General features: G+C 37.8%; 6 protein-coding genes across 10 annotated transcripts; 3 read left to right on the top strand and 3 right to left on the bottom strand.

Annotated features, from left to right (window-relative positions):
* Nucleotides 1-463: 463 nt before the first annotated feature.
* On the top strand, nucleotides 464-20,150 carry flr (fleer). Of its 4 annotated transcripts, none has more exons than XM_053239432.1 (20): nucleotides 464-651; nucleotides 822-887; nucleotides 3,661-3,870; nucleotides 5,520-5,576; nucleotides 6,698-6,833; nucleotides 8,128-8,232; nucleotides 8,675-8,803; nucleotides 9,476-9,525; nucleotides 11,282-11,434; nucleotides 11,642-11,707; nucleotides 11,869-11,922; nucleotides 12,888-12,941; nucleotides 13,539-13,615; nucleotides 13,733-13,943; nucleotides 15,425-15,472; nucleotides 15,641-15,712; nucleotides 16,927-17,030; nucleotides 17,927-18,005; nucleotides 18,698-18,827; nucleotides 19,730-20,150. In XM_053239432.1, the coding sequence occupies exons 1-20, from the start codon at nucleotides 598-600 to the stop codon at nucleotides 19,864-19,866; spliced, it is 1,992 nt and encodes a 663-aa protein (XP_053095407.1). In that variant the 5' UTR covers nucleotides 464-597; the 3' UTR covers nucleotides 19,867-20,150. The 4 variants fall into 4 exon arrangements, with proteins under 4 accessions (XP_053095407.1, XP_053095406.1, XP_053095408.1 ...); XM_053239431.1 differs by having other exon boundaries at nucleotides 12,888-12,953; XM_053239433.1 differs by lacking the exon at nucleotides 15,425-15,472.
* A 30-nt stretch (nucleotides 20,151-20,180) lies between these two features.
* On the bottom strand, nucleotides 20,181-24,986 carry c13h16orf89 (chromosome 13 C16orf89 homolog). Its single transcript, XM_026947110.3, has 8 exons — nucleotides 24,656-24,986; nucleotides 23,704-23,856; nucleotides 22,343-22,493; nucleotides 22,150-22,267; nucleotides 21,896-22,058; nucleotides 20,810-20,914; nucleotides 20,620-20,697; nucleotides 20,181-20,319 (listed from the first exon to the last, which is right to left on the bottom strand). Exons 1-8 carry the CDS (start codon nucleotides 24,816-24,818, stop codon nucleotides 20,216-20,218), a joined length of 1,035 nt encoding a protein of 344 aa, XP_026802911.1. The 5' UTR covers nucleotides 24,819-24,986; the 3' UTR covers nucleotides 20,181-20,215.
* Nucleotides 24,987-26,278: 1,292 nt separating this feature from the next.
* On the top strand, nucleotides 26,279-31,920 carry alg1 (ALG1 chitobiosyldiphosphodolichol beta-mannosyltransferase). Its single transcript, XM_026947011.3, has 13 exons — nucleotides 26,279-26,568; nucleotides 27,833-27,910; nucleotides 28,012-28,115; nucleotides 28,191-28,339; nucleotides 28,461-28,550; nucleotides 29,014-29,124; nucleotides 29,478-29,596; nucleotides 29,683-29,721; nucleotides 29,806-29,865; nucleotides 29,941-30,051; nucleotides 30,844-30,958; nucleotides 31,118-31,193; nucleotides 31,281-31,920. Exons 1-13 carry the CDS (start codon nucleotides 26,295-26,297, stop codon nucleotides 31,416-31,418), a joined length of 1,464 nt encoding a protein of 487 aa, XP_026802812.2. The 5' UTR covers nucleotides 26,279-26,294; the 3' UTR covers nucleotides 31,419-31,920.
* Nucleotides 31,615-35,323, bottom strand: eef2kmt (eukaryotic elongation factor 2 lysine methyltransferase). Of its 2 annotated transcripts, none has more exons than XM_053239369.1 (8): nucleotides 35,041-35,323; nucleotides 34,879-34,938; nucleotides 34,693-34,773; nucleotides 34,492-34,593; nucleotides 33,567-33,700; nucleotides 32,209-32,459; nucleotides 31,894-32,048; nucleotides 31,615-31,757 (listed from the first exon to the last, which is right to left on the bottom strand). In XM_053239369.1, exons 1-8 carry the CDS (start codon nucleotides 35,125-35,127, stop codon nucleotides 31,743-31,745), a joined length of 885 nt encoding a protein of 294 aa, XP_053095344.1. In that variant the 5' UTR covers nucleotides 35,128-35,323; the 3' UTR covers nucleotides 31,615-31,742. The 2 variants fall into 2 exon arrangements, with proteins under 2 accessions (XP_053095344.1, XP_026802813.3); XM_026947012.3 differs by having other exon boundaries at nucleotides 31,905-32,048; nucleotides 35,041-35,313.
* Nucleotides 35,324-36,595: 1,272 nt separating this feature from the next.
* noa1 (nitric oxide associated 1) lies at nucleotides 36,596-42,101 on the bottom strand. Its single transcript, XM_034309675.2, has 7 exons — nucleotides 40,749-42,101; nucleotides 39,128-39,292; nucleotides 38,771-38,979; nucleotides 38,558-38,689; nucleotides 38,123-38,239; nucleotides 37,759-37,876; nucleotides 36,596-37,561 (listed from the first exon to the last, which is right to left on the bottom strand). The coding sequence occupies exons 1-7, from the start codon at nucleotides 41,989-41,991 to the stop codon at nucleotides 37,344-37,346; spliced, it is 2,202 nt and encodes a 733-aa protein (XP_034165566.2). The 5' UTR covers nucleotides 41,992-42,101; the 3' UTR covers nucleotides 36,596-37,343.
* Nucleotides 42,102-42,785: 684 nt separating this feature from the next.
* On the top strand, nucleotides 42,786-54,851 carry polr2b (RNA polymerase II subunit B). The gene is made up of 25 exons (XM_053239240.1): nucleotides 42,786-42,945; nucleotides 43,710-43,782; nucleotides 43,921-44,071; nucleotides 44,200-44,312; nucleotides 45,003-45,222; nucleotides 45,314-45,472; nucleotides 45,555-45,719; nucleotides 46,613-46,809; nucleotides 47,553-47,672; nucleotides 47,767-47,953; nucleotides 48,925-49,068; nucleotides 49,175-49,314; nucleotides 49,474-49,585; nucleotides 49,667-49,821; nucleotides 49,980-50,178; nucleotides 50,394-50,562; nucleotides 50,973-51,069; nucleotides 51,209-51,303; nucleotides 51,639-51,889; nucleotides 51,976-52,065; nucleotides 53,156-53,263; nucleotides 53,420-53,533; nucleotides 53,825-53,985; nucleotides 54,255-54,450; nucleotides 54,567-54,851. The coding sequence occupies exons 1-25, from the start codon at nucleotides 42,927-42,929 to the stop codon at nucleotides 54,654-54,656; spliced, it is 3,525 nt and encodes a 1,174-aa protein (XP_053095215.1). The 5' UTR covers nucleotides 42,786-42,926; the 3' UTR covers nucleotides 54,657-54,851.
* Nucleotides 54,852-57,422: the final 2,571 nt, after the last annotated feature.

Genomic DNA, 57,422 nt, shown 5'->3' with positions numbered 1-57,422 from the left:
TTTATATTTTATTTTTGCGTTCATTATGCAAAAGACTGATAATAACAACAGTGGTTAATTATTATGCATGGCATGCACGTGAATAATGTTTATTTAAAAAAAAAACAAATAATAATACTACTATAATGTTTAATAATTAATTAACAAACAAACATTATAGTAGTATTATTATTTGTTTTTTTTTTAAATAAACATTATTCACGTGCATGGCATGCATAATAATTAACCACTGTTGTTATTATCAGTCTTTTGCATAATGAACGCAAAAATAAAATATAAAAAAATAAGTTTAAAAACGAACAGACAATGTATAAAATCTGTAAATAATACTTTCATATATTTTTACCATTTATTTTATATACATTGGAACAAAAGCTCAGAAAAAGTTAATATTTTTATTTTTCTTGCGTTCACACGAAGGGCTTTTAAAGCGCCAGCGGAAATGATTTCCGGTTCCGGTACTGTTGCCAAGTAACGGAATCTTGTGTGTCCCTGATGCAGGTTATGATGCTGCTCAGCGTCTAAGTAGCTCGTGAGCTATAATTGCGTGTTATAATTGTATTTATTTTAATTAATAAATGAATAAAGTGTTTAGAAATGACGCTGACTCCGATTAAAGATGGCGAATTCACCGCTACGGTGTATAAACTGGTGAGTTGATGCTAAGTTTAAGGCTTGCTGTTAGCTTAGCTACCTCGCGCGCTACGATAATGTCACAACACTGCCTTCCATTACATTATTAACTGTAATGTGTTTTACTGTGTCTTCTGTTTTCCTCTAATGTTTATGATATGATTATTTATGATTAATGTTCTGTTAAGATTAAAGATGGACGTTATGGAGACGCTATACACATCCTGAGCAATGAACTTCAGAAACACATGAAAGTAAGTCACGTGTCTTTCTTTTATTATTTATGTTTTAGTTATATTTAATTTATTTATATTTTATTTATTTAGTTTATTTCTATAATTTATTATAAAATTTAAATCATTATGCACTGATTTCTCATGATCCATCTAGATGCACGTAGGCACAAAAGTTTGCACCCCCCTGGTTTCTAGAATAGAAAATTATATATACATATATATATAATATTTAATATATAATGTGTGTGTGTGTAAATTGGACCTCTTTTTTATTTATCTACAAATAAAATGATTCCAGGTGTATCCTGTAATAAAGACAGCAATCCAGAAGGTGTCAAACAACAATACACAGAAAAATAGCTTCTTTTTTTTGGCAAAACATTGTCAGTGTTGTAACATGCAGCATTTGACAGATTTATTTTTTTTTTTTTAACTTGAGAAACATCCGTAAGACTAAATACTAACTATCTTGTTGACATGTGATACATTCCATATAAACTACATTTCTGTGTCTTGAAAACTGTGAAAACTTGCCAGAAGTGCAAATGTACAGGTGAGATGTACAGATTAGCATGTTTATTTCATGTTTTTATTTTTATTGCTACTCGTTTGAGTATTTCAGAAACTGCTGATCTCCGGATATTTTCATACAAAAAAGTCTCTAGAGTTTACACAGAATGGTGCGAAAAACAAAAAACATCCAGTGAGCATCAGTTCTGTTGTTAATGACAGAGGTCAGAGGGTGTGGTTATTCGAATAACTACTCTTTACAAACGTGGTGAGCAGAAAAGCATCTCAGAACATGTCAAACATTGAGGCAGACGAGCTGCAACAGCAGAAGCCAACATCAGGTTTCTACTTTGAATAGGATGGCAAAGTGCATAAATGTAAATATTTAAAATAAGTAAACTGTGCAGTCTCTACAAGCTGTGACTATTCTATGACTGTTCTCTACAAGCTGTGACTGTTCTGTGACTGTTCTCTACATGCTGTGACTGTTCTATGACTGTTCTGTGACTGTTCTCTACATGCTGTGACTGTTCTATGACTGTTCTGTGACTGTTCTCTACATGCTGTGACTGTTCTCTACATGCTGTGACTGTTCTCTACATGCTGTGACTGTTCTGTGACTGTTCTCTACATGCTGTGACTGTTCTGTGACTGTTCTCTACATGCTGTGACTGTTCTGTGACTGTTGTCTACATGCTGTGACTGTTCTGTGACTGTTCTCTACATGCTGTGACTGTTCTATGACTGTTCTGTGACTGTTCTCTACATGCCGTGACTGTTCTGTGACTGTTCTGTGACTGTTCTCTACATGCCGTGACTGTTCCATGACTGTTCTGTGACTGTTCTCTACATGCTGTGAAAGTTCTGTGACTGTTCTCTACAAGCTGTGAGGGTTCTGTGACTGTTCTCTACATGCTGCGAGGGTTCTCTACATGCTGTGAAAGTTCTATGACTGTTCTCTACATGCTGTGAAAGTTCTATGACTGTTCTCTACATGCTGTGAAAGTTCTATGAATGTTCTCTACATGCTGTGAAAGTTCTGTGACTGTCTACATGCTGTGACTGTTCTCTACATGCTGTGAGGGTTCTATGACTGTTCTGTGACTGTTCTCTACATGCTGTGACTGTACTATGACTGTTCTGTGACTGTTCTCTACATGCTGTGACTGTCCTATGACTGTTCTGTGACTGTTGTCTACATGCTGTGACTGTTCTGTGACTGTTCTCTACATGCTGTGACTGATCTGTGACTGTTCTCTACATGCTGTGACTGTTCCATGACTGTTCTGTGACTGTTGTCTACATGCTGTGACTGTTCTGTGACTGTTCTCTACATGCTGTGACTGTCCTATGACTGTTCTGTGACTGTTGTCTACATGCTGTGACTGTTCTGTGACTGTTCTGTGACTGTTCTCTACATGCTGTGACTCTTCTGTGACTGTTCTCTACATGCTGTGACTGTTCTCTACATGCTGTGACTGTTCTGTGACTGTTCTCTACATGCCGTGACTGTTCCATGACTGTTCTGTGACTGTTGTCTACATGCTGTGACTGTTCTATGACTGTTCTGTGACTGTTCTCTACATGCTGTGAAAGTTCTGTGACTGTTCTCTACATGCTGTGACTGTTCTCTACATGCTGTGAGGGTTCTATGACTGTTCTGTGACTGTTCTCTACATGCTGTGACTGTTCTATGACTGTTCTGTGACAGTTCTCTACATGCTGTGACTGTTCTATGACTGTTCTGTGACAGTTCTCTACATGCTGTGACTGTTCTATGACTGTTCTGTGACAGTTGTCTACATGCCGTGACTGTTCCATGACTGTTCTGTGACTGTTCTCTACATGCTGTGACTGTCCTATGACTGTTCTGTGACTGTTGTCTACATGCTGTGACTGTTCTGTGACTGTTCTCTACATGCTGTGACTGTTCTATGACTGTTCTGTGACTGTTCTCTACATGCTGTGACTGTTCTGTGACTGTTCTCTACATGCTGTGACTGATCTGTGACTGTTCTCTACATGCTGTGACTGTTCTATGACTGTTCTGTGACTGTTCTCTACATGCTGCGAGGGTTCTATGACTGTTCTCTACATGCTGTGACTGTTCTCTACACGCTCTGACTGTTCTATGACTGTTCACTACATGCTGTGAAAGTTCTGTGACTGTTCTCTACATGCTGTTACTGTTCTATGACTGTTCTCTACATGCTGTGAAAGTTCTGTGACTGTTCTCTACATGCTGTGACTGTTCTGCTGCCGTGTTTGTTTTTTTCTGCAGTCCAGAGCCGCTCTGTCTCTCCTGGGTTACTGCTATTATCATGTGCAGGATTTCACCAACGCAGCAGATTGTTACGAGCAGCTCATTCAGCTGCACCCAGAGGTGGAAGACTATAAACTGTACTACGCCCAGTCCCTGTACGGAGCGTGTGCTTTCCAGGACGCAATGAAAGCCACGTTTCTTTTGGACAGCCCTACGAGTCACACCAAGGTGATGATCCACCCTAATGTAGCAGAAAAGTATCTCTCAAAATGTTCTTACAGTAAATCTGGGGTTTGAAAATAGAACACAATGCATAATAATAACATAATAACATAATAATAGCATTTTTCAACTCCAAAATAGCAAACGATGGTTAAAGTGATTAGACGCATAACTGTGATTCAGTAGAAGATTATAATCTGAAATTACGCTTTATTTGACTTTGCTTTTTGCTTACAACCAGCGCAGAGCGTTTCACTGCTTCAGTCGGTGGTTAGTGGTTACGTTTCTGTGTGTGACCTTGTGGAGACAAACCTCAGGACTGCGAGAGACCCCAAACCCGAAATTACTCAACTATAATTAGCTCTCTCTCTCTCTCTCTCTCTCTCTCTCTCTATCCAGCATTCACAAGACGTTATTCACATTGTTCTAATTATTTACATTAGAAAATTCATCAGTGTATCATTGTTTATTATATATTACGAATAGTTAACATTAACAGTTTGTAACACAATACAGTACAGAAACACAGTTTCAGTTTCACTCGTCTATTATTCGTTTTTATATCGCTTTATGTCCATTAATAACTGCTTTATTGTTCAGCGCATCATCTCTGTTTGTACCCACGGTGTCATTTTTGCCTTGATCCTATTGTGAGAAATGTAATATTATAAATTAATTATAATTTCTAGAGTTTAGAGCTCATAAATATGGCATATAATTATTATAAATAAGTTGTAACATTTTATAAATATTATATATATAATATAACACAAGGACATGTCTGAGTGTGTCTATAATTAAACACACACATATATGTTGGTGCATTATGAGAAGTTATAACAGTGCTATAGTGTGTTATAAGAACTGCTACAATTAGAGCAATTTTTTACAATTTTCATTTTCCAACACCGATACCTTGAGAATCAGCTGATACCAATCTGATAATGTTTTCTTTAAAAAATACTAAGTTTCTTTCTTTTTTTTTTTTTTTTTTTTTTTACTGAAACACTTTACAAAAATCACCAACATTGTAAATATAATAAAGATAATAAAATCAATTCTACCAAAAGAAAAACATTCAGATCTCTTTAAATGTAAACATTTCCAATTCCAGAAATACATCTGTTCTCTAAAAACAGTTCCAATCTTTGGCATTTGTTACAGGATCCGATATCCCATATGTTTTTTTTTTTTGTTTGTTTTTTTTTAAATAAAGATATCCAATCTGCTGGTATCATCCCGGTCCCGATAGTGCGCATCGGATCAGTGCTGTCTCTACTTATAATGCATCTTTACAGTCTTTTAACAATTTGTAAGCAATGCTACAGTCTGTAAGGCCTTTTTCCTAAATCATTATATATATGATGTTTATAATGCTTTACAAACATTATAACATGTTATGAATGTATTCATAAGTTAGGATGTAAATGCGAGTGCACTTATAGTCTGATCAACACAAAACAGAAAGCATATGGTACGTAGTTTTTTTAAAAAAAAAATTTCTCAGAGATTTTTCAGTTGAATTGAATCGGGGATCAGGCGTCTGTTTTAAATTGTTTATTTATTTATTTTTAAGAAATAAATTACAGCCAGAACATTAAATCATTGACACAGTACTAATTTCGTTTCCTCAATCTGTTCTCGGTCGCCCACAGATGCTAAAACTTCAAGCTGCTGTAAAATACGGAGAGGAAGACTTTCCAGCAGCGATGGTGAGTTCATGTTTTTAAAGCGAACAACATTAAAAACAACACAACAACAGTGTTTTCTGTCAACATTTGTTTTATTCCTTCTTTACAAAATGGACGACTCTGATTTTAATGAACAGTCCAGCATCTCTGTCTATGTGTGTTTCCCCAGACAAGAATTTTGACTCTATGATGCAAACAGCTGTTATCCAACTTTTGTACCACAGCGAGGTTCAATTCTCGAATCTGATTGGTCAGAAGGTGTTGATTCATTTTCTATAACAGCAGCTCTGACAGTAGTGCAGCTATAAATCAAAGGTTTTGATTATGTCATAAACGTTATAATAATGCGCTCGTTCTAATACGTTATCATTTTAATAGTAAAAGTGTGTATTTGTTTGTTTGACGTTTTCTGTAAGGAGGCGTTTATTTAACATTTAGCGCTTTTGTACATCTTCAGGACAGAGGAGTTTACGCGTTTTAGTTTCTCGGAAATGTGACAAGCTGCATTTTTTTTATTTAACGTAAGCGAGAAAAGTAACTAACTTGTTTCGTGGATGTTCTGAATTACTAAACGTAAACTATAAATGGAAAGACAGTATGACTTGACGTACTTTAATAAATAAAATTTTATAATTTTGGCCATTTGCTGTGGCATAAGGGGAATAAAACACTTTATAACATTGTTAGAGGAACATAATCAACTTCAGGGTGATAACTGTGCTTCATTACATCACCTCATCATTGATTATTTTCCTGTAACACCATTTCTTGAAGTGTTGCATTCCTTATTTCAACATTATATCAATACAGTATTAAGTAGTTCCTGAAGGTTTTGTCGTATCCGTACACCATCAGAGCCGCACTGCTAATATTATAATAACCAGTCCACTGCACCAACTACACTTAGACTTGCATTAAAAGTGTGTTTCGGGGAAACGTCAAAATTCTTGTCCATCATCTGTGGTGATATAAAGTAACATTAATGTTATAACTATTTTCTCTTTCGCTGTTAAGATATGCTGTAACACCGGTGCGTCGTCTCAGCTCTTACTGCTTATTGCTTACTGAGCACTACATGCAGCTTGACGTAGCTGGTTTCTGGTTTTGGCAAAATTAAAGTTTTAAAAAAAAAATCGTTCCAGGCTTTGGTGGAGCAGTTGCCCGTGGACGACCCGGACACCGAAGTGGATCAAGGCTGCTTGCTGTATAAGCTCGGAGAATACGAGAAGGCCTGCGCCAAGTTTACAGGCGCCATGCAAGTGCTGGGATACCAGCCAGGTGAAAAAGCCAGGGTTGTTCTTTTTTCTTTTTCTTACACACACACACACACACACTTCAATCCGCACACTCAGTCAGTTTTATTTGCATGGCTAAAACGAATTATACAGTGAAAATATTTTATCTGTATTTCCAGGAATATCGAACACATATCTAAGGAATAAAACACTCTGTATCATGATGTTATAGGAATATAATCAACAACAAGGTGGTGTGATGAAGCAGAGTTCCTGCTACCACACTGAAGTTGATTATTTTCCCCTAACAGCACATCCTGAAATGTTTTATTTCTCTCTCACTACAGCATTAAAGATTAAAGAAGGACATACCATCTATCTCTTTATAATTGTGTTTAATGTTGTTGAACGTCGATGAAGCGAGTTAGTTCCTCTTCTCACTTACGTTATAGCAGCTATAAACAGTCATTCACTCACCAGCCTTTCTTACAAGATTTCCAATAATAACACATCGCAAGGTGTTTTATTCCTCTTACACCACAGTGATTTGCCAATAATTAATGTTTTATTTATTAAAGAATGCCATATTGTACTTTTTATCTCTATATAATTACACTGTAGGCCATTATAAACTTGTAGATGATTATAAAGTGCTGAACCTGGAGACTCCTTCCATAAATATTAAAAAAAAAAATTGTCTCCTTACAGAAAACTTCACCATATCAACGATTGCACAAGTTTTTCATTTCTCTGTGCGTTGTGTCTGCCGTAAGTCCCTGCGTTACGTGTTACTACAGAAACGATGGCATATTAGAAGGAGCACGTTAATATAAACCTGTGATTTGCACCCAGACCTACTTTCTGACCAATCAGAATCCAGAACTCGACAGCGCCGTGGTATAATATATTTAAAAAGAATTAAAATGCACCTATATTTTACAATCTAAGAAAAAAAAAATCAAGAATTGAATTTTATCTCTATCATACTATATCTTAATCGTGGTAGTGAAATGTACCACACTCAATGTCTTGTTATGAATTAAATTTCTGTCTTCCTCATTTCTTCCAAATGTACTCTATATTTACAGTTTTAGTGCCAAGACAGTAAAGAGTGGTATTTAATAGTATGTTTGGCCACATATTTTCTCTATGAGGGAATCGATGTTTATATATATTTCCATACCAACAGGAAAAGCGATATGGTATGAAACGGTATGTTTATATTGGCAGGACGGGTCGGCGGCCCTCGGGGTAGTCATTTAGTATTTTTATGGATGTGGTTGTGGTACGGGAGATCTACATTTTTCACCGTGTCTGATTTGTTTTTCTCATTTCAGATTTGGCTTACAACATCGCTCTCTGTCACTACAGCCTCAAGCAGTACGCCGCAGCCCTCAAATACATCCGGGAGATCATAGAGCGAGGGATAAGGGAGCACCCAGGTTTATACCCGTTCACCATCTCGCTTTAAAAATAAGCGCTTAGTTCTTCCACATGGGTGTAACCTTCATTTTCTGTTCCAGCATGAAGCTCTGGGCTTGGCTCTGCGTCTCTAATGAAGTCATTTTCCAAAAATGAGCTTATATAACCGAGATGATGTTCAGGCCAATTTAAGCTGAGAAGAAAAACACAATTTCAATTCCCAGATCTCTTTATTTTCTTTATATCTCTTTATATCTCCTTCTCTTATGTGGTGATTTCCATAAATATTGCTGGTATTACCAATAATTAAGATGCAGATAAATGATCAGAAATTTTCAAAAATATTTTCCAACCTTTGAAATGAAATTAAAAGACAGCCTGGTCCAAGAAGCCCACTGAACAAAAAAAAAAAACGGTTTATATTCTGTTTATTAAAACTCAGTTCCGTGTTTTTATGCACAGAACTCGGAGTCGGCATGACAACCGAAGGGATTGAAGTAAAAAGCGTGGGAAACACGCTCGTGCTGCACGAGACGGCCTTGATCGAAGCCTTTAACCTGAAAGCAGCCATCGAATACCAGCTGAAGAAGTGTGAGTACAAATTAAAGACAAAAATAACACAGCGCTGTTCTTCAGTTCTCGACTGTGATTGGTCAGAAGGTAATGTATGCTAGCAGATTCAGAGCTATCATCAAATACTGAATCATTATGACTCAAAATGACTTATGACTCAAAATGGTATCATATTGTACATATTGTATTGTAGCAGATTCCTTGGTATCGCAAAAAATTTAATCACTGACTTAAGAATCAAAATCGTATCGCAGAACTTTCAGTGCTATTGTCAAATATCAACTCACAAATATCGCCTCAAGTGCTGAAATCGTATCGTATAGTAGCCAATTCAGTGGTAATGTCAATTATCGCATCGTTGCTTTGAGTCAAAAACGTATCATTTTTGAGATTAAGTGGTGTGTGTGTGCGTGTGTGTGTGTGTGTAATATATATATATATATATATATATATATATATATATATATATGTATGTATATAAAATTGTAGCCTTATGAGCTGCAATCAGATCATATTGTATGGTAGCAGATTCAGTGGTTTTGTCAAATATGGAATTGTTGCCTTATGAATCTTCATTGCATCATGTCGTGTGGAAGCCTGAGGTTTACACCCTGTTACAAAACATGCAGCTTGTGAATAAAATAAAGGAATTTGAAACACTTGTTTTTGTCCTGTTTCTGACCTCTACAGATGATGATGCTCAGGAAGCGCTGACTGATATGCCGCCCAGATCAGAAGAGGTACATGTCGTTTATTATTTTTTCCACACACACACTGTGTTTCTGATCTCCATCTCCACCAGTAACTCGAATAACTTTGCATGTTGAGCTTGTCTTTGCAAGCAGAAGCTGTCAGATGAGCCACATGCCTGTGAGCAGAGAAATTTTTCCATTTTTTCCAGCAGGCGTGCTTGCTCATGTAAGCGACCTTTTTCCTGAGTTCATCAGTGAACCTTTTTTTTGGTTTCTGAACAGACAAGTTCGGAAAATGACTTGAGTTGAAGGTTTTACATCCTCATTGGTGTGGAATGGAGGTTCCTCTGTGACACTGATGGGAGTTTAAGGCCCGTTGGCTGTGGATCACACACACACACACACACTTGCCTGTGTAAACTGATGAAAAGCTGTAGAGACATGCTTTCCCGATACCAGGGGAGAAATAATAAACCCAAACACTGGCCCCTGACTTACGCAAGCGCTCGTTCCGGCCCTGCGGGAGACGTAGTTAGGAGCACTGAGACGTGTCCAGCCGGGTTAGACCCAAGAAAACCACTGGATTGCAACATAAACACCAAATGTTTACATGTTTACGCGTTGGTCTGTGGGTTACAACATTCCACGAACAATTATCCGTATTAGGTGAATTCCTATTCATGATTATTTAAAGCTAATTATTAAAAAAACAAGTAAACAAGCAAATCATTTTGTTTATTACAGGAGGTTCATTTGTGCAGAAGAACTCAGTGGATTGGACATTAAAGTAGTGTCTTTAGTTGTTTGCTTCCCTCTGGTGTCAGCCAGAGATAAGTTCCTGTGCATCTGTTTATTACAGGCTCAAACCGCGATTTCTGTCGGGAATTACTAATATAGAGTCATACAGTACGTCACATTTACCATCTATACTCGTTCGTGAAACCACTGAATAGGGCTGTGAAGAGATAGCAACGTTGAACATTATACTATACAGAAATAATATTTTTTACAGAAAAATTGATTTATTAAAATATTTTAAAAATATAGCTGAATATGTTTTAGGCAGTATATTAAAATACAGCCTACACTTGTTTTAAGAAATTGGTTATTTATTTCTTAAAACAAATGTAATATATATTTTAAAATATTTCTTTAAACAATATTTCTTAAATCAAACAAAGGCTATATTTTTAAAATCAAGGTTTAAAGTTTCAAGAAATATTTTTTTAAAATATATCCAATGATTGTTTTAAAAAAATTGTTTTAAGAAATATTTAACAACTATGGCCTGCATTTGTTTAAGAAATATTAATTTAATTTAGACTTATATATTTGTATTTAAGAAATATATCTTGCATTTGTTTGAATAAATATTTCTTTAAGAAATATTTAAGAAGTATAGCTTGCACTTGTTTTGAGAAATTTTGTTTGTTGTACCTTGAACTGCTACTGCAGTGGTATATGGCATTTAAAGGTGCCATTTGAATAGCTGTATTTCTTCATTTTTCTGGCCCTGAAATTAGCTCCTCCCACAGCTGTAGCAGAGCTGATCAGCTTTGCTGCTTTTTTTTTTTCTTACAAGCATATGTAGTTTCAGAATAAGTGGTTCGGTGAAGAAAAAAAAAAACTTTTCAGTGCAACATTACAGACTGCTGCTTTAATGTCATCATGTGAACATTTTTGTTGTCTATGCAAATAGAACAAATGGTGAAAAGTGTGATATTGGATTGAGATGATAATACTATCATCGACTAATTAGCCAGATCCTTCACATTAGCATTAATGCTTCATTTTCCGATCGCAGGAGCTCGACCCCGTCACGCTTCACAACCAGGCCCTCATGAACATGGACACCAAGCCGACAGAAGGCTTCGAGAAGCTCGCCTTCCTCCTGCAGCAGAGCCCTTTTCCTCCCGCCACCTTCGGCAACCTGCTCCTGCTCTACTGTAAATATGAGGTGCGACTCTTCCAAAAGTTTCAGCTTTAATAATTCATATGATTTATTTATTGCTTTCTCTGTGAGCTGGATTTTGCGTGGTTATGTAATACCCTGAGGAAGGATTTCTTACAGAGGAATAATGTCCTCCTGCTGTGAATTTTAGTCCGTGCTATGGTTAAATATTTTTTAAATTTTAATTTAATTAAATTTTTTTTTTACTTGCAGTATTTCGACATGGCAGCTGACGTCATGGCTGAGAACGCTCACCTCACCTACAAGTTTCTTTCACCAGTAAGAAAAACATTTAAGCGTTTAGCATTTAACTGGTAAATTTTCAAGGAGGAATATGAATACATATTCAGTGCTAATAAAGCAGAATTCAGTACTTTACTTTTATAATGACTGATTGTGAGTGTGCTGCTTTGTTTTTTTTGTTTTTTTTCCGTGTTCAGTACCTGTATGAGTTTCTGGACGCCATGCTGACGAGCCAAACTGCTCCAGAGGAGGTAACACTCATCTTCACCCTTATAGTTAGACTCATTTTTAATATGCAAAAAAAAAAAAAAATACACTGAACAAACAGATATCAAGTAAAAGTATCTCGACTATAGACAAATCGTGACCTGTTATATTGACTGTTATAATACTAAGGTCAGGAAATGTATCTAATATTTCTAATATTGAGATTAAAACAAATGTAACCCTATTATTATTATTACTTTCCACTTGAAATGATGGTAGTTGGTTTTTTTGGGGTTTTTTTTTGGCATTGTGAAGCATACAAATAAAAAAGACTATTTTACGTCACGTGATCTCCATGGGAAGGGACTTCGTTAATCTATTTCCAGAAATATTGTTTAAATCAATTGTTCTGAACGTTTTTGTACCCAAGGACCCGTTTAACTGCGAAATAAATTCCACAGACCCCCTGAATATGGATTTATTTCAAAATAACTTCAAAATACTAAATAACTTTGTGGAGATTTATTTTAGTTCGGAGTTGACTTTGGTGCTTGGACCCCTAAATATAATAGCTTTGATAATAGTGGGTTGTGATTTCCACTAATGTAACAAAATTAAAAATAAAAAAAAAGTCTCAGACTCTCTCAGTATGGATTTATTCCATGAATGTTATTTAAATTTGTCAAATAATATTTTGTAGAGCTTTCTGTTCCTGAAATTTCCACATTAGGTCTGAGTTCACTTTGGTGCTTGGGCCCCTAAATATAATAGCTTTATATTATAGTGGCTTGTGATTTTCACCAAAACTCACAGATCCCCCTGGCTATTCTTCACGGATCCACGAGTGTCCTCAGACCCCACTCTGAGAACTACAAGTCTGGGTTCTGGGTTCAGTAGAACATCCCTTGCTTGTTCTGTTCACTCCTTAGCAAGGGATGTTCACTCGTCTGTGGTAACTTAGCTTAGCTTGTTTATCAAAACTAGAGCTTTTGCATGTCTTCTCCTCCAGGCGTTTCGGAAGTTAGACGACATGGCAGGAAAACTGACGGAGCAGTTACGCAAGGTCACCAAACAGGTTACTTTTTTTTCCACTTACCTTGACCGTGAGTGTGTGTGTGTGTGTGTGTGTGTGTGTGCAGGCATTTAAACTTGAAACAAAGGCGTTAAGTGAGAAGTAAAACAGTTGGAGGCATGCTGTAATAGGAAAATAATCAATGACGTAAAGCAGAGTTACTGTTACCACCACAAAGTTGATTATCTTCCGATAACAGTATTATTCCTCTTATACCACAGCAATTTGTAGACGATTATATTTATTAAAGAACAACAGATCATACTTTTTATCTGTTTATAGCTACATTTAACAAGAGAGCTCCTGTTATCACTTACTTTTTAGCAGCTATAAACAGACATTCCCTCATCAGCCTCTCTTTTTTTCTCTATCTTGAAGTTAATAAGACAAAAAAAGGCAACTCCTGACACTGGAGACTCCTTCCATAAATGTTACATAAACTTCTCCTTACAGCAAACCATTAATATAAACACCTTCTGACCAATCAGAATCAAGAATTCAACAGCGCCGTGGTATGAATGGATTTTATTGTATAGTAACAAAAAATAATGAAAAAAAAAAATACTAAAAGCCATTTTGTCCTTGAAGGTGCAGGAATCACGACGCACGCGGGACGACGAAGGTCTAAAAAAAGCAGTCGAACATTACGATCAGCTAATCGAGGAGTACGTGTTTAAACCTTTCCATCGTTACTTGTGTGCTAATACTAAAAACTGGCTGCGCTGGATTGGATGTAAGCTTTCCTGAGCTCCGCTATGAGTTACGCGGTTATTGTTTTGCAGATACATCCCTGTGCTGATGGCGCAGGCTAAGATTTACTGGAACCGCGAGAACTACAACATGGTGGAGAAGATTTTCCGCAAGTCGGTGGAGTTCTGCAACGAGCACGACACGTGGAAGCTGAACGTAGCGCACGTGCTCTTCATGCAGGAGAACAAGTACAAAGAAGCGATCGGATTCTACGAGCCCATCGTAAAGAAACACTACGATAACGTGAGTGCCGTGTGATCAGAAAAGAATTTAGATACATTTCAATATGTTTCAGTGGCACATATTAAACATTTAAAAGCTAATTTGAAAGGTAATGGACTGTACGTACACTAGCAGGCAAAAGTTTGTACCCCCTAGATTGAACAGATTTTTCAGTGTCTTAAAGACGGCTAAATTTAGTGTTAACATCTCAATTATTATTCTCCACTAATAAATAAAAATATTAATAGCAAAACTGAAGACCTTCGAAGAGTCGGGGTGTACAAAGATTTTACTGGTAGTGTAGAAGCAATAATACTGTTAATAAAGATGATTTTATACATAAAATATTTAGGGCCCTCTGAAATTTTTTTTCCCTCCTAAATATTACTTTTGTGTTAAAATTAAAATAGATTTTTATAAATTCTTACTATGTGAAATCATTCAGAAAAGGCTCTTTTTATATCGAAAATATTTGTGACTCTATGAAATGTTTTTTTTTTCTTTTTCAAATTCCGCTTTATGTTTTCTGTTTTCTCTTTTATATTTTAATTTTTAGGTTTTCATTTTTATGTGCTTTTATTGTAATAAATTAAAAAGAATCTATGAAGGGACTTAGGAATTTTTTCCATAAAATGACACATTAAATCTTTTTTTTTTCTGTTTTTAGTTTTCTTTTTTTTATTAAAAAAGTTAAATTTTTTTTTTCTTTAAATTGTAAGAAATCATTCAGCAAAGGTCTGTTTTCATACATAAAATATTTGGGGCCCCACGAAATCTGTTTTTTTTTTTTTTTTTTTTTTTTTTCTTTGCAGATTCTGTTACACTTTTTGCTTTCACTTTTTTATTTTTTTATTTAAATTTTAAGATTTGTATTTTTATTTTATTTTTAAATTTATTTTTTATTTTCATTTTTATACATAAATATTTAGGGCCCTATGATTTTTTTTAATTGCATTTTTTTCTGTTTTCTCTCTTTTTTTAAATTTTAATATAGAGATTTTTTAAAAATTTCTTTTACTGTAAGAAATCGTTGAGCATTGGCTCTGACACTAACTGAGCGAGTTAATTTATAATAATTTCACCAGAATGTGTTTCTGATATATCTGAAATTAATTTTTCCTTGATGTGTGTGTGTATATATACACGAGGGTGAGTCAGATGAAAACTTTAAATTATAAATTTTTTATTTTACATAGATTTTGTTGCACATAGGTGTCACAAGAGTGTATCATTTTTCTAATTAATCTTCATTTTGTTCAGTGTGAGTGTTCCAGCGATTTTTATTTTTTTTTTCCTCTAAACAAAAATTCCTCTAGATTCAATTCTAATTTATGTCGCACTTTGAAGGTTTTCATTTGACTCACCCTCGTATATTTATATACAGCAGTTATATTGAACTAAGAATTTCCATGAGGGTAAATAATGAACAGGAAGTAAAGAATGGCCGTAAAGCAGGCGTAGGATTTGTATTGAAGTTGTGTTTGTTTGTTTTCGCTCACTAGCTGGAACAGTGTAACATTCAGGAGTGTCCCTGCAAAAGAAAGCCTTCGGTAAAACGCGTGCTAGCATGTGAACCGTCTGACTGCATGGGACGTTGAGTGTGTGTTGGAAGCTTGCTGTGTCCATATGGATGTCGTCTGACCGTGTTTTATCGATCCTTATCCTCCGACTGAATAAGACGCCATGTTTTCTTTTCTTTTTGTTTTTAAATCTCACAGATCCTCAACGTGAGCGCGATCGTTCTGGCTAACCTGTGTGTGTCGTACATCATGACGAGCCAAAATGAAGAGGTAAGAACTGTCTTAGATTAGCAGTGTATTAGAGGCTGTTGTGTTGTGACCCAAATAATAATAATAATAATAATAATATAAACATTATTTATGTACCTTTCATACATTTAAAAAAGCAGATCAAACGGAAGGTAGTCAAAAATAAAATAGTAAAATAAGCACAATAAATAATAGCAGTGATAGAAAAAAGAACATAGTAGAAATATAGAATATAAAGAATATCATAACAAAAAGTGTAAAAAAAATTAAAAGTAATGTAAAAGTAGCATTCCAGTAAAAGTAAGAAAAATGCTAAATACTAACGTGGAAAATAAAATTATATATATATATACGGAGCAACAAATAGTAGCAGTGACAGAAAAAAAGAAAATAATAACAGTTAAAAAAAATTATTGAATGTAAAAGAATGTGCCAGTAAAAGTAAAGCAAATAATAAAAGCTGGTTAAATGGTATTTTTTAGGTCTTTACCATTCCACCATTTTAAAAAAAAAATGGTAATAATTATTATTAGTGACAGAAAAAGAAAAAAAAATAGTAACAGTATAAAATGCAGCAAATAATAGCATTTTAAAACACGATATATATAATAAATGTATTAAAAATAGAATAAAGGTACAATATATCAAATATAAAATTAATGTAAAAGGAATGTGCCAGTAAAAGGGGAGCAAATAATAAAAGTGGGTTAAATACCAAACTGAAAAAAATGTATGTTTTTACTGTTTGTTTTTTTTTTTTTATACAGTGATAGATTTTTATTGATTGGTTATTGGTGTGCTCCACACCTTTGGCGCATAACAACAAATTTTGCTTCACCACTCGTTTTAGGTTTCGTATGTAGAATATGAAGATTAATGATTATAAGAAACAATTTGGAACATTTGGAGATATATGAAGGTGTTATAGCACTGAGAGTTTAAAAACTAGTTGTAATCTTTAACAGTGAACTGTAACAGGGTCGTCGAGTTTCAAAATCAGAATGTTATTCTCTTCAGGGAAAGCTCTGCCACATTAATTGTGGAGGAGTTTTGAATTTTGAAACCAGAAAGACAATTCTGTATGCTGTTGTCCAGCTTCCACAGCTTCACATATTTAAATTAAAAGGTTTATTTTATTACTTATGTTGTCATTTATGTTATATATTCATTTTTGCCGATTTTCGAAGGGTGCCAATAATTCTTGACGGTTACGTGTGTATGGTGTGTGTCTAAAGGCAGAGGAGCTGATGAGGAAAATCGAGAAAGAGGAAGAGCAGATCTCGTACAATGACCCAGACAAGAAGGTGTTTCATCTGTGCATCGTCAACCTCGTGATCGGGTAACGCATCGCGTTTCATATCGCGGCTTAAAGGTGCATTGTGTTGTGTGTTTAAAAGTAATTCTGCTAACGAGTAACAATCAGAGAATTTCACATATTTCACAGTATCGCCTTGATGTACAGTACGACTGGCTAGGTTTTTTTTTTTTTTTTTTTTATTTCAGGCTCCTGTTAACATGCAGAACCTTTCCTTAAAGGTGCAATCAGTGATTTTTTTAAAATGTATTACTAGGATAAATAACCTGAAAAATTTGTAGAACATGATAAAAAATAATTATTTACGCAATGATCTCATAACAAGCTGAGAAAACTTTAGTAAAACCCTTTTTCTAGGGACACGCCCCAGCGTCCCTTCACTCCACCCACCATCTCGATTTATGTCTCCTATCATGCAACATAAGCACAATACGGTACAACAAACATTACGCACATTTATCATCGATATCTAAATAACGAAGTAAGACAACAGCCTTAATTAAAAAAATCCACCTTATTGCTTGAACATGATGTCACAACTGACCTCGGTCATGCTAAATCTAACTGGCTACTGTATATTCTAGGGGCGGGGCTTTGTGTACATGGTCGAGAATTGGAGGTGGGGTTAAAGAGTAAAAAAAAAAATCGTTCCAATGTTGTTGTACTTCACCTACGTAACCACTAGAGGTCCAGTCTTGACTAAAGCACCTTTAAATGACGACTCACGTGTGTGGATTAAAGGGAGGTGGGGTGAAGGGGCGGGGAGAAGGTGGAGGCTTCTTAAAAACAACAAACAAGTGCAGTTTTTTGGTTCAGTCTTGTACCAGACCTATAACTCGTATACTAAAGAAGAATGCGTATATATATATATATATATATATTGTTACGTTTCCGTTAAAACCATGCCATTGTTCCTGCAGGACCCTGTATTGCGCTAAAGGCAACTACGACTTCGGGATTTCTCGCGTGATCAAGAGTCTGGAGCCGTACAACAAGAAGGTGCCGCGTATTTAACGTCTTTCTTTCCTCGATATTTTCTCCACATCCACCAGTGTTCAGCGCTCCCATAATCACTCGCTGCTAAAGGGGATATTTATTTTTATTGTGCCAAAACGGAAGAGCGCTCTGCCACGAGCAGCTGAACAAACACAATCCTTTCGTTCTCAGAGCCGTGCTGAGATAAACGCAGACTCACGACTACACAGTTTAGCTCACTCCTGTCCTTGTGTGAGTGAGAGACACATATTAGGATACATTAAAGATCTCTGGTGTGTAATGTATTAATAATGCAAGAACTCGAGTTAGCTCTACTAGCTAGGACTGCTGTAACGTGATTATGGTTAGAGTGTGGGTCACGTGAGCTGCTTTTTACAAACAAAAAAAAAAAAAAACAGTAAAAGCTGCCTTATAAGTCATTTCTACTAAAGAGACAACATGTTGTTCTTAGTTTATTTAATCAATGTGTTCATTTAAGTGGCATTTCTTGACTTTTGGTTTAACAGGTTAATCTTTAATCAAGAGAACGTATAGTTTCTTATTCTGTTGCCTGAGTTGATTCTCTTCTTCGTTATGGATTTCATTCATTAGCAAACACAAACACTTTAAAAGCATCAGCAGTAAGAAGATTGTGAATGTGAACGTCGGATATCGTGGTGTAGCGGCTAATCCGTTACGTGTTGCGTGAATTTCAGCTCGGTACAGACACGTGGTTCTACATTAAGAGATGCTTCCTGTCCCTGCTGGAGAACATGGCCAAGCACATGATCATGCTGAGGGACGCCGTGGTGCAGGACTGCATCCAGTTCCTGGAACACTGCGAGCGTAAGTGTTAAAAGACCAGTTCAAATTAAAAAATAACGAAAGAAATAAAAGTTTGTTTTGGGAACTGTTTGTTTTCTTGGTTTAAAATAAGTAGTAGCTGTAGCTAATTCATTAAAGAGTAAAGATGCAATAAAAAACAATCTCATAACTTTGAGCTGTTGTTTATTTAGTGGCTAGTTATAATGCAAATGATGCGTACATAATACATGAATAGCCTGCTAGCTAATCAGCTACATAAACCAACCCATTCCACTAAGCCGGCTAAGCATGACTGTAATCCTGTAGATATTCAATTCGTAAGGAGTAAATCACTCTGTGTCGTGCTGTTATAGGAAAATAATCAACGATGGTATGATGTGATGGAGCGGAGTTCATCTTACCACCATGAAGTTGATTATTTTCCAGTAACAGCATGTTCGGAAGTGTTTTATTCCTCATACACCACAGCAATATTCAAACGATTCAAACGTCGAATTATTTATTAAATAACGGCACATCGTACGTTTTTCATTTGTTACTGAGAAACCGGAAACTCCTTTGTCTCTGTGGCAGAGAAATTAAAATTACAGTTTTAACCTCTGACTGTGACAAAGCGCTGACACTGGAGACTCCTTCCATAAACGTAAAATAAACATCTCCTTACGAGAGAAACATCACCATATCAACAAGCACACACTTTGTAAAATTTGTTCATGCGTAGCGTTGGTTGTATAAGTTCCCGTGAATGAGGTGTTACTATAGAAACGATGACGTATGACAACGAGCGTCTTAATACAACCAGAGGAAAACAAATCGACGCCTTCTGACCAATCAGAACGAAGAATTCAGCAATGCAGATTTGTTTTGAAAGTTGATGTTCTTCTTAATAGAAGGTTAATTACGCTTCTATTCTCTGCCCAAAGTGTACGGGAAAGACGTCCCGGCCATCATCGAGCAGCCTCTGGAGGAGGAACGCACACACATCGGAAAAAACACGGTCACGTACGAGGCTCGCATGCTGAAGGCTCTGTTCTACGAAGTCATCGGATGGAACGACTAGCGACTATTACTGAGCTGATCCTGGCTCAGCTTTAGCACTAAACACAGCAGACATCTAGAGGCGATGTTTCTCGTACCCGGTAATACGATGTAAAGTGTGTGTCTGAAGAAATCCGGAATATTCCACTAATTTCACATTTATTTATCATTGCTTTTTCTATAAAATGTTTCTTCTTACAATTATCAATGTTATCGTCATCTTTCATCTACCACCACAAGATAAAATATTTACTGATATAATATTTACTGTTACATAAAAAATGAATAAATATTTTTTCTACAGAAAAAAACACATGCTTATTATTACTGAATATGAATTTGTTGTTTTATAATTTTTTTTTTTTTTTTTTTTACACCAGTGGTCGTTTTGTAATGTCTTGCTCAGACAGGTAAAAGTTGAGGTAACCGCCCAGCGCGCTCATGGCCACGCCTGTCGTGTGACTCGAGCATCCGTCTGCAAGAAGACAGCATTATTATTTAATTTACTGAAATTAAATAATTTAAAAAAATATTTAAATTAAATTCACATCTTCACAAGGAATTGTAACAGCAGTAACAGGAAAATACAAAAAAAAAATTTTGTGGTGAATTTTTCAGATGTGACTTTAATTTTTTTATTTCTTGACAATTATTCCTTTTACCAAATGATATTTTTTAAATCGGCTGAATTACTGTTAATCATATTTTAAATGATTTTCGATAAATACACTAAAACTGTTGATGTACAGGAAATATCGTAATGCTTTGTCATCACCTTTCAGAGTTTTCTCCCTCCTTTTCACTCGCTTGTGCGGTGCATCCAAGTATTCCTCAAACATATGCGAGTAGTCCTCTGAGAGGAAAAGAAATGCGATAGGGATTTGTCAGACTGTTTCACTGTACGGTTCAGATTATATTCTAAACTACAGTTAGGTGTGTAAGTTAATATCAGCTCACACACTCACCACGTTTCCCGAAACAGCCCAGTTCTTTGTCCTGCCAGGCCAGAATGTGCTGCAGCCAGGCGGCTTTATAAAAGTCCGAGAATCCAGCCAGCCCACATAAAAGAACTGAAAAACAAAGTCAATGCTCACTTTTACTTTCTTTAAAAAAAAAATCAGCATGTCATGTTACAGAAAAACCACAAAAAAGCGTAAACTCCTCTGTCCTGAAGAAGACGCAAAATTCTAAAGTTAAAAAAGCTTTAAAAGTGCTGACACTGGAGACTCCTTCCATAAATGTTAAATAATAAACTTAATTCTTCTTTGTTAAATAACACCGTGTTTTTAATTAGTTCATTATTAGCCTTAGATTATGCTCATTGTATAAAGTCGGAGTTGTATATTAGACATGATTTGGATGAGAATATTTGTGTATTTATGTTTTTTATGTGGATTTATTCTGATATTTTATGAAACCATTTATATACAAACAGTAAAACTGAACCTACGGATGTCTTTTCATCTGACATTTTAGATAGTTTAGAAGTGCTAAACTGGTAGCTATAATCTTCTTGTAGTTGTTAGCTTAAAAAAATACTTAAAAGACTAAGTTTAAACATCAAACATCTCGGTGTAAGGGGATAATTTCATTTTTAAGGACGTGATAACTCCACTACAGCTCAGCTCATACCTCCGACTAGGACGAAACGCCCCTCAACTCAGAAACTCGGGACGTCTCCTCAACCCTGAGTTCAGCAAGCGACGTCAAATCAACATGGCCGCTCCCAGCACGAACAGTAAACACAGCAGCACTTCTTACCTTTAAATGATACAACTACTTGCTTTAGCTCGATCAACATATTCGCTTGTTAAATCTGTAACACTGACTCTACAGATCACATAGTTAGATTTTTGCTAACTAAAGACAAGCCAGTTTTGTTTTGTAGCTCGAACACACAGAAGTTGAAAACGACACCATTCCAAGCTCTGACTTCACACTTCCGAGGTAAGCTGAACGCACCTTTAAACTTCAGATGCCAGTCTTGTTTGGAACTGATATGTGATAAGGATGTACAATGAATAATAAATAAATTATGAATCGCTACTAACTGTTCTCCATGAAGATATCTTGTGTTTGCTCATTGAAGCCGTTGATGCCCATCTCCTGGTTGCTCTTCATCATGTTGGAGCAGAAGATCCTCTGATAGTGTTCCACAGTGATGTTGACCCGCGAGAGCCTCACTTCCCCCTTCAGCATCCCGGTACATCCTTTCTGTAATAATAATAATCATAATAATAATAATAATAACAATAATAAATGGATGGACTGAAATGTAACATGGCTGCATGCACAGCTTCATTACCATCGTCCCGATCATGAAGTAGAGCAGCTGGTGAGACAGAGAGTAATGTGGACACCCGAATCGAGTCATCGTGTCCCTGCAGGCCTTCGTGACGATGCACGGCGTCCCATCGTCTTTCCTTTTGAATTGAAACAATCGTGAATTCATGAGCATTGATTTTTTTTAAACAAATGTGACGGTTTTTTTTCCTTACCAGGTTCCCAGAAGCAGCGTCATGCACTTATCCCCGAGCTGCTCGTCGTAACACTCGACAGATCTCGGCGACGTGTACGCCAGGGACGGGTCCGTGGAGATCCATTCACGAGGCAAGGACCAGAAAGACGCCGACAAGACGGGTTCAAACTCTGCAGGGGATTTACAGTCGAGTGCAAAATTATTGGCGACCTGTACTGGGTGTAGATGATGCACATTACACATGATGATTCAAATTTGATGCTTGAACAGTTGGAGAAATTACTTCTCTCGTTTGTTTTTTCCTCTCTCAAAAACATGGAAAAATTACAAAATGATCACCACCTATGAATGCATTTTAATTCAGAATAATCAGGCATCCTAATTAGTTTGTCATTTTTAATGTTCTCAGTCTCCAGCAACTCCATTCTTGGTAATCATGTGTTGTGGTCAGATGAAACTAAACTCAGTCTTGCTCAGTCATCAGCATACGTGGTATAAAAAATGAATACTAGGAAAAGGATCATAGATGCTTTGGGGCTGTTTTTGTGGCTGGTGGGTCGAGGGCTGTTGTGAAGATTGCTGACATTATGAATTCCACGATCCTATCGTTTCAGTCACATGATTTTTCTGACTCGGTCGCCATGTTCGGGACGTTTTGCATGGAGGAGGATGTCCAGTCTTTACTGGAGAAACATTACAGCAAGAAGCTCGGTGCTCTTATTCTCTCTCTCTCTCTCTCAGATGATTCACTGAATATTAAACTTGGGAGTACAAATCAGTTTAAAAAACAAATGTTTAGTAGGAAAGAAAAAAAGAAAACTGTTTATGACTAAAAAAAAAACAAGTGTGTTTAAATAAAACTACAGAGCTTCCCAAAATATTACTCTTTGCATGGTATTCATTTTATATATACATTTGTTTATCTGTTTTTTTATGTCATTTTGTTGTACTTAAAGGTACATTAGGTAGGATTAGTCAAGTTTATTTCAAAGTTAGGTCTCTGCCAGTTAAGTAGGTGGGTTTGACATTTGAATGATTTTGCTCATGTTCAGGAAGCTCCGCCTCCAGGATCTAGAGCGTCTATAAAATGATTGACAGGAGGCCAATCCAAACACAATCAAACATTCTGGACCAGAAATCAGCGTTCCAAACAGGATTTCTGACCTGCTTAATACACTTGTCCTGAAGCCATGGCTTAAACATTTATAACATCATGTTCTACATATCTTCCAGGTTATTTGTACAAGTAAGAAATTAAAAAAATAAATAAATAAATCAACTATTGCACCTTTAATATGATTTTTCTTCTTCAGTCATGTTGTATGTTGCGTTGTATTTTGCAGAAGGGTTGTCTTTTTTTTCTTTTTCTTTTTTTTTTACCTTTGTAATATTTAGGATCCATCTCCTGGAGAGATGCGACAGCAAGAGCCATACTCTTGTCCAATTTCTTGACCAGAGACACAGCGATGGAGCGCTGAGAGAGGTTCAGAGAATCTGAATGGGTCTGGGATTTCGTGGCTTCCTGTAACTGGGCTAAAGAGAAAAAAAAAATCAGAAATCTCGTGTTGAGAAACATAAGGATTCATCGTGGAGGTAGGATCACAGAATGCAGCTTATTGCTCTGGATGTCAGTAAAGATGGCTGATAAGGTGTTATAATATTGTTATGATGATATTTATGATATCTGTTATAAAAGGAAAAAAGAGAGACTGGTCAGGGATCGACTGTACGTAAGTGGTAGCTTGTTTCTCAGATCTACAACATAATATGACTAAATGTAACTATAAATGGATAAAAAGTATGATGGTTCGTTCTTTAAGAAATAAAGAAATATATAAAAATTATAAAAATATGTTTTAATAAATATAAGCGCTGAATGAAATGGCTGTAGAGGAATGAAACACTTCAGGACATGCTGTTAAAGGAAAATAATCAACTTATGGGTGGTAACAATACAAATTCCACGGCATCACACTGTTTTTCTGTAAAAGCACATGAAGTGTTTTATTTCTTGGAAATTGGAATGGCTTTGGGGGAAAACCTGGGAACTCTAGTCAGAAGAAAATGATCAGAAAGTGCGAATGAGATTTTCTGTAACCTGGTAAAAGTGCACCAGAAACTCAGTTTATGCAAAAAAAAAAAAAAAAAAAAGCTTTATGCAAAACTAAAATGCAGGTATGTTGCCTACTTTTAGAATTTGTTATAGTGTTGTAAATTGTATTCTGCACTGTGCATGCTTTTATGCTTTTGCAGCCTACTCTGACTTTGCCATTAAGTTCTATAAATTACTTCCCAAATTAATTAATTAATTAAAGTGTGTTGAAGAGCTCACCTTGCAGGATGACATAACCAACGACACCATCCAGATTCATGTTCCTGCTCTGCTGCTCAAAAAAATGCACTCCTTTAGACAAACTCTCCAAAATGTCATCTATAACCTCCTGGTGCGCAAAGCGCAGGCTCGCGACGATCAGGAGTGTCACGAGCGCGCGCATCTTTCCAAAAATCAACAACAATAATAATAATAATAATAATAATAATAATAATAATAATAATGCAGAAGCTCCGGATCCTGTGTGATGGTTTTCTTTATTCCTGATCAGACAGAGCAGAGTGCAGAATATCCCACAGCCTAGAACTCCAGTGTGGAGTGTGCGCGAGGAAGCGAGTAGTGGGCGTGGCTAAGAGGCTATGAGTCACGTGGATTAGGCAAACAAACGCAAATGTTTGGGTGGAGAAAAGGGGTGTGTCCGACATCGAAAAATACTTTTTACATATTACAGTTTTTTCCCCCCCAAAGTTACACTCTACTGTTTCTCCTGGATTAAAGGTGCAGTGGCTCAGGCTGGACCTCTAGTGGTGAAGTAGGTGAAGTACAACTACATATTATATTATACACACACACACACACACACACACACACACACACACACACACACACACACACATATATATATATATATATATATATATATATATATATATATATATATATATATATATATATATATATATATGTGTGTGTGTGTGTGTGTGTGTGTGTGTGTGTGTGTGTGTGTGTGTGTGTGTGTGTGTGTGAAATGTAAACATGTGGGAAAGCAGAATGTGTACAAATAATTTCACATTTAAAAGTCACACAAAACAAGAATTTTCCCCCTGTAAGACTAAAGGATTATTATTTTAAATTCTTGATTATTGGATAAATAATTTTTTTCTCCCAAATCATTACTAAAGAGGTTTTTTTTTAATTCCTGATTATCCATTGAATATTTTTAAATCCCAGTTTATGGACTAACCTTTTTTTTTTTTTTTATCTCTGATTACTGACTGAATATTTTTTAAACTGACATTACGGGCTATTTTTTTTTTTTTTTACCTCTGTTACCTCTGTTTATGGGCTAAATATTTAAATCCTAATTATAGCATAATTTTTTCTCCCTGATTGTGACCTAAAGATGTCTTTAATAATCCCTGATCATGAGCTAAAGAATGTTTTTTAAACTCTCATTATGGGATAATTTTTTTTTTTATATATATTTTGGGTGTTTTGGCTGGTGGCACAAACCCAAAACATTGACAGGATTCAAAACCAAAAATTATGGGTTAAAGAATATTTTTTTATCCATGATTATTGGAAAGATTTTTGAAATAATTCCTAGCCTAAAGAATTTTCAGTATCTGTGATTATGAGCTAAAGAATGTTGATTACCTGGTTTAGGTGTGCTGGGAGGCGGGGCTAAACCAAACCATAGACTGGATATAAAGTGCTTTACCTAAAAATAATTCCCTCTAAACAAACTTTATTGCATTTAGACTTAAGGAATATTAATTAATTGTTATTTATGTGAATGTGTACTGCTTTTTGTAAAGGTTTTATTAAAAATTAATAAATGTCACACTGAAAAAAGGGACCGCGGCGTCTTTAAATCCTCTGCCACGTCACTCCTGACGTCACAGACAGGAACACAACAATGGCGGATGCCAATGCGGCGGTGCTGCTCGTGACAGTGTCGCTGGTGCTGCTGGGGCTCGTGGCCGGTCTGAGCTGGTCCTGGGCGCTGCTGCCGGTCGGCGTGGTCGTGTTCATCTTCATCCTGGCGCGCGGCCTGAAGTCACGCGATGAATTCGCGCACCTGAACGTGTGCGTGCTCGTGCTCGGGGACCTGGGACGCAGCCCGCGCATGCAGTATCACGCGCTGTCTCTCAGCAAGCACGGCTACAATGTCACCTTTATCGGCTTTCTCGGTAAAGACAAGAAAGAAAACAAAAGAAAGAAAGCTGCTTTTACTGCTTTTACTTCTTTACTATGTAGGATGTCATGCAGAGTGAACAGTCCAGCGCACGCGCTCCTCAAATAGTCCCGATTTTATGATTGTGTACACATTAAAGGTGCGGTCTGTCATTTTTTAAAGTGTTTCTACACCTTTAATAATAATAGATCTTTAAAGACATGGTCATTCTCAATACTGTCACCTCACCAGATTGCGTTATAACATGTCTCAGACTGTGCACTGTGCACTATATTCGAACCCTGTGTACTTGCCGATGTGGATTTTTCTCAGAAATTACGACTTGCCTCATGAACCTGTGATGGAGATCGACCTCGCTGCAGAACTAAAGGTCCAGGGGGCGGAGCTGGACCTGGACCTGGACCTGGACCTGATCTAACTCCTCCAAAAAGCCTAACCCCAGACCCACAACACACTTATCTAGCCTCTGTCTGTGTAGGAGGAGCTAGATCTGGTCCGACTCCACCCCCTAAGAGTCGTAGGGGAACCTGCAACGATTTTAAAATCATGAAATTGTTACTTTTGGTTCTTTTGATATTTGTTGTGTTTTAAAGGAACCAAAAATCAGAAAACGTAGCCTGAGGGACATTTCTGCAGCGCTACAGCTCTGTGCTTTGGCTCAGTTTAGCAGCTCGAATCGACAAAAAAAGTGCTGCAGCCCAAAACACACGGCATGTTTGGTTCACTTCCTGGAATTACGGAGTTCACTTAGAAGCGTAAAAAAAAGCACAAAAAAATAATCTCGTTTCATTTCCTTAGTGTAAATCTCTTGTGCGAAAAAAAAAGGTTGCAAAGTACACCATTCGAGACGCAGCTCCTGCTTACACATAGCCAGGCCGGAAATAAGCTCCGCCCCCAGCTACAACAACTGCTCGACTCTGATTGTTTTCCTTAAAAAAAAATACTAGGCTTACGTAGTACACCTGCGTAGTACACCTGCGCCTTTAAATCCACTAGTTTTATCAGTGTTATCACTAACCGAGGACACAAACTATAGTTTGATATTTGAGAATATATTTAGCGAGCAACCTACAAGCGTATCTGATTAGAGGGCTCAAAAATAATACTGATTAAAGATGTAAATTCCACTGACTAACTAAACAGTGATAGGATGACAGAAATGCAGCTAATATAAAGAAAATATGCTGGATTTAATGCTATTATTGCTATTATTCTTTTCTAAAATAACTACATACCTGACTGATTCTTTGTCTTTTCAGGTACTAAACCTCATCAAGACATTCTCGAGGACGACCGGATCGAAATCCTTCCCATTTTAGAGCATAAAGGCCTTCCATGTAATGACTGCTCCTGGGAATTTAATATTGCTTCATCTATTTAACATTAAATAGAATAAACTGTGCATTTATTTATTTATTGATTGATTTATTGCTTTCAGTTGGTCCTAAAATCCTCAGATACGTCACCAAGGTGATCTCGCAGTCCCTGCAGCTCCTTTATGTCTTGATGAAGCTGGATGATCAGGCGTATGTTCTCCTACAGGTATTCACTTCTGATGGTGTGTCTGATGTTGTGTTCAAGGTTTCCGTAGCTTCACGTTTGCGTCTTCTGACCTAGAATCCTCCGGGACTGCCGAGCATCGCCGTGACGTGGCTGGCGAGTCGAATGATAGGAGCTCAGTTTGTGATCGACTGGCACAATTACGGTTACTCCATCATGGCGCTCAGTCACGGCGAGAATCATCCCATCGTCAAGGTGGCAAAATGGTACTGGAGACTCCTTACAGAAAACTTCAACATATCAATGATTATATAGTTTTTTTTTTTCATTAAAAAACACATTAAAGAAAGTAATAACTTTTACTGTTTTATTTATTTTTTTTTTCAGGTATGAGAAATTTTTCGGACGTTTTGCCGATCACAACCTTTGCGTCACCGATGCGATGAGACGTGACCTTCAGAAGAACTGGAACATTCGGTAAGAGTATAACGTCATCTGAAACTTATTTCCAGTGCACTTCACTTGGAACAGCAGAATAAATATAAATAATGTACACTTCTGTTATTTATGCAAATTGGAAATGCCCCACCCCTTCCCTTGGTAAACTAGTGCTACATTTGCATACTGAAACATGATTGGCTGTTACATTTACTGATGCAATAATACCTTAATAATTACCTGCCATGCATTCAACACTTTTCCAGTTATAAGTTCAGCGTAACACAGTTCCGAAAGGATTTAACCATTAAAAAAAAATTGGGAAAATTGAAAAATAATTTAAAAAGCATGAATAATATTTAATAAAATTGTGACTTCAATGTGAATTAAACTGGAAAGACACTTTTAACTATACAAATGTTTCATTCTTTAAGTTTCCTAAAGTCCATAACTGGTTTTGTAAGATTAATCAGGTATCACAATCTTGTATTTTTTTTCCCAGTGCATCGACTTTATACGACAAGCCGCCTTCGATATTCCGAGAAACGCCTCTGAAGCTTCGCCATGAGCTCTTCATTCGCATGGCCAGTGCTTACCCACAATTTAGAGCATGGTGAGTTATTTTTAATTTTTACTTATGGAGCCTTTAAAGTGCCTGGACCCCTATTTTGAGTGAACGTTTTCAGGAAAGACACTAATTAAACGCTGCAGTCCTGCTTATGACAGTTTAAAGGTTTAAAAGATGTAGCTCTTGCTGATCTTCTGAACCCACTGAAATGTTTTTTTTTTCTTTAAAAATAATCATACCGCATTGCTTGCTGTAGCGCCCCCTGGCTGAAGTGCTCAGAACACACTTTGCATTGATGCATTTTCGAGCAAAGCGATTTATTAGTAACTGCTCAGTGTTTTTGTATTTTCACTGGATAAATTTCAAGCCTTGGGGTGATCATGTTGTATTTGTGGTAGCTCTGAAAGCCAGGAGAACTCGGAGCTGACTGCGTTTACAGAACGAAACACTAAAACTGGGGAGGTGACGCTTGCTCCTGGACGACCTGCTCTTCTGATCAGCAGCACCAGCTGGACCGGTCAGCTCTGTATTATAGTTCTCTATACACTATTATATTAATATTATATATATATAAAACACTAACAGTTTTATTCTCCTCAACAGAAGACGAAGATTTCTCAGTTCTTTTTAAGGCACTTGAAGGTTGGGGCTAATGTTTTTCATTTACTTGATCATCTTTCCTGCAAAAATGTCATCCAATCTCAGTGACTTGTCCTCTTTCGACAGATTATGAAGGATTCGTAGAAGCAGGAGAACGTCTTCCATCGCTAGTCTGCGCCATCACAGGTTTCTGCTCTCGATATGTACGAAGATGATGATTTTCAATGGAGAGTTTGTTCATTTTTTTCTGTTGTATGACAGGTAAAGGTCCTCAGAAGGAATATTATCAGAAGATCATTAACTCGAAAGAGTTTCAACACGTTAAGATCTGCACTCCGTGGATGGAAGCGGAGGATTATCCCGTCCTGCTGGGTGAGAGCACAACCGTCAGTGATTATACAGTTATGATCTCTTTGCCAGCGTGGTGGTTGTGATGTTCCCCCTGCTGAGCAGAAATCACCCACTGGGGCGTTGTACGAATAGTAATTCTTACTAGTCAACCAGTATTTTAAAAAAGTATTTAAGTAGAGCGCTCCTTTTTCAACACTGACTCTCCATCCTCCTCTCCATGTCTAGAGGAGCTAACCAGTATTTACTTGTTATTAAATAAGCTAGCTAGCATTGCAACTACGTGCTTTCATTGAAGTAAACAAGCCTAAATATAAATAGTTGCTAAATAAACTATTCACCAAAACAAGGTATTATTTAAGATGACATAGTTACATCAGTAGTTCAGTACTACAGCTACGACTTGGACAGCATCAGAGGGATGATTTCATACCACGCTGGTGTAATAGAGGAATGATTGACGTTTTTTCCTTCTGCTTTTTCGTTGTGAAACGGTCAGTGTTGAACGTTATGCGTTGGTGTTTAGGTAGCTGTCTACAAACATAGTGGGACAATAGTTTGACTAGCAAAGCTGTTAGATCTCTAACTACATAGTCAGTGGGACAGTGTTTGTATCACTTCATTAAAAATATGAATTAGTTTGTAATTATATACACTTTATTTAAATATTTTGAGCAAGTAGAAGAATAGTACTGATATATATTATATAATATTTATTTTAGTGCTGGATCAGTGATTTTTATTGATCAGAAGGTCATGAGTTCAAATCCCAGTCTGCATTGTTGAAAAGGGGTTAATGTCCTGCTCGGTTAATAGGTTCGGCCGATCTCGGCGTCTGCTTGCACAAGTCCTCAAGTGGCCTGGACCTGCCGATGAAGGTTGTCGACATGTTCGGGTGTTGTCTTCCTGTCTGTGCGATACACTTCCAGTGGTGAGTTCTCCCACTACACAAACTCCTACAGTGCCGTCCTGTTGGCAAATTGCTGTGGAGTTTTTATTCCTACGTTCCTATACACCCTTTTCAGTGTAATTTCTTTTCACATCTCGTAATTATGTGTCATTCTCAATCATCTTGACTGTGTGTTTGAAGTTTGGACGAGCTGGTGAAACACGAGGAGAACAGCCTGATCTTCAGAGACTCGGCCGAGCTGTCGAAGCAGCTGAAGGTGAAGGACGCGAGATTCCAAAAAATGAAAAAAATCTTCAGAAAATATACAGCATTTTAACACTGTGTGTTTGTTACATCTGTACAGATGCTGTTCTCGGACTTCCCTAACGACTGGGGGAAGCTGAGCGTCTTCCGAAGGAACCTCAGAGAGAGCGGGGAGCAACGGTGGGACGAAAACTGGGACCAAAACATCCTGCCGCTCTTTAAGGAACACTGTGACTGAGCAGGAGCAGAATTAATAATAATAATCATGATAATAGTAATAATAATAATAATAATAATATTATGAAGAAGAAGAAGAAGAAGTGGAGGTTGCAGGGATTCATACAGGGTAAACATTTACATCCTCTTTTTCTCTCATTCCAGCAGTTCCATTGGACAAAACTTGAACATGAAGCAAAAAGCACACTTTGTGTAAATAGGATGTAAATAAGCACTTTATTACATTTTGAATTCAGTCAACAGCGTTGCACGTTGATGATTTCTATAGAAGAGACTCGGTCGTATGGGAAGACTTGCGTGACGGGATTCGTAACGATGACGTGTTTTAATCCAGCCTTTTCTGTACAAAAAAAAAAAAAAAGCCATCGCTGTTAATGTTAATGTTACTGATACTATCTTGACGAATGCCTGTCAGTGTTGTTCAGTCATTATCGGTGTTACGTTGTGTTGTGTTATGAAATGGATGAAATACTGACATTAAACTCACCCAGTTCCTTCTTGAAGGAGGTGTAGGTTCCTGGGTTGCGTATCGTCGAGGAGATGTAAACCTCTGGAGGCTTCTTCTGAATCTTTAAAAGTTTCACTAGTAGTCTCACCAGACAGCCAACGATCTCAGGATCATACACCACGTCTGTATTTTTTTTACAGAAATATGATAAGATATAATCCAGATCAGATGAAGTATTTATATTATGTTTATTTTTAAATACACCTTCAAATTCTCTTGCCCATTTTTCCTCACAAAGCAACTTCATGGACGAAGGGATTAAAAAGAAGGTCTTAATTTGTACCTGCTGCTATGATGGTCTCGGCCCCAATTCTCCGCAGCTCTTCTTCTCGTGCATGTTCCCAGTCCAGTTCCTCCACACACGCCGACACGCCCGTGCCGTCCTCCTCGTTTAAACCGTTGTGCTGGATATTATTCTGAAGTCTCTGCAGCACACTTTGATGGCAGTCGGTGAAAATGTATTTTTTGGGCTTGCAGGCGTGACACACTGCGACACCGGTGAGTCCTGCTCCACTGCCCAACTCCAGCACCGTCCTGAGGCAGAGTGGCATAATAACGGGATTATGTTACTGTAGATTAGTACAATAATAATCATTCTGCATTTTGCCATTAGTTTTAAGTCTAAGAGAGAGAGAGAGAGAGAGACTCAGCACAGCGGCACAGCGTGTATCCAGCACATCTTATCCAGCTCATTTTATCCAGCACATCTTATCCAGCTCATTTTATCCAGCACATCTTATCCAGCTCATTTTATCCAGCAGGTCAGATAATCACAGTGATTAAAATGAATAAATGTTTCAGCGATGATTGGCAGGCTCTGTGATGATACTCTAACATCAGCTAGGGCAGAACCTAAAGAAAGAGCCAAAGTAAGAAAGATCTGATGTAGGGAAATAAGATTCATCACATGATAGAAACAAAGAAAGAGAAAGAAAGGGACAGAATAGGGATAGAAGGGACAGAGAGGAAAAAAGAACAGAAAGGAAAAAAGATGTAGGGAAGTATGACTGAACAGATGATGGGTAGATAGATATAATAATATAAATAGAATATTGTATATTTACACATACATACACACATTCTAATAATAGATAGCCTATAATATGAATGAATATGTAGATTTCATAGGAAAAAGAGTGGAAAGAAAAGAAAGAATGATGGAAAAAGTATGGATGTAGGGAAATTAGACAGAACAGATGATGGAAGAAAGAAGGAATGAATTGATGTAAGGAAAGAATATGGGACAGCATAGGTTTAAAGTGTGAAAGAGCAAAAGGAAAATATAAGACAGAATGAATGATGAATTGGTGTAGGGGGAAATAAGACCGAACAGATGCTGGGTAGAAAGTAAGATAGAAAAACTGATATTTGTAGATAGTGGGGTGAGAGAAAGAAAGACTGAATGAACTGATGTTGGGAAAAACCTTGAACAGATGGTGGGTTAAAGGAAAGAAAGAATGTGAAGGGAATGAGCAATAGAAAAAAAAAAACCAAGCGAGCATGAATGAGAGCGAATGACCAAGAGAGTGAGGGGGAAAAAAGAAAGCAAGACAGACAGAAAGAGTGAGGAAAAGAACGAAAGGAACTCTTTTTTTCCCTGGTGAACTATTGTGTGTGTCTCTGTAAGAGAGAGAGACGTACCTTCCAGTGAAGATGTGTGTGTTTTCCAGCGCCCACTCCGCCAGGTAGAGCGCAGCCTCCCACGTGACGAGTCCGGTGGTGCCCTCTGAGATCATCGCTACGTTCTCCTCCAGACTCACCGGCTTTCCTGAGGGCTGAACAACAATTCTTACCAGATCATAACCTTACTGTCATAACACCTTGAATTTTAAATATCGCTATACACTCGCTGTTTACTCCGAGGTAATGTGTGTGTAGGTAGCCGTCTCATCTGGAGAAGATTCAGGGGAAAACGTGAAATGCAATACACAGGTGCTACTGCGTTTCATTCATGGCATGAGGACAACGTGCTGCACTGAAAAGCAAAACCTTCACTGCCTTGCTCTTATAATCAGCAAGGGATTGCGTATGTGCGTTTTTTTTTTAAGAATTAAACTCTGACTTCATATCAGAAATGAATGTTAATTACCGCTGCATTGTGTTTCACTTTAATTAGTTCGTTGCCGCAGCGCAGCACTGAAATGCAATCACTGTCCAGTCACAGCCCTAAGCCACAGCTGTAATCTGTGAATAAGGAACTATAAATGGTGTTCTCTGATATGAACGGCGATGACTCCTGGAAAGTGATGCCTTCTGGCCCTTCAATTATAACCACCACCCTAAATACAGCGTAGGTCTGTGACTGGACAGTGATTGCATTTCAGTGTGGCGTCTCAGCAACACACTGATGAAAGCGAAATGCAACGCATCATTTCTGTTTTTAATCCTTTAAAAAAGCACTCAATCGCTGATTGTTTTTCACTTACAAGATAACGGAAGAGACATACAATGAAGGTTTTGCTTTTATGTCCAGCACGTTGTCCTCCTGTGTATTGCATTTCATGTTTTTTTCCACAAGCGCGATTGCTTTTCTGTCTGGCACCGAATCATTTCCATACTTACTTACCAGGAAATATGTTTTATAACACACGGTCTCCTCTCCAGCGCCCATGACTTCAGCTAGCGCATCATACAGCTCATCCAGCGGCTCTGACGTAGTCGACTCATGCTATGACATAAAATATACCAAATTAATTATAACTTTTTTATATATATATAATTTTAAAACGCTCCTGTGGTAGAATAAAAGAGAGAATAAATGACATACCCTTTTTATTAGTTCGGACAGGAACAGCCTCCTGTATTTCACTGACGGTGGGTTTTTACGACATACTGGATGAAGACACGTCTAAAAACAAACCAACCAAAAATGCTAGCGATTTTAAATAACAGGTTTTATTAATAAAGAAAAGTGGATAAACTATAAAGCCAAGCACTCAATCTGTCAGTTTACCTTTTTCAAAATGTCCAAAATTACTTCTGATGGTGAGTTTTGGAGTTCAGTTTCTAAAGACTAAAACATAACCATAGCTGGGTAATTTAAATATTTAAATATATTCAAAATAGTTTAGTGACGTAAAAGATGAAATTGGAGAAAGGTAGTTAACATCTTTACCTTCCATGGAAACGTGTGTAAACGACACATGGCGAAAAATGACAACTGGAAACGACATGAAACATCATGAACGGTCTTAATGCTCATTCCTCTTATTTTTAAAACGCTGTATAATGTAATATTTTACGTTTTTTAAAAAAACAACAGACAGCCACAGAGCAATTGCCGCTTATAAACATTACACACAGAGACCACGCGTTATTTTGCTTCCTGGTATTCAGATAATCCCGCCTCCTGCGTTCGGATTGGTTAATAGTATTCCGCTTTCTGCGCCGTGATTGGATATAAAATATAGTAGACGCCATATTGGTCGCTCCAGTGAGTTAAAGCATCCGCCATATTGGAAAGGGCCAGATTCAATTGCAAGTCAATGCAAATCTAAAGAAAGATGACTATCTAGAAAGCGGGGTCTGTTTTGATTAAAAACTCGTTTCGGGCTTTGTTTTGTTTGAATTTTGATTTATTATAACAGAGCCATAAACTTCTGCATATCACACATGAGGTAAGTTTAATGATATTGAAATGCTGTCTATATTTTTGATTGAGGTCAAACTGCCAGCTAAGTAGTTGAATGTAGGGGAAATTGGACAGAATTGGACAGAAATAATCATAAATCAAGACTCTAAATTAGATCTATATGAAAAGTGAGGAAAAAAAAGTACTCACCTGCACCATATTCCAAGGTCCAGGGGTCTGTTCCCACTGCAAAAATCTTTGCAGTTTATGTTGAAATTCATGAAAATCTGTATTTTTCCCATTCCAGATAAAATGATTAAACAAAATCCAGATCAGTTATACTAACAATTTCCTGTTATTACTAATATGATACATGTCAGCAGATAGTATATTGTAGTATTAACTAGCATGATGTTGTATACTTAAACCCATTCACACATCTGGTGGTTAAGGAGCACCGAAACCAATCATCTGTTAATTAGCATTAATACTTGATATGCAGTTACATATATTATTATTATTATTATTATTATTATTATTATTGGCAAAATTAGCCTAATAGCATAGTATAGTGCAGTATAGTGTAGTATGGATTGTTGTAGTATAATGTAGTATATCACAATACAGAGAAACATAGTATAGTATAATATATTAAACTCTGTAAAACATACATAGGATAATACGGAACAGTGTAGTATTGTGCTGCCGAGCATAGTTTAACATGGTAGGGTAAAGCCCAACCACACCTGAAGTATAGTGCAGAATAGCACAGTATAGTGTGGTACAATTATTTCCAAGCACATCTGTCCTGTTTAAGCAGCAGATAATCTGATCACATTATTAATTTATATGCACATTGTATATTATTATTATCATCATTGGAAAATTCTTAGTAGCACAGTATTGGGAAGTTATGGTATAGTAGTGTTGTGTTGCATAGTACCGTACGGTAATATAGTTTTGTGTAACATAGTATAGTTAAAGCCCCACCACGCTGGTATTGTTTAAAAAGCAGATAATCTGACCATATGTGTTATTAGAATTGATGCTTTAAGTGTACCTACATGTTATTTTGGCAAATTAGCACAGTATTTCATAGTGTAGTACAGTATAATGTAATATAGTGTAATATAGTAGGTCAGTGTTATAAAAGTACTGACAAGATCTACAGTATTTTTAGAAATGTATATTGACATAATTTATTATACAGTCAATATCATATTGTCATATTACCCAGCCACATGAAGCTTCTATTTACATTTGTTTAGCGTGAATGCTAAGTAACAGATGAATAAATCAAACATTCCATAATCTCAATGTATAGAAACAGTTCACAATGCAGACATATTGATATTTATATCCTATAATTACAATCAGTTCATAATTACAATCAGTTCACCAACTTAGTACAATACAGTGTAATCAATACAATCTGTGTTAATAAAAACAAGCTCAACAAACACATCAGTCATTTTAACTTCAGATTCGAAGATTTACACAATATCAGGTTGCCAAACCACATACTACTGTAGCAATCAGTTTGTTAAAACCACATTTCATTCACGATCCAAACAACATGGCGACAGACTGAACATCCCCGACATTAGGCACTAATATAGCGCAATAGTTTTCCTTATTTTCTCCATATTAAAACTAAATATGGGGGGTGCAAACTTTCGCACTCAGCCGTAGCAAACTATAATATAAGTGGCTTATCGTTTAGTAAGTTATCACACAGCGTGGTCCTGTTACATCTTTGTGAAGCGCGTCTTTGCACTCCAGTGTAAAGAATTATTAGTTATTATTATTATTTTTTATTTTTATTGGTTATTATTTTATCGAAAGAGTCATTTTTTCGTCTTCTGTCTTCGGCCGGAAAGATTCGCATCCAACAATGCTTGGGGTTTTTTCGTCCTGTAGGCAGGAGATTTGGGAATTCGAGGCCCTTTCACGTCGACGATGTGTGGGAGGAGAGGCGGGTCTCGTAAACAAAACCCCGCCTCCTCAGGGGCGTGGCCTCTCAGCAGCAGGCGCTCTGACTCCGCTGCTGTTACAGCAATCCATCCTAAGGCAGAGTTTAATACCTTCATTAGTATGTTGTCGATGTGTCCCAAACCACACACGTTATTCACTACACACCAGTGAATTATTCATACTGTTTGGACATTAACCTACTGCAATGCATTGTGGGAATTTTGTTTAGTGATTTAGTGATTATTTTTCTGCATAGTGTGTTAGTTATATGTTGTTATAGTGCAGTACCTGCTGAGGATAGTTTGATGTCCGTCACTGCTGTGTCCACTCCTCGGCCCTCAAGCTCAAAGTCTTGAGACACAAAAGCTGGAAACACTTTCATTCGTTCCTTTCCGCCTGCTGGAACCTAAACAGGAAATGGAGAAACAGTAAAAACTATCGAGCTACATCCCAAACAACATGTCGACAAAAATATTGATGTTGAGAGAAAAAAAAAAAAAACAGAAAGGCTGGTGAAGGAACGACTGTTTGTAGCTGCTATGATATAAGTGATAACAAGAACTGACTTGTTTCATGGACAATCCACAACATTAAATCTAACTATAAATGGATAAAAAGCGTAACATATCGTCCTCTCCTAGCTGTAACTTACAGCGAGTAGCGTTTCCCCGGCATGTTTCTGGTACGTGGAGTCGGCTTTGTCCAAACTAGTGATGTGGACGGGGATTTGAGAGGAAGCCACGACGGTAAACCAGCACGGCTGATTTCCCTGGAGAAGACAGCATGGAGATTATAAGGACACGGAATAGTGCTTTTTTTTTTTTTTTTTTTTTAAGAGTAGACAAATGTTTTTTTTTTTTTTTTTTTTTTTTTTTTTTTTTTTTTTTTTTTTTTAAGAAACTATTAATTTCCAGAAATATCAAGCAGAAGGAATGGCTCAGCTGTTAGGGTTGCACAGTTTAGCATATTTAAATCATTATCTCTTTCTAACTTCCACCAGAAATTCAGCTTTCATCATACTGTAGTTCATCAGTGCTGTTTATAATGACACGAATGGTTCAAATCCAAATAAAGCAAAGAAACTCACTTCCAGATAATCGATCCTTGCCAACGCTCCGAGGAACAACGCCATCCCCGGGTTCAGAACAAACGTCCTGGGCGTGATGGCGTGCGTCGGCACCACAAGCTTCACTTCCTGTTCGTTCAGCAGGCTGAGAATCTGGTGATTAAACAACAAAATTAAAGCATTTTTCACACAAAGCTACATTCTGCTCAAGTAACACTGTGTGATTTTACTCACATCACGTTCTTTCATGATGCCCGGCGTGTCGTAGAACCAGTGAGCGTCTTTGATTTCGTTGTATGTAAGTTCAGCCTCGGGTTCGTCCTCGGAGCTCGGTCTGCCCACATTGTCTTCATTCAGGTCCTCTCCGAAGCTGAGGCTGTCTGGGTCGAACTCCACCAGGTCTTTTCTAGAAGACTGCACACGGAACGTTCTCCCCACACGGCCTGGGATCAAGGAGTTTCAGTGTTTTACTGCTTTTCCTTTTGCTTATAAGATAAGGAATGTGTTGTAAACCTGAAAACCACTTTGTGGTTATGCATAATCATTCATCATGTTCTACCAAAACCATGTCCTTCTCCAGCTTCAGCTCACCAATCAAGTAGCCCTGTTTACGGAAATGTTGGATTCTCCTGAGCTCTTCAGGATCGAGATCGTCCTCCGTCTGTTGAGCCGCCAGTCGCAGTCGCTCCATACGTCTGAACAGCCGGTACGGCGTCGGGTTGATGATGGGGAACTTCAGGAGGTTCAGCGTTGTCCCTAAAAAAGAAAAAAAGTATATGTGTCTTAATTTAAACATTTAGCAAATCAACTACAGACATCTCTTATTCTAAAATCACTGTCCTTCATCCTTATGCCAACTTTAAACACAGATAAATATATCACATCAGTTTATTAACAACTATTCATAACAGCCATGAAAACAATATGTACAATTTATTTATCAAATTAATATAATATAATTATTAGATTTTTTTGGGTATGTTTTCTGCAAACCTATCCATTGCTACAGCTAGCTGTGCTACAATGTCAGAATTTCTGTAAAATCCATGTTTATTAATGTTCATAATCTTCACTTTTAGTGCTAGCCAGCTACATGAGCTAACAAACTTTCTGACCTTTTTTTTTTAATTAATATTCATAAATGTTAATAAATTTTACTCCTAGTCAGTTAGTTAAAACAAGGTAAACTGTAGGGGTGTTTCTGACAGGAACTATAATTATTTTCCATAGTCATAAATTGTCAGAATCTTCACTGAGCCACTAGCCAGCTAGCTAACCTAAGCAAACTTGATAGGATTGATTGAATGTTAATAATATTTAATAGTACACTTAGCCAGTTAGATAATATGAGGTAAACTGGTAGTGTTTCTGACATGAATTTTCAGTCATGCTCTGTACATTTTCAAAATTTTCACTGCTAAGCTAACTTGACAAGATTTCTGAGGATTTTTATGTCATATTCAAAAATGATAAAGAATCTTTACAACTAATGCTAGCCTGCTAGCTAACATGAGGTAAACTGGTGATGTTTCTGACAGGAATTTTCAGTCATGTTCATACATTTTCATAATCATCACTGCTAACAATAGCCAGCTAGTTAACTTTAGGATTTCTGAGAGGATTATTAAGTTATATTCATAAATGTTAATAATCTTTACTGCCAATTTTAGCCAGTTAGCTACCATGAGGTAAACTTGTGGTATTTCTGACAGGAATTTTCAGTCATATTTATACATATTTTTATCTTCACTGCTAAGCTAACTTGATAGGATTTATGAAAGGATTTTAAGTCATATTCATAAAAAATTAATAACTTCACCATAAAGGGAGTTTGATGGCAGACATAATCTTGAAACCAAAGAATATTCCCACATATATGAGCCGTTCATCTACCCAAACAGTGCATAAGTGTCCTCTGAGGCCATGTTTATATCTATGATATTTATAATTTATTTTTTTTAAAATTCTCACAAACTTGTCAGGTTTAGAACAAAATGGCAGTGAGCCATTTGGGAGCCGAAAGAGTCGACTCTTATTGATGAGGTGAGTCAAATGAGATGATTGACTCAAAAGATCACTACTTTTCGTACAATCAGATAGAGTCCTTTTTATTCATTCATTCAGTTAGCCAAATACATCGGGAGTTTTTTTCTCCCCAAGATTAGTTTTTTGCTCTTCAATACAACCTCAATATCAATGATTCATGCCTTACCAGGCCATGGTGATATTGTGGCTTTATGGATCACATCAGATGCTCTGGATTTGCAGTAATCAGACTCCAGAAGCGTGTTAAACAAAGTGGACTTGCCAGCATTGGCAGTACCAACCAAATACACGTCTCCTTTATACTTCCAGGATGCCTGGAGCTTTGTGATCAGGTTCTCGATCCCGTATCCCGTTTTGGCACTGATTAGATGAACATCTTTGGAATCTTGGGTGGGAATTCCAGCATCGGTGCAATGCTGGGCCAGCTGCCTCCTGATCCTCTGCAGGTAATTCTTGGAATCTCCAGGCAGCAGGTCCACTTTATTCCCTAAAATAATGATGTGCTTGTTTTTGCCGACGAGCTGTGGCAGATCAGGTACGATGGAGTCCGGAAGATCTACGAGATCCACAATGAGTAGCACCAAAGCTTTCTCAGATTTGATTCTACTCACAATTTTCGTGTACTCTTCCTTCGACATGGTGACATTCAAAGCCTTCTGGTGGTGTGTGAGCAGAAAACAGCGCTGACATATCGCCTTCTTGAGTTTGTCTTCTTCTATTAATTGCTTATATTTCTCACTAGGAAGGTAACCAGGAACTTCAGGAGCCATGCAGTGCATTAAAGCACCACAGCCTGAGCAGGAGACGTCGCTGATCGGCATCTCATCATCCGGACTTCCGTAGATCTTCTGCTCCTGCCTAGTCTTCTTCTTCCTGGAGCGTTCCAGTGGAAACCCAACATCATGGAATTCGATACAATCCTCCACGTCCATGTTAAGATCTCCAACATCTTTTAATGAGCTCATCTGCAGTTCCAGAGCTTTTTGCTGCAGTTCTGTTACAGTCTTTCTAGGTGGCTTGTCCTCTTTTGCTCTCATGGAGTCTGTGATCTGAAGCTGTTCAGGAAAAGGATCTTCTTCATGGTCCATGGATTCACAGTAGTCCAGGAAGACAAATTCTTCCTCCTTGTCAGGTTCAACAGATGAGTAGGTCTCTGATGTTGCTTTACGCCTGCTTTGAGATTTCTCCTCAGTGCTGTGAAATCTTAAAGCCCCATTCGTGGATGTCCAGTTCTTAGAAATCCAAAAATTCTCCTGCTTCTTTTTGGACACCAGGTCAAAGTAAAGTGAGGACTGAGATAAATGTCTCCATTCTAAGCCTCTATACTGTTGATCTCTCGACATTAAAACACATTTTAAACGCCTAGAAGCAGGAAACCGGAATACGGACACTTGTAATAACCTAAACATGTTTTTAGAAATCCGCTATAACTTCTATAAACATTTACAACCTTGAAAAACGTCAATACACGTGAAACAACCGACTGTTTTTTCTCTGTCGCAGGAAAATTACGTCACGGGAGATGGTTATTTTGGGAAAAAAGTGCTCTTTTTTTCTTCGTGACAAACTATAAAAGATAAAATGTAGACGAATTAAAAGGAAACATCGAGTATAACTCTAAAAATGTTTTGGAGTATTAGTTTTTTTAATTTTTTTTTTTACCGTAAGTAAATTTATTTATTTATTTATTTTTTCAATTTTATTCGAATTTTTTTGGTCGTTTCCAAATACCTCAATTGTTTTAATGCACTAAAAAGTGTACAATATCCATTTACCTTAACCCTTAATAGTGCACGTATGGGGTGTGTGTAGTTGTTTTGAATTCAACCAAACTGTTTTTTTTTTTATTTAAATAATTTACTTATACAGATCTAAGTTTACAAAAGCTATAAACAGAGAAAAAGGAATAAGGATGGCAGAAATACAACTTGTAAACAAATAAAGAAAACAAGCCTAATTACATATAGAAACTAAAAAGAAAAGAAAAAAATGTGACATTCATAATAACGTTTCATAATAAAATTTCGGAATAGTTTTTTAGGCCTTTCTTGTAATTCGCTAATGTAATAGTGTTAATTAGTGAGACAAACTCTATTATGAAAATAATAAATATTCAATATGAAATATTAAAATATTAAATATGGGTATAATTGACTGAATGCGGTCAAACTTCCGGCCTATGGTGCGAATCCAGGAAGTGACGTATATCTTATGCGCCACATACGCCGTTCGCGTAGTTCAGTGAAGTTTCTAAATAGAGCGCGTTTTAAGCGCCTAGACATCGCTGCAGATTTCATTCTTCATATTTATTTATTTTTAACAAGGATTACAACGCCGAATCACGATGTATGACCAAGACGAAGGTGTGTTTGTAACAATATATTGATATTGTTTGTGGGTTTTTTTGATATAATGTATTTCATAACAAAACACCAGTTAGTAATGGTGCGTTAACACTGTATTTTTCTTCGCTGGCTAACAATATAGCTCTTTTTTATTTTCCAACCGTTTCCGTGCAAGCCCCGCCTCCTACACTACGATTGGCTAGAATGGGCCAAAATCCTGCGTGACGATTGGATAATCATTTCACTGTCCAATCAGTGACTCATTGTACGTCGGCTTAGCCAATCATCATTAAGGAGGCGGGATCTGTCGGAATACGGGTGCTTACGGGAAAATAACTAGCTAATAGCTAGCTAGCCCGTGATTTAAGTTGAGCGAAATTAACATTAACGTTTATTGAATTAGTTACAACTTTGCACAATTTTGTAGACATTAAAACGACTTTTCAACATTAGAATATGTTGTTCTGTTTCCTTTTGCGTTTCACTTCTGTATATTTTCATGATATTGGTTAGCATTTAGTGTAATATACAGGTAAATACTAATAACTGTCCTGTTGTGGATGGATGTACACTACGCATTGTGAGAAATAATGGCATGTGTAGTATATGTAGTGCACTTTATAGTAAATAGCGAGTCATTTGGGATACAGACTTTGTGTTTACTTGTTCTGGCTCATGTTTTAGGCAGCAGTTTGTTATTTTGACGGTTTTCTTTCAGCCTGTGAGCAGAAATAGAGCTTTCGTTCTTATTCCATGCTGTTATGTTTATTCTCTTGCTACAGATATCCAGTACGATGAAGATGATGATGAGATCACTCCTGACCTGTGGCAGGAAGCCTGCTGGATTGTTATCAGGTCATTTTTCTTAGCTCACATTTATTCTCGCTTTCTGAATTCAACACTTAGAGTTTCGAGGATGATGTTGATCTCGTACCGTACCGCTCTGTCGCATGGAAAAGCGCTCTTACTAATGTTTTTGTTTTTTAACCCCAGTTCCTACTTCGATGAGAAAGGGTTGGTGCGCCAGCAGCTGGACTCATTCGACGAGTTCATTCAGATGTCCGTCCAGAGGATTGTGGAGGACGCGCCACCCATCGACCTGCAGGCCGAGGCCCAGCACACCTCCGGAGAGGTGGAGGAACCGGTGAGCTAGCGCTCTCTCTCTCTCTCTCTCTCACTCACACACACACACACACACACACACATTTCTTCTGTAAAAGAATCAGACCCTTTTCTTAGTGCTTAATAGATCTTTGTGTTTTCTCTCTGCAGCCTCGGTACCTGCTGAAGTTTGAGCAGATCTACCTGTCCAAGCCAACTCACTGGGAAAGAGACGGCGCTCCGTCACCCATGATGCCCAACGAAGCACGACTCCGAAACCTCACGTGAGTGTAGCTGTGTGACACGTGGACATGTCCAATGGAAATCATTTTTAAACCCGGGATAGAAAATAAGCTGCTGTGTGAAAACAGAACAATATGATGATATTAGAAATTATTTAAATTTCTCTCATTGAGTCTTATGGGGTTTGTTTCGACTAAGAAGGAAGTTTGGGATGATCTTAAGCGTCATCGTCATGCACAAATCACACAATAGTTTATCAGCCAGTCCATGTGGAGATGAGTTTAGAGGCCACGTCCCCTTCATTTTGACTGACAAGAACAAAGAGGTGAAAATAATTCATTTCCAAATAAAAGGAGAGAAACAAATGATATTTATTTTCTTAAAAAATGGACAGAAAAGTGTATTTATGTAATAACATTTCCGAATAATAATAGATGATTAAGATTTCCATATAATACACGGGGAAAAGGATGATATGCATTTAAAAAATGTTTTTAAGTGATATCTAGTTTCCAAATAGTAACAGTTTAAAATAATTTCCAAATAATAATACACTAGTAAAAAAAAATGATGTGCTATAAAATCAATAAATAGTACACCGGAAATAAAAGGGAGTGACAGTCCTGTTGTCTGTTCTGAATCACTGTGTCATAAACATCGCGAACGATTCACTCATTTTCAGCGTTTTATCTTTGCAACCCTGATTAATATTGAAGTGTGTGTGTGTTTAGATACTCGGCTCCTCTGTACGTGGACATCACCAAGACCATCATAAAGGAGGGAGAGGAGCAGCAGCAGACGCAGCACCAGAAAACCTTCATCGGCAAAATTCCCATCATGCTCCGGTCCACCTACTGCCTGCTGAGCGGCCTGACGGACCGTGACCTGTGTGAGCTGAACGAGTGTCCTCTCGACCCGGGCGGCTACTTCATCATCAACGGCTCCGAGAAGGTCAGGGGGTTTCTCTGGTGTAGGAAACATAGTGTGTACACAGAAACAGTGTGTCACTGAGTGTCACGTGCTGTGTGTGTGTGTGTTCCAGGTGCTGATCGCTCAGGAGAAAATGGCCACGAATACAGTGTACGTGTTCGCCAAGAAGGACTCGAAGTACGCCTACACCGCCGAGTGCAGGTCCTGTCTGGAGAACTCCTCCAGACCCACCAGCACCATCTGGGTCAGCATGATGGCCAGAGGAGGACAGGTACCGTCATCGCATATTCCACTCATTTAACACAGTGTCCTTCTGGTGTCGCTGTTATTCCACTTCCTGTTTCCGTTCCTAGGGAGTGAAGAAGAGCGCGATCGGTCAGAGGATCGTCTCCACATTGCCGTACATCAGACAGGAAGTTCCCATCATCATCGTGTTCCGAGCGCTGGGCTTCGTGTCCGACAGAGACATCCTGGAACACATCATCTACGACTTCGATGATCCTGAGATGATGGAGATGGTAAAACCTGTGCCTTAAAGCTTAGATCGTAGCTTCTGAGAAAGGTCAAAGGGTGTACATGTCACCGTTAAACGCCAGTGTATCGCTCGTTAATCGCAACATTCGCCAAAGTTGATATCACAGTGTCGAATACATAACACGCCGTGCTGTCATACGAAAATAATACACATGGTCTGGAGTGTTTAATGTTTAATTGTAATGGTTTATAGTTAGAGTTAATGTTGTTCCTGTTCTCACCTAACGTTATAGCTGCAATAAACAGTCATTCCCTCACCTCTCTCTCTCTCTCTCTCTCTCTCTCTCTTTCTCTCTCTCTCGAAACTGGAAAGTGTAAACTCCTCTGTCCTGAAGACTTTGCCAAGCTGTAATCTTTGACTGTTAAAAAGCTCTTACAATTGAGCCTCCTTCCATAAATGTTAAACCTAAACATAAATGTCTCTTAACAAAAAACCTCACCGCATCATCTGTTTTACTTTATTAAACAACTAACTACTTTTCGAGCCGTGCTGTTATACAAAAATAGCAGCTATAAACAGTCGTTGCTTCAGTTGGAGCTTATTACCAAGAAACCACAATGTAAAACATCACCATATTAATGATTATACTGTTTTATTTGTTAAATAATAACATGTTTTTTAATCCGTTCATGTGGAGCGTCTACCATACAAGCCTATGTGATTAAGCTGTTACTATAGAAACAGTAAAGTATTAGAACTAGACAACATTAATATAAACATGTGATCTGCAGCTGAAACCACTGTCAGAGCCGCTGTTATAGAAAAATAATCAAATCAGTCCAAAAGGGTTTTGTTTATTTTTTGGGAGAAATGACGTTCTTTGTTTCTGTCTTTTTTTTTTTTCTTTTTTTTTATATATATATATTTATTTTATAGGTGAAGCCGTCTCTGGACGAGGCGTTTGTGATCCAGGAGCAGAACGTGGCTCTGAACTTCATCGGGTCCAGAGGGGCCAAACCCGGAGTCACTAAAGAGAGGAGGATAAAATACGCCAAGGAGGTTCTGCAGAAGGAAGTGCTGCCTCACGTCGGCGTGTCCGACTTCTGCGAGACCAAGAAGGCGTACTTTTTAGGGTAAGATTATTTCTAAATAAAAAAAAGACATGATGTTCTTGAATCTTGTTTATGGTTCTGTATTACTTATTGCTACTAGGTTTATAAATGAGCTAGATGACAGGAAACCTTTATGGATGTTAAAATTTTGCATTTATGCACAGGTATTCAGTTTATTAATATTACAGTCTGAATAAGCAACAAACATGGCTTAATGGTTATCTTTAAACGTTTAGCCGTTAACGATTAGTTTATGGCTATGAATAAGACAGCTTGAAGTGGTTATGTTTTGTTTTATAGTGGTGTTTTTTTTTAACGTTTTCACATCTGACCAACACCACAGACTCTAAAGAGATGAAACAGGCAAAGAGTAAACACATATTTAAAAAAAAAAAATTGAATCCATGATTACTGATAAGTGAAGTAAATACTGCTACAGGAGCCATATGGTTTATATTTTTAAAAAAAAAATAGAATAATTAAACTGCAGCCATTTTGTTTTCATAACTTATTCTGTTTTGCTACAGTTTTTTTTTTTTTATACATATATATGTATATATGAGTCCTTGATCGAAAGTCTTTCCTGGTTCCCAGTTGACGACTCCTGATTCATTTATTTGAATAATGATCAATAATAATAATAATAATACAGTCTGGCTTGAATGCGCTGGCTTTTGGTCACTTCTGAGATTGGAACTCACAACCTTCTGAGACACTTGCTGCTTTGAAAGATTAGACCCAATTGTTTTTTCTTTCTCTCTCAGTTATATGGTGCACAGGCTCCTGCTGGCGGCTCTGGGCAGAAGAGAGCTGGACGACAGAGATCATTACGGCAACAAGAGGCTGGATCTGGCCGGGCCGCTCCTGGCGTTCCTCTTCCGAGGGTGAGAACATTGGATCTCTATCTGTCTTCTCATCTTCGCTTCTTATTGTACTCAGTTATTAAAACACAAACACTATGCCAACGCATCACAACAGAATGTTCAAGAACCTGCTGAAGGAGATCAGGATCTACGCTCAGAAGTTCATCGACCGAGGGAAAGACTTCAACCTGGAGCTGGCCATCAAAACGCGCATCATCTCCGACGGCCTGAAGTATTCGCTGGCCACGGGGAACTGGGGCGACGTCAAGAAAGCCCATCAGGCTCGAGCCGGAGTGTCTCAGGTGATCTCATCCTGGCACATGTATACATAAACTTTTAAATGCCACAAGCATTTATTTATTTGTTTGTTTGTTTGTAATAAAACATTTTTTATTTATTTTTAGGAAACACATTTTTACATTTTTCATTGTGCAACCAACAGTATCTACAAATCTCAGTCTTATTAATGTTATAGTTGCAGATACTTTATAATATTGTTGTTAAGGATAATTGGTGATGGGTGATGTGACAAAAATATATTATCATGGCATTTCATGATACTTCCTGTGACGTGTGACGCATCACAATATTTAACAAACTGTAGTCTTGGATTTAAAAAAAAAATGCTGGAAAATTGAGTACTTTTTATTGTGTGTATTGTGGCTGGGTGACAGAAATATCATATCATATATAAATCTCAGGCATTTTTACGATATATGTGACGATATATAGGCTTGCAAACAGTTTAACAATTTCCCAGCATTTAAAAATATTTTTTATTTTAGTTTATTTCATATCTTTTATTTATGTAATGTCTGCAAAAATACATTTATGTTTAATTTTACATTTAAAAAAAAACACATTTTTATTTTTAAAAAAAATTCTCTGAAAAAGATTAAAGTATGAAATTTTAAGCAGCTTCCAGTCAGGTTGTATTTATTTAAAAAAAAAAAAAAAACATGTAGAAAAAATATATTACAAAAAATATATTACAATATCTCAGAAATACCTATTGAGATGAATTATCATGATGAATTATCGTGATTGCGTGTATTCAAAAATAAATCCTACATTTACATTTATGTTTGCAAATTAGCTAGAAATATATTATGATATCTGTGATATCTCTGAAAAGTGATTTATCACAATATATCATGTTGTCATATTGCCCAGCCCTAGCGCTCGTTATTTTTGGGTTGCATGAGGAACTTGTACGTGTCTTGTTAGTTTTAGTTTAAGTTTATTGACTGTCCCCTGTGCTCTTGCTCTCCAGGTGTTGAACAGACTGACGTTCGCCTCAACGCTTTCTCACCTCCGGCGCGTGAACTCTCCCATCGGCCGAGACGGCAAACTGGCAAAGCCGAGGCAGCTCCATAACACCCTGTGGGGTATGGTGTGTCCCGCCGAGACGCCCGAGGTACTAATGAGCAATTTAATTCAGTTCTTAGGAAAAACAAAATGGAAGACAGACATCCGACACGGAGAGTTTTGAGATTCTCTAAAGTGAGTGTTTGTGTGTACAGGGCCATGCTGTAGGTCTGGTGAAGAACTTGGCACTGATGGCGTACATCTCCGTCGGTTCTCAGCCGTCCCCCATCCTGGAGTTCTTGGAAGAGTGGAGCATGGAGAACCTAGAGGAGATCTCACCTGCTGCTATTGCAGAGTCAGTTTCCCAAGAAACATCTTTTCATGGAAAAGACTTGATATTTATTAAAATAAGAAATGTGAGTGTATTGGTGTTGTTGTGTGGCTAATGGGTGATTTTTTTTTTTTTTTTTTTTTTTCTCCTCCTCCCTCTCTCTTTCTCCCCTCTTTTGTCTAGTGCTACGAAGATCTTTGTGAACGGCTGCTGGGTGGGAATCCACAAAGACCCTGAGCAGCTGATGAACACTCTGAGGAAGCTCAGGAGGCAGATGGACATCATTGTGTCTGAGGTAAAAGAGGGAAATTTTGGAACTTAAACAAAAAAAAACATCTCGGAAAAGCTACCTAGCTCACAAGCTTCCTCCACTCAGGTGTCGATGATCCGCGATATCCGAGAGCGAGAGATCCGGATTTACACGGACGCCGGGCGGATCTGTCGCCCGCTGCTAATCGTGGAGAAGCAGAAGCTCCTGCTGAAGAGACGCCACATCGATCAGCTCAAAGAACGAGAGTACAACAACTACAGGTACACAGCCTTCCGTGGTGCAGCAAGGCCACCAGAATGCGTAACATAATGTCGAGGACGAGACCATAGTTCTATTCTAGGGCTTGATTTGAGACACATCATTATAGTCGTGGCTTTATTAAGTTACTCTGTGTGTGTGTGTGTGTGTGTGTGTGTAGCTGGCAGGACCTGGTAGCGAGTGGTGTAGTGGAGTACATCGATACTCTGGAAGAGGAGACAGTGATGTTGGCCATGACCCCGGATGACCTCCAGGAGAAGGGTGTGGCCTACTGCTCCACCTACACACACTGTGAGATCCATCCATCTATGATCCTGGGAGTGTGTGCATCCATCATTCCTTTCCCTGATCACAATCAGGTACACACACACACACACACACACGTGCATTCTCTCTCTCTCTCTCTCTCACACACATACAGACAAACATTTGCTATCATCTTTCTTAATTGTAGCAACAAACACAGACACATAATATACAGTCATGTTAGAGTAATCACGCTCTCTCTGTCTCTCTCTCTCTCTCTCTCTCGCTCTGTGTGTGTGTGTGTGTGTGTGTGTGTGTGTGTTTCCAGTCTCCCAGGAACACCTACCAGTCTGCTATGGGGAAGCAGGCTATGGGTGTGTACATCACCAACTTCCACGTGCGTATGGACACCCTGGCTCACGTGCTGTATTACCCTCAGAAGCCTCTGGTCACTACGCGCTCCATGGAGTACCTGCGCTTCAGAGAGCTGCCAGCAGGTGACGCAACACGCACATCACACGCACATCACGCGCCGATCACGCGCTAATCTTGTTTTAGCTATTCCAGAATGGAGCTGTAATTATATTTGTTGTCAGTGTAGTTTGTGTAGTTTTGTTTTAACTTGCATACATTTTTATTGTTTATCATAAGAGTATCAGCATCATCAGGAATTTTTCCTGTATCACATCACATCACATCGAAGTCTGTTTTTGACGAGTCCTTACAGGATTTGTCACCTATTTTCACATCATATACGCATCATAAAGCGCTATCTGCCGTCTTCTGCATACACAGGCTCACAGACACCCACAACTGGCTAGTGTTTCTGTGACTCCCACCCAGAGAACATGTATAAAGTCTGCTGCGCATAGTTGTTATAGTGAATAAAATGAGTTTTCTCTTTTAGGCATCAATTCTATCGTGGCCATCGCATCATACACGGGTTACAATCAGGAGGACTCCGTTATCATGAACCGTTCTGCCGTGGACCGAGGCTTCTTCAGGTTCCTCTTTCTTCTTTTCCTTATGTATTTAACGCACTGTAGGTAGAAAGTCACTGTTTTATGCTCAGAGTGCAAACGTGTCTAATTCAATCCAAAAAAGATAGAAGACAGTGAATAAGTAAATGTATTCTGGTTTTAGGTCAGTGTTCTACCGCTCCTATAAAGAGCAGGAGTCAAAGAAAGGCTTCGACCAGGAGGAGATTTTTGAGAAACCGAAGCGTGAAGAATGTCAAGGTGAGTCACGGATTAAAATTAGGTTCTATAGTTACTTTGTTCAGGTTTTCATCTGTTGTAGTTAAAACAACGTACTAGCAAAGACAATAGAGGCGTACTATGGAAGAATGTCAGTTGTTATGTTAATTTTTCTCCAAAAGACAGTGAATATATGTAATTTATATATATGAAATATATTTTAAAGCTGCTTGTTGCAGTCTTCTAGAAGTACTAATGACACCTATGGTACTATTCTGTCATAATTTATCATGGTATTGATCATATTGTTATTATTTTGTTCACAGCTAGCTATATGTTAGCTATAAACTAACATATAAATTCTCTGTCTCTGTCAGGAATGCGTCATGCCATCTACGATAAGCTGGACGATGACGGTCTGATAGCGCCGGGCGTACGCGTGTCCGGGGAAGACGTGATTATCGGAAAGACGGTCACTCTACCCGAAAACGACGACGAGCTAGACAGCACGAACCGGCGCTACACGAAGAGAGACTGCAGCACGTTCCTGCGCACCAGCGAAACCGGCATCGTCGACCAGGTCATGGTCACACTCAACCAAGAGGGCTACAAGTTCTGCAAGATCCGGGTGGGTGTGGCCTTCCTGCTGGTGACGCTGAAAATAAATCGTAGCTGCGAATCCGTGGTCATTTGTCTGTTGTTTGTTGTGTGCAGGTGCGCTCGGTTCGAATCCCTCAGATTGGAGACAAGTTCGCCAGTCGACACGGACAGAAGGGAACCTGTGGGATTCAGTACAGGCAGGAGGTGAGGACGTCGTGTCCCTCTGCGCTTCAGGGTTCATTACAGATAGCGTGAAATTAGACACGAAGCTGCACCAGCTGCAAATGACCAGATTTTTAATAATGTTTTTATTTCTTCATTTCTATATTTTCTTGGCCCTCTGCTTATAACATGCGTCAAAGTGAAGTGGCACATTATTATTTTTGCATGAACCTAATGATTCATCAGCTTATTTAAAACAAACAAACAAAAAAAACAAATCTAAAACCAGCCAATAGATAAAGTCAAATCACATCAATAGTTGTTATAAACTGTTAATGAGCGATGTTGTCAAGTCTTGTAAGTGTCCTAGCTCACAGAACCAAGTGGAGAAATGATCAGAATTATATTTATAAAATATATAGTGAATATATAATGAATTTTATAATTTATATAAAATATATTATGAATGATGCAGAAAAATTAAGGGTCCGATGAGAAAAAGTGAAGGAAAAAGGAATGTTTTAAAAAATGAATTATTAATCATTCTTAAATTCATTCAAATGAATTATATTTATTTAATAAAATTGTGTCTTTTTTTACATAAATATTTATAAAATTTTTTAATTTACTATTTAAATAGGAGTGAGTTATTTGTACTTTTTTTTTTTATCCGTATGTATAAATTTGGGTTTGATTTGGTTAAGCTACCTGCATTTTTATAGTATTTTTATGTTGTTTTTTTTTTTTTTTTCCCAAAAATATTATGGCAACTTATACAGCAAATTATATCCGTGTAGATATAAATCATCTATATTTTATTGTTTTTCCCAACTTTCTCAATGCAGATATAACTGATGCAGTGCATCCTGAAACCTGGGAAACAGAATTATTGTATATTTTGGACTGAACAAGTTAGACCAAGATTGTGAACCTCCAAATTTTTGTTTGTTTCGTTGATGTGTAGACGTCACCACTAAGGAAAGACTCGATTTTTACTGAACAGGAGACTTAAAGTGAAGGTTCAGTCCCAATGTCTGACTGCTTCTAAGACCACACATGATAAATGTAGGTTTGTTAAGACTTGCGTTAATGCAGGTTTATTAAATGTACTAGTACTGATGTGTCTGTGCAGGACATGCCATTCACATGTGAAGGAATTACCCCAGACATCATCATCAACCCCCACGCTATTCCGTCCAGAATGACAGTCGGTCACTTGATCGAGTGTCTGCAGGGGAAGGTATACACACATTTACACATTCTCAGCGCTGAATAATGTATTAGATCTGTATTTGTTAGCTCACCTGCTAGACTGTACTGTTCTCTTCAACTGAAAATGTATGCTGTAAAATGTAAGAGATGGCCTAAACGTCTAAATCTTTTTTTTTTACACCAGGTTTCTGCGAATAAAGGGGAGATCGGTGACGCCACGCCATTCAACGACGCTGTGAATGTGCAGAAAGTATCCAACCTGCTGTCTGAATACGGGTACCACCTCAGAGGAAACGAGGTAAGAAGTACAATACGTCTGATCCAAATAGTATCAAATATTGCCTTCTGCCTTTTTGTGTGTTTTTTTTTTTTTTAAGACTATGACAAAGAATTTTTTACAGCAAAGAGACACGCATGTCATTTTGTTTCACGAGCATAATTACAACAAGGCCATGTGTCAGCATTTTAATGCGGTTACAGGAACGTGCACTATTAATAACACGTAACAGAATTTAGGGGTGTGTGTTATTCTCTCGAGAGGTTTCTTGTTTGAGACGCACACCATGCTGTCTTCTCTCGGGTCCTGTAGGTGCTGTATAACGGTTTCACGGGTCGTAAGCTGACCTCTCAGATCTTCCTCGGCCCCACTTACTACCAGCGTCTCAAACACATGGTGGACGATAAGATCCACTCGAGGGCACGAGGTCCCGTCCAGATCCTCAACAGGCAGCCTATGGAGGGCAGATCACGGTGAGGCACTGCATACTACATCAGCTCGTACTATACGTACTCCTTTCCGTGTAGGCGCTGAGATACGGAGGTGGATCGAAATAAATTAGAGATTTTATTAAAGTGTGTCTTTTATATGTTGTATGATTGTAAGCGTATGCGTTTATACAGGCATATTACTGAATAAACCACTGACGTGGCAATGTCTTGGCTGTTTAAAGAAAGGAAATATTAAAAGTTAGTGTACTAAATTGTTTGGTGTTGGAAATGTGTGCGTGTGTGTGGTGCAGAGACGGAGGTCTGCGTTTCGGAGAGATGGAGCGAGATTGTCAGATCGCTCACGGTGCAGCTCAGTTCCTGAGGGAGCGACTGTTCGAGGCGTCGGATCCCTACCAGGTGCACGTGTGTAACCTGTGCGGCCTCATGGCCATCGCCAACACGCGCACACACACCTACGAGTGCAGGGGCTGCCGCAACAAGACTCAGGTAGGAGCCTTTACACGTTTACACTTTCTATTCTTTTATTCTATTTCTATTCCTCCTCCTACGCTCTGCTACTCAGCAGTTATATCAGCGTATAACCTCTCGTCTCTGTGTTTTAGATCTCGCTGGTGCGGCTCCCGTACGCCTGCAAGCTTCTCTTCCAGGAGCTCATGTCTATGAGCATCGCCCCACGCATGATGACCACCTAAACACCGCACCACTGAATCATGGGAAACAGGAAAATCCAGGTTAAAGTGCTTTTCCGATCAGAAATGCAGTGCATTCTGCCGAGGCTTGATAAGTGTACTTGCAGTAATTTTCTCGTCGTTCTCGCTTCATAAGCAAAATGATTGTGTTTTTTTTGTAAAATGTAGAATGAAATAAAGCTCTTTTCTTTGTTTTGAGTTTTTGTTGCTCATTAATTTGTTTCTCTATGCAAGCACGTCGCTGCTACACACGAAAAAAAGCTCCCCAAAAGCATCTTGGTATTATGAGGAAAAACATCTCGGCATTGTGAGAAATAAAAATCTACTTCCTCTTTCATTGCCCCGGAACAATCTGAGAGATTTAGGTGCAAAATAAATGGATCTGGACAATACAAATGCAGTTAAAAATAACATGAAACATACTCAGTGCCATAAAACTTGGAGAAGTCTGTGAATTTGCCTGGAAGAGGAGGATGTCTAGTGCAGCTCTACTGATCAGTAAAGTGAGCCAGATTCTTGTAGATATTTCTGTTCAGTGTGAGAACGGCACTATCGGTCTGTGCTGCAGCTACACACTCTCCCTGAACTGATTTATCTCAGGAAGAACACGTTAGCCACGGATGGATTCAATCAGACGTCCTGAAGCCTTGAAAAATGATTTCAATCTTTCAGTCTTTGGAAGTTAGGAAACGCGAGTCTAATTAAATATGTGCTGAGCATGAGTAATGCATGGAATAATATTTAGTGTCTTAGAAATGTTCATCTTTGATTTTAGGCAAGGCACAAAACAAGTGTTTTTTATTAGGATATACACTTGTGTGAGCCTAGAAGACATTTAAGGACTTAATTACAACTTTGAGTAGTGAATGTAATGCAGTTGATGGAGTTGGATTACGCATAGATCGTGATTATTTTAGCTTGTGATTATAATCATCAGTGATGTATTTAAGATGATTAAATTAGAATGTTTAATAAGAGAAAATATTTGAAGATTATGGTCTAATATGAATATTAATATATTGATATATTATATTTAAGGGTGATAAAAGGTGATATCTGACCTCTAGTGGTATACAGCCATGAAAAGGGACACTAAACTCTAACTTGTCTCTGGGTGGTACTGTGTAGGACCATGGTTCTCAAAGTGGGGTTCGGGAAGCACAGCCAGGGGGTGTGTGATATTTGTTTTCCTTTTATTGTGGTAATGAAAATCAAACCCACTGTTATCAAAGTTTTGACTATTAATTAAGACCCTAAATAGTATTTTTATTAAAAATGGTTCTATAGGTAGAAAAAAAGCTTATCTGGCTCCAAGGAAGTTAAGTAATATGCCTAATTTTTTAAATTTTTTTGGTAAAATAAACCAGTGCTGAGGTTAATGTGGTCCTTGAGTGTAAGAAGGTTGACAACACCTTGTCTCAGGTTTGCATTTTGTACCTTAGGTGTGCATGTTTCACCTAGGAAGAAAGCTCTAGTCTAAACATGTAAGTGACAAGTCAGACCTTATCCTCAACCCATTGGTGCCTTCTGAGGTAGGAACATCTTTAGAAGTGGCACACAAAGAAGTAGCTTGTTTTATCAGCATTGGAGACCCTGAGCAGCATCAAGCTTCAAACCTTCATTGTTTACCTGAATCACATGCTTATGCGCTGTGTATTTGCTGTGTACCTGTGCATTGAGCCACCGCTACAGACGCACAGTGGCTCCTCTGAGTCCCATCACAGGTCAAATCCTGAACTCTGAAGGCCAGTTGGACGGTGTAGGTTGTAGGACGATGGCATTCAAGGATAAACTGCAGGATAGTTACTGTGAAGCTTCATGGCTCTTTGTGAAAGCCACAGCCTCTTGTTATTAAGGTTGAAGGTTCAAACATGGCCTTGCTTCTTTGTTGTTTATCAAACATCAGGGCTGCTTTTGAATGATAAATGCGTGAAAAAAAACCCATGTTTTCAACCTGCTGTAGTGGCTCGCTGTGTTAGTGAGAGTGTACGTGGTGCTGGTGCTCGGGGTTCGTGTCCCCAGCGATGTCAGACCCAGGGGGTGAGGTTATGCTAATCTGGGTAACACTTTTAATAATTTAGTAACATTGCATAGTGTAATATAGTATAGTAAAATATAATGAAGTGTTGTAAAATGTAGTAAATAGTAGTATAGTGTAGGATAGTGTAATATAGTATAGTAAAATATAATGAAGTGTTGTAAAATGTAGTAAATAGTAGTATAGTGTAATATAGTATAGTAAAATATAATGAAGTGTTGTAAAATGTAGTAAATAGTAGTATAGTGTAATATAGTATAGTAAAATATAATGAAGTGTTGTAAAATGTAGTAAATAGTAGTATAGTAAAATGAAACAGTATATTAAAATGCAACAGAGTAGTGAAATGTGATATATGAATAGTAAACAACAATGTAATAAATGGTAGTGTAAGATGTGACATAGGAAAAAGTGTATAAAACATATAGACGTAAAGAGCCCAGAGTAGCATAACCCCTTCTTTCACCTCTCCCAGGGCCCCAGGTGGGACAGACCGGACTTTCTCTCTCTTTCTTTCTCTCTGCCGGAATTTACAGTCCCACCCGAGTCCAGCACTTTCTGCCCAGCAGGGGTCTCGAACCAAGGTTCCTTAGAGACTGGTAGATACCATTAACCCACTGAGCCATCAGCACTGTTAGTAGCTGTGTCTTTTTTGGGAGGTTTTATCCTTTTACGTTACACCTTACATGCTAAGACATGCTTATAAAGTAAAAGGCTCATCTGGCCTGAGG

The sequence above is a fragment of the Pangasianodon hypophthalmus genome, chromosome 13 (assembly GCF_027358585.1).
Source record: "Pangasianodon hypophthalmus isolate fPanHyp1 chromosome 13, fPanHyp1.pri, whole genome shotgun sequence".
NCBI classification, from domain to species: Eukaryota; Metazoa; Chordata; class Actinopteri; order Siluriformes; family Pangasiidae; genus Pangasianodon; species Pangasianodon hypophthalmus.
This window is presented reverse-complemented; position numbering and strand designations above follow the sequence as displayed.

What these genes read in the sequence shown, in the direction of transcription:
- flr (XM_053239431.1), top strand. Translation starts at nt 598, where the DNA reads ATGACGCTGACTCCGATTAAAGATGGCGAATTCACCGCTACGGTGTAT. An exon ending in CCGCTACGGTGTATAAACTG is followed by an intron (nt 652 to 821) that starts GTGAGTTGATGC and finishes TGTTCTGTTAAG; the next exon opens with ATTAAAGATGGACGTTATGG. An exon ending in GCCCTACGAGTCACACCAAG is followed by an intron (nt 3,871 to 5,519) that starts GTGATGATCCAC and finishes GGTCGCCCACAG; the next exon opens with ATGCTAAAACTTCAAGCTGC.
- c13h16orf89 (XM_026947110.3), bottom strand. Translation starts at nt 24,818, where the DNA reads ATGCGCGCGCTCGTGACACTCCTGATCGTCGCGAGCCTGCGCTTTGCG. An exon ending in ACTTCATGATCGGGACGATG is followed by an intron (nt 22,059 to 22,149) that starts GTAATGAAGCTG and finishes TTATTATTACAG; the next exon opens with AAAGGATGTACCGGGATGCT. An exon ending in GGGCTGTTTCGGGAAACGTG is followed by an intron (nt 20,698 to 20,809) that starts GTGAGTGTGTGA and finishes TTTTCCTCTCAG; the next exon opens with AGGACTACTCGCATATGTTT.
- alg1 (XM_026947011.3), top strand. Translation starts at nt 26,295, where the DNA reads ATGGCGGATGCCAATGCGGCGGTGCTGCTCGTGACAGTGTCGCTGGTG. An exon ending in AGAGCATAAAGGCCTTCCAT is followed by an intron (nt 27,911 to 28,011) that starts GTAATGACTGCT and finishes TATTGCTTTCAG; the next exon opens with TTGGTCCTAAAATCCTCAGA. An exon ending in GGATTATCCCGTCCTGCTGG is followed by an intron (nt 30,052 to 30,843) that starts GTGAGAGCACAA and finishes CTCGGTTAATAG; the next exon opens with GTTCGGCCGATCTCGGCGTC.
- eef2kmt (XM_026947012.3), bottom strand. Translation starts at nt 35,127, where the DNA reads ATGAGCATTAAGACCGTTCATGATGTTTCATGTCGTTTCCAGTTGTCA. An exon ending in TACACACGTTTCCATGGAAG is followed by an intron (nt 34,939 to 35,040) that starts GTAAAGATGTTA and finishes GTTATGTTTTAG; the next exon opens with TCTTTAGAAACTGAACTCCA. An exon ending in CGAGACCATCATAGCAGCAG is followed by an intron (nt 32,049 to 32,208) that starts GTACAAATTAAG and finishes AAAAAAATACAG; the next exon opens with ACGTGGTGTATGATCCTGAG.
- noa1 (XM_034309675.2), bottom strand. Translation starts at nt 41,991, where the DNA reads ATGTTTAGGTTATTACAAGTGTCCGTATTCCGGTTTCCTGCTTCTAGG. An exon ending in CACAATATCACCATGGCCTG is followed by an intron (nt 39,293 to 40,748) that starts GTAAGGCATGAA and finishes TTTCTTTTTTAG; the next exon opens with GGACAACGCTGAACCTCCTG. An exon ending in GCATCATGAAAGAACGTGAT is followed by an intron (nt 38,690 to 38,770) that starts GTGAGTAAAATC and finishes TTTAATCACCAG; the next exon opens with ATTCTCAGCCTGCTGAACGA.
- polr2b (XM_053239240.1), top strand. An exon ending in GTCCCGCCGAGACGCCCGAG is followed by an intron (nt 49,069 to 49,174) that starts GTACTAATGAGC and finishes TTGTGTGTACAG; the next exon opens with GGCCATGCTGTAGGTCTGGT. An exon ending in GAAGCGTGAAGAATGTCAAG is followed by an intron (nt 51,304 to 51,638) that starts GTGAGTCACGGA and finishes TGTCTCTGTCAG; the next exon opens with GAATGCGTCATGCCATCTAC.